Below are 60,948 nucleotides of genomic sequence, written 5' to 3' on the forward strand. Positions count from 1 at the left end.
ATACATTTAAAAAGCTGTTATGGAGGAGATAATAAAAGAGATGGATGTTCTTATGTTTGGTTGTGAACTATTATCAGAAAGGGTCAGATTGTTTCGACAATGTTAATTAGAAATGCCTCCGCATGGGTTATCCTCAATTAAGAGATCCCCACTTTTTCAAGCAGGAGAGGTGTGGTGAGTTCTCCCCGTTCTCTCAACCTTACACCTCTTCAGTTCCCACCTTCGTATGAGGGTGACACACACCTACTTCCCTGATAAGTGAGAAGTAGACACACCTGATAGGTTGATACAGTCTGGAATTCTAATTAGAGGTGAGAGAAGAAAAATATAAAGTTACTTTTAAGTAACTTTACAAGAATTTACAGTAACATACCTTGTTTTACAGTAACTTACAAGCAACTGGCTGTCAGTAAGTTAACGTAAAAACAACATTACTTTTTTTACTGTGTAACTATGTTGTTTTGGCCATGTGGTAGTCTGTAGTAATATTCACCATATTGACTTATTATTGGTCATTTTGCATGCATTTTGCATGCATTTAGCATGCATTTAGCATCCATTTAGCATATGATGTTAATGGTCCATTAATGTATATTTTTTCCATTAGGGCTCCCAAGCATGTCTCTCTGGCAACCTCAACCAGGCCTATTAGCATGTCCTTGTAATGGGTAACAGGTTGGAAACACTAATCATAGGCTATGCCACTCAAAAGCCTCTATTTGTTCACAATAGTCTATTCAAGGCTGAGATCAGTCCAGAATAACTCCCAGCCCTCTGTAAATCCCCTGTAAAGTACTAGTTGCTTTGTGCATCTTTCTGTCCCTGGAGGGGTCTCTAAAATGACAGGGAAAAGGGCTATGCGTTTTCGATCCCATCCCTCTTAACATGTATATTCTGAAATAACAAAGGCTTATAACTAAATGGAAGTCTAGAGTGGACCCTGGGTAAGCAAAGCTGCCCAATCATTTTAATCCTATTGTGTTTTACAAAAGCTTAATCAATATCTAATCAAGGAGAATACAGCGTTGCCGTCTCTTACAGAGCTCTTTGTTGTTAGAGGTGAGGTTTCCATGGTGACTGGCCAGGTGTGGAGAGCTTAGACCTTTGCTGGTGTTGACGGAAATGAAGAAGCATTGATGAGACTTGAGGATGTTGGGATTGAAAGGGGGAGATAATTAAAGAGAAGGATGCAGCAACAGCCAGCGAGGGGCTCGGTATAGATCTAGACGGACAGGGGGACAGGATGGCTTAAACCATTATGTCCACTCTGCTTTTCAACAGGATAGAAATAACAACAGACATGAATATGAAAGTGTAGGTTTTATACAGAGGAGCTGTTTATTTATGTACAGTAATATCAGGACAGGGTCTAGACGATTCTGGCATATTTCAGCATATTTTAAATGGTGAAATTATGGCATGAAGTATTCATTTTATTTCCATTGCAATTTCCTACCATCCACTAGGGGCAACGCTAGCACCAATTACCATCTATTGTGTTTGGGGATGGGTTAAACCACAAGCTACAGCTCTGAGGATTGTGGGTTCTATCCCAGCGTTCAATCCCTCTTGTTTTGTCATTTTAATTTTATGTTTTAACCCTATCCCAAACCTTAACCTTTACCACTCCGAATGTATACCTAAGCTTAACCGTCGAGGTAAGTTTGACTGACACCTTATATTATATGCCATAATTAAAACGGCAACACACTCCATAATCTACAGACGGCACCACAGGAGGCCCCATATGCCATAATTAAAACGGCCAGCCATGCCATATCTCTGTTGCTGCAGTTATGGAGAGGTATGGTGTTTTCTTTGGAGATTGTGTTGCTTAATATGCTTTTTTTGTTGGTCAAATTATGTTCACCAAGCAGTCATCAAGGTGTAAAACAGCTTCTCTCTATCTCCACCTCAATTTGCATTAGAACTCCACCCAATCCTTTTGCGAAGAAGTTTACAGTCTTCTGCAGTGGCAGACCTCATCACCTCATCCAAATGTCACCACTGACGATCAGAGTCACTCTCTGTCAAAACAAATTTATTTTTTGTCTCAGGTAATATAGATGGGGGGGACAAGCATGTATGCATACACACACCCACAGACTCACTATTTCTCTAAGTACCTGTCACTTTCCTTCTCCGTCACTCTCTTTTCATCACTCTTTCTTTCTTTGCAACAGGGCATCGAAAGGAAAACTGTGACTAAATGGGGGTAATACAAATTAGAAATTGATATCCAAGCCAATTTAGTGCTTTCTATCTAGCACTTTTTTCAATAGAAATAATTATACATTAGGGGTAATTTGTCATTCTGGATGAAGAAAATTGTTTGAGCAAATCTGTAAGGTCTGGGGTTTGGATGATCACTAATGACACCATTATTTTTTCACTGCGTTAGCCATACAGCTGAACACATTACGCTTGCTGGTCCATTCCAAATCTTGGTCACTAACTCAGTTTTACACCAGTGGACCTTATTCATAAAATCCCCCCCGTCTCTGTCCCCTAGGTAATATTTTACAAGGTTCCACATTTCTTTAGAATTTATGTGATTTGCAATTGCAGAGTTTCCATAAATACAAAATGAAAGGTGCATACAGAGAGACCATGCACCAACCCCCATTTTTATATCTCAATCTTTCTCTCATTTCAGGGTAACTCACAGGGTGGTAAAAACATAACGATGAAATATAAAACAGCGTGAGTGCAAAAGGTTTGAGCACAACAAACCAGGTACATCTGACTCATTAAACCCCATCCCCTTCCCTGATGACGATGTCACTCTCGTGCACGGTGGCGCTCCAGAGGGATGTGGCCAACGAGAACTTCCATGGTCCACGTGCTTCCTGCTTTTATAGCCCTTGAATCATTCAGCCCAAGTAAGTCCAGTGAACATCGGTGTCACAGCCGTCAAAAGAAGTGGACCAAAGTGCAGCGTGGTGAGCGTACATTTTCCTTTTATTTTCAAATGTTGCCAACAAAACAACAAACAAAGAAACAACCGTGAAGCTTACAGGGCTAAGTGCCACAAACAAAGTTAACTACCCACAACGAAAGGAGAGGAAAAGGGCTATCTAAGTATGGTTCCCAATCAGAGACAACGATAGACAGCTGTCCCTGATTGAGAACCATACCCGGCCAAAACATAGAAACACAAAATCATAGAAAACAAAACATAGAATTCCCACCCCAAATCACATCCTGACCAAACCAAATAGAGACATAAAAAAGGCTCTCTAAGGTCAGGGCGTGACAATCGGTCCTCTACCTCTCTGGCCAATCGTTTCAGCGAGCCCAGCTGGTCCGAGAGAGAACTGTCTGTCAACAACTGATTAACACTTGAGACAATAGGTCATTAAAGTGCTCCTCCAATCAATGAGTCCAATCGGGTAATCAACCTGGAGATTGAATGAACCCAGACTAGCCTGAAGCCCGGTGGGAGAACATGGCCTTTAATCAGTATTGGAGAGGTAAAACTGCTTTTCTTTCTTCTCTAGATGTAAGCAGAATAAACCAAAACCCAACCACCTGGCCTCATTGGTCCTCTGGCTCGTTACGAAGCCAAAACACCCCACTACCCCTCCCTCAGGCCCACCCTGGCCCAGTCCAGTCCCCAACCTCTCACTTGTATTCAGGATAGTCTTTGTTCAAATCTCTCTTGGTATTTGGTGGGTCAGTGTCATTTAACCTGCCACTATTCAGCTGTGACATTGAATCTATTTTCATAAATCACACTGAGGCTTCATTATTCTGTAATTATCCTGCTTTAATCACAAAGTCTGATTTATACACACACACACTCATAACCACTCATACGCTGGGGGAAATTGCAAACACACACACACACAATAGTCCACAGGAGGGACAGGGTGTCTTAGGGACAGGCAGGACATTTCCACGGCAGGCGGTAGAGTTATCTGTCCTCCCGTTGCTGGCTGAGCTGAGAGGACAGAGAGGTACAATGACACAGGACAGAGGGATCAGGCGTTATCATCCAAAACAACCCAAACGCTCCCCCACCGTTGCTTCACAGCTTCCAGCTGCTTGTTTGTTTTTTTCTTTGTTGTGTCAGTATGGATGCCGTTTGTCTTTTCAATCAATGCACGTTTTCCTCTGATAAAAGGCCTCCGCCATTTGAAGGGCAAGGAAATGGGTAGGGAAGGAAAAAGTTGGTGTCAAGTGCGGGGCTGTGTGGTCTTAGTTATAAATGTCTTTTACAGGGATTATTTTGGAAGTAAGTACACAAATCAGATATCTTTATGTGAGTAACCATATCTTTAATATTATCGTCCCAAAAAAATCTAGGTTGGATCATTGACTATTAATATTGTAATTCTAAATTCTGTCTTTCTACTGTGTTACAGTAATTCAAAAGGAATAAAGATATACCAACTACAGTAATACCCCAGTATAGCTCAGACGTGGTCATTTCTCCTTGGATTAGAACTCATGATGCAGCGGTTCACAAAGGTCACAGCACTAGAGGAAGTGTGTCTAATTCTGCTTTCTGAGTGGGTCTCATAAGGAGCTAGGCAGACTATGCCTGCTAATAGACCTGCGAAGAGAATGATGCAACTCCGAGGCAATGCTTTACTTTGCCCTTGTATCCACCGTGTGTATCCAGGAACAGGCTTGACTACAGACTACCAAATCATCTGATTGGCCGGTTTACCTTTGGAAACTATCCTACTGGTCTACTCTAGTGTGAGATGGTTGTTAGCCAAAAAAAGAAGATTATTAAAGTGTGTTTTATATTAATAGATTGTCTATAGACCAATGAGAACTAGGAATAATGCACAACACATTATTAATGATGGTCTTTGTTTAACTATTGTTTATTTTCTTGTTACTGTTACATTTGGTTCAATTCAACCATTTCTTTGTAAATCGGATAGTTCTAATAGAATAGCTCTGCTCTAATGTTTTTATATTTGTTAAATCTTTTTACAGTGTTTAAAGTTCATTCTTCTTCTTATTAGAACATGTTTGCACCTCTGAATGCAATCTGTATCTTAGCAACCTGCACAAAGCAACAGAGGAAGATCAGAGAAGCTACTTATTAACCTGTTGCTATGACTACAGTGGAAGGCAATAACTCACAAGATGCTTTAACCCTTTCTTTCAGGCCTGCCACCCTCTATCATCAGTCCTGACAGATAATGCTCAGAACATTTGGTGAAAGGCAAAATCAAAGCTATCGGAGTCCCTTTCTGCACATATCAGATGTAATTTCTCTCCTTCGATTCTGTGTACAGTATGTGTGTGTGTGTGTGTGTGTGTGTGTGTGTGTGTGTGTGTGTGTGTGTGTGTGTGTGTGTGTGTGTGTGTGTGTGTGTGTGTGTGTGTGTGTGTGTGTGTGTGTATGTGTGTGTGTGTGTGTGAGTGAGTGAGTGAGTGAGTGAGTGAGTGAGTGAGTGAGTGAGTGAGTGAGTGAGTGAGTGAGTGAGTGAGTGAGTGAGTGAGTGAGTGAGTGTGTTCTACATTCATACAAGTGCTTTTGCATTACCTGTAGACTATGTTTGTTCTATATAAAGTACTCATAACTAATGCACCATCATGATAATGAGAAACAAAAACATTTTCTTCCCCCACAATTTCTACTACAAAAGGTCATTTGAATAGATATAGTACATATGATATAAAAGCTCAACAATCAAATCAATCTGATATACCCCCATTGTGAACGGGTGCAAGTGTTTTCATTTGTATTTAGATCAGCCTGCTAGGAATAGGAAACTGAGCGGTGGCAAAAGCTTTCCACAGGTTGAAGCAAGAGCGTGACCTGATTTGAATTGATGTCATTCCAGCAGAAATCAATGCATTTTTTAACAGCCGCAGTAACGCCCCACACGTCAATTCATCAGGAGATTTGCATGAGGTAATTGTGGCAGCACATCTACTGATGCATTTTTATGACATTTCAATTAAGAATTGAAACCAATTAGAGAAGCCATTCCATCCCATCCAACAGGGGATCCAATAGAACAGGGGCATCTTGTTCTCTTGCCCTGCTTTAAAATAATGTTTATATTTGCCCATTGTTGGGTAAATTGTTGGGTAGATTTCCTTCAAGTATAATGTGGCCTGAGTATTCTCTGTACATAATAATTGAATATTTTTACCATGTTTGTTTTTTGGACACAATTGATTGCATGATTCACTAATATATTTTCTATAATTCATCCATCTTACAACTCAACCGACACAAATATTGGTTTGATTATAAATATGTTGTAACAATTTTAACAAGGTGTTTTTTTTCTTCATTTATTCTGAGACATACAATATCTTATTCCATGTTTTAGTTATATAGTGGGTGTTCTCTGTTCAGGTTAGCAAAGAAAAAAATATATTCATTCAGACTAGTCATTGCTTATTTCGTTTTTTGAATTAGTAAAATTATTATACTGTTTACTCAATTTTAGCTCATACAATCTCTCAGGGTTTAGAAAAAGTAATTAATCATCTCAACCAACCAAGACTAACATCACGTTCAGTTTTTACATGAAAACTGTATTAAGACAGAAAAACTGCAAACATAATGAGGTTCCCTTACATCCAGTAAAATAAAGACACAATTTTAAAAAATGTAACCCAAAATGTACACAAATGTTTCATGTTGTCTATGCTTCTGTTTTTAAAGGCCATGTGCAGTCAAAAACTTGATATACATATTTACACACTATGTGGTTGGAGTAATGCTATGACATTTAAAAATTATGCTAAAACCATTTTAGTGCAAGTTTTTGAAAAGACTGCCTGAAATTTCAGCCTGTTTGGTTGGGATGGATTTCTGGCCTGCCTTGTGACATCATCACCATGTGGTCAATTTATTAATAGACCAATAACAAAGAGACAGCCAAACTTCTTTGCCAATAACAGCTAGTTTTCAGTTTCCCTCTCCATTCAGACCACTCCCTGACAGTCCTAGCAAAATTCTTGCTTGATACATTGTTCTTTGCTGAGAAGCTATTTTTGTTTATTTTTGACCATTTTCATTGAAAAACAATCACCGTAAGGTACTTAATTGTCACCCAGGAAGGATCTGATACTGAGATAAAACAGCTGCATTGGACCTTGAAGACATACTTTTTTTGTAAGGAAGTCCCAAGGAGCATTTGAATAGTAGTAGAGTAGAGCTGAAGACTCATTCAGAGAGTGTTACCTTAAGTTGGCTTTTCATCTTGTGCCATCATACTAACATCCTTTAAAATGTCTAAACCATGTCCTAAAGAGAAATAAGGGAGTGTGATGGTTATGCAGCTTGTGTAAGGCTTAGCTTTGTGGCTTTTATCTCAGCAGGAGCAGAGGCTGGGCAGCACTGGTGTAAGTATAGTGCTACTGCCCCCTAGAGGGAAGTTTGGGGAGGGATGGAGCGAAATACTGGAGCTCCGACTGCAACTTTAATATGCCCTATCAGTAGACTCCTGGAGGAATTCCAGGTGTCTTTGTCATGACCGGAGTAACTGGTGCTTCTTCCACAAAGGTAATTCAAGACAAATGAAGACACTCACAGCCTTGCTTGCCCATCCACATCAAATGCACATGCACACTGTTATTTCATGATTGGATAACTGGCTCCACTGTTGCCTCTGTTCCATGTGTATGCAACAAGTATCAGAGATATTACTAATAATACAGAGGGTATATAGTATGCACACGTTTTTTGCATGTTTTCTAAAACTCTCTAATACACTGCCACCAGCCACCTGTGGCACACACACACAAACAGACAGAAATAACAGCGGGATTACTTTCAGTAAATAAAGGTAAGCGTTTTGATGTTTGACTTTGTCCTTTGTTTTTTTCTACCTCACATTATCTGGGTTTTCATACAATTGGCAACAGAAGTTCATGCGAATATTCTAACATCTGCATAAAGAATATATGCGATTTTTCGCAACAGTGGTGTGTTCCACCAAACTGGCCTTTTTGCGGATGAAAGTCAGTGAGTGATGATGTAGTGCACAAAACATGTACTTTTTTTGCTTAAAATCTAAAGTTGAATGTGTTTCCATCGCATTTTCAACTCTACGGATAGTTTAGTCACAAAACCATGCGTTAAATAGCAAATCTGCCTGCTCTGGTCTTGGCATCTGCGCTCGAGCCAACAGCTCATAAAATACAGTGCGGGCAAACTGTGCGGGTAGGCTAGTCTATTCTACATGATGAGATTATTATGGACAAGAGCAAGAATATTTGTATTTGTCAAACGGCAGTCAACCGTTGATCATGTCACCAAAATACGACCCTCGATATTTATTGGAAAGGAGCACCAACATCATTCTGCACTTTCAACACCCTGTGAAGTTCATCATAATTTATTTCCAGCCAGGTCTGACGACGTCGAGAGATAACGTAGAAACCAGTCACTAGGCGCAACAACGTAGGTTTCGGTTTTCCTGGGGCGTTGTGGACAGGGATGGTGAATGGGCGTTAGCATCTGCCTCTGATTCCAAAGGTTGCAGGTTTGAATCCAGCTTAATCTATTTCATATTTTTATTTTAAGTCTGTCCCAAACCCTAACCATTCGGAGTTAATGTCTGAACTTAACCCCCAGCCTTAAACATTTCGGAGTTAATACCTTAACCTCAAACACTTCGAAATTTGGCGTTTGAATAACATGGATGAACGTCGAATTCTGGTGTGAGACTGAGAGCTGGTATCTTATTTCATTTGTAGCCTAATAAACTGCATGGTTTCTCGAGTCATAGTGGGAGGACCACACACCATATCATTTTATGACTCCAGGTTAACTTCAATATGATGGTTATTAGATAAATATTTGCGCTTAAAGGCGTTTCCACCGCAATTTCTCGCATAGTTAATTTTACACACACAAAAAAGATCCTGCCATTTTTGTAATGTATATTTTCACCAGTCCCTGGTCTCCCTGCCATCGTCAAGGACCCTGTGGCCTCCCACGTAGCCGTGATGGTCTGTATCTCGGCAACGCACCTAGCAACCGCCTCTCGTAACTATGGATTATAACCTGTTGCTAAGGGAGACAGAGCGGAGGATTGATTTTCAGGGATGAAATTCCGGAAAAATAACTAAATAGATCAAATATGCTTGGAGACAGGATACACTTTAGTTTATGAATGATATGTTTATTCGTTCATAAATGTTATGCAGCTAAAGTATATTTTTGTTCTCCATTGCCACATCATTGCAATAGCCTACTTCTTCCTTTGTCTGCTTCCATTATATTCACTTAATTTACTTGCGATGTTCTGATATGTATTTTGGCAAGAATGCCATCCTTTCTCAACTCACATTTTTTACTTGACAAGAAAATATGATCATGTAACACAGATACAAAAACACAGATTCACATGGCCAAGCCCTGTACTGAATAAAATGATTAATGTGTTTCTGTGCAGCCTAACAATAAATAATACACCAGACAAATGTCCCTACGATTGGTTTTGTTTATTTGCTATTGGTGAAGATCAACAGGTCATTAAGCAGGTCTAACCTGTTCATTGAATGTAGGAGGAGAATAATAATCAACGTTAATCAAAGAACAAATCATTATCAAATGGTTCTATAATTCAATTACAGGGATCCATGGGCTTTTCATTAATTTTCTTGACATGTATGTAGAGGTAAAAATAGAGTATTTTCTAAATTAGAAACTGTTTGGTGGCACGGTAATTCAAATATAAATTATAACGTAGCAGGAACAGTCTTTGTTTATAATGTTTTATATGGTGTTTTTGCAGTATTACGTGTTCACAGAGGACTTTTTACAATACTCTTTCAAATAAATGTGCATAGGGTGTTTTATACAATATTAAACAGAATTAATATTAAACAAAATAGTATGCTCTTTGTTTCAGTGAGAACAAGGACATACAAAGGCAACATTTTGAAAGCCAAATACATTTGCATGCGAGCACACACACACACACACACACACTGTCTTTTCTCTCTCATCTCCTGTTCCCTCCATCCCCTCGCTCTCTGATGAATGCTTTTACATGGGCACACAAACTAGTCATTATATTACCCCACTATTTTCCATCCTCTGAGCTAAATTACAGCACAAACAGGCTGGCATCCTGTGGACCAGCCCGTGGATATGAAAGCCTACTATTCCCCTGCTGTCACCTCGGCTAGGCTCTCACAAGCACATTAATGATAACCTGCCACTAGAGAGCCAGTGGAATGGGGCTGTAATGTCCTTGGAAAGTGCTGGTTGGTGATCAAACGGCGGTGGAGCACTCTGTTCCATGTCACTTACTCCCCCAGCGCTGCTACCAAACTGGATGTTAGTGGGCTGGGGTCTGGGTATATGGCTGGGATTGGGAATTTTGGTGGATTGGGGAGACAGCTGACAGAACAGAGGCCCTGGACTGGTCATTACCCCAGTACTGTTATCCACATAGAAATGACAACACATGCCCTGGCTGCTGGCTCCTATTGCACTGGCTGGCCAGCAGTGCTGCTGCTACAACAGAATGGATTCACCAACACTGGTGTCATGAGTCTGGAATCTGGACTGTGGTATTAATGATGAGCTCTCCATTTTTTTGGTCAAACAAAGATAGGGATATTGATATTCTTACACCTCTGGCTACTGAGTCAAAGGATGGAGCTGAATTTGAGTTATAAAACACTGATCTGGTCTTCAAACATGAAATCAAGGAAGAACATGTGTTCTCCATAATTAAATACTATAAGGATTGTGCAGACGAAATTGTATCTGCTTTGGAATATTTGCCACACTCCTGAGTAGGCAGTTCTGCTCTGACCTGCATTGACAATGGTTGACATAAACCAAAATAAGTTACAACAAACACAGAAATTAGAGTTCAAGATGACGTATTGTCCACCAGCCGTGTGTCATATACAAGAGCCTAGGGGAGAGCCTGGAAGACTGGCACAAAAGACTGGTACACACAAACAAACCTTGATACAGCAGCACCACCCTGTGGACGTTGAGGGAGCAAAAGTTCAACAGAAAAAAGTATTGTCTCTATAAATCGATTTATCTGATTGTTGATTATGCTAAAACGAGATCCTCTACTCCTTCCAATAATGGTCTGGCTGCGACCTGAGTCCAGGTTTTTCCTGGGTAAAACCAGGGAAAAACCGCCCAGGAAATGACGCTCAGTGGAGAAACGCCCAGGGAAGAACCACCCAGGGAAACCCCGCCCGCTCCTGGCTACTTTCTTGTTCTAGCAGGTTAGGATAATTAACGTGGCTGGTTAGGAGAACTAATGTAGCAAGTTGGGATAATTAACGTGGCAGGTTGGATAATTAATGGGGCAGATTAGGAGAGCTAAGAGAATGAGGTAATGGTTAGGAAAAGGATTAGCAAAGAGCCAATAGAAGAGGGGCGGGGTTCCCCTGGGACGCAGATCGCAGTCAGATTATTCTCAACCCTTCTAAATGCAGGCCTCTACAGAAACTATTTCTGTATCCATCAGTAAGTAGTTCATGATCTAAACTAAAAAAAACAACTAATCTAACAATTAAATTATTGACATTTCAGTATCAAATCTACCCTCCAAATGTTAAAAGGAACCAAGCTGAATTGACAAGAAATTGATTATACACAATGTAAAATAGCTCATTTAGAACTCCTAATTTGATTGTCATATATTTTGTAAACTCTTAAAACTGGTGCCCGATTTCGGATAATCACGGATATTATGTTTACATTACTTATTTTATTCATTCACCGTTTTATAAATCAAAACACAAGAGACTAGACAGACAGTAGCAATTTTCAGTGTCTCTCTCCCCTTGTTGATACACTGTTTAAATGGCAAAAATTACGATTTAGACCTTTAACAAATTTCACAGATTTTGACCATCACACATTTTGGATAAAGTAATAAAGAAGGTGAAATATTTTGGGTAAATGTTCCTAAAACAGATTGTAATGTCATGAATACATGAATTCACTATGATATCATCATATTTGTACAGGGTTTATTATACTTCATTATACCGTAGCCTTCTTGCTGGATGAATACAGCCATAGCAGAACAGTACAAAACGTCTGTCAGCTCATTGGAAATGTCAAGTAATTTGATCCTGTAATTTTATGACTTAAACAGATCTCCATTTTGTATTCAATGCAACATCATATTTTGTTTTTGAAGTATCTCTTGACAGTTTTCCACCAGAGGGCAGTAAAGCCTTCTAAATCATCCCAGGCTGTGTGTGTGTTGAGCTGAGAGCTGTGTACAGCTGAAGCCCTCTCTCTTGGGAACAAAGGTATTAGTTGCTATTCTGTGTATATCAACTAAATCCAAAATGGGAACGGAAGGCCATGTCACTTTGATTCCACACCCTGGTAGCTGGATAGAACACTACAGGTAGTAGGTCAACTGGGTATGCATGACAACCACTAGAACAACATATTAGAAAACGAGTGACCTATTGACACTAAATCAATCAACAGGTAAGTATGTATTATGGAGAAAGATGGATTTGGATATTACACTGAACAAAAATATAAACGCAACGTGAAGTGTTGGTCCCATGTTTCATGAGCTGAAATAAAAGATCCCTGAAATGTTCCAAATACACAAAAAGTTGATTTCTCTCAAGTGTTGTGCACAAATTTGTTTACATCCCTGTTAGTGAGCATTATCTCCTTTGCTAACATAATCCATCCACCTGACAGGTGTGGCATATCAAGAAGTTGATTGTGTGCTGAGGACAATAAAAGGCACCTCTAAAATGTGCAGTTTTGTCACACAATGCCTCAGAGTTTTGAGGACGTTTTGAGGAAGCGTGCAATTGGCATGCTGACTGCAGGAATGTCTACTAGAGCTGTTGCCAGAGATCCGTGCACAATTCCTGGAAGCTGAAAATGTCCCAGTTCTTCCATGGCCTGCATACTCACCAGACATGTCACCCATTGAGCATTTTTGGGATGCTCCGGATTTACATGTACGACAGCGTGTTCCAGTTCTCGCCAATATCCAGCAACTATGCACAGCCATTGAAGAGGAGTGGGACAACATTCCACAGCCCACAACCAACAGCCTAATAAACTCAATGTGAAGGAGATGTGTCATGCTGCATGAGGCAAATGGTGGTCACACCAGATACTGACTGGTTTTCTGATCCACTCCCCTACCTTTTTTTAAGGTATCTGTGACCAGCAGAAGCATCTATATTCCCAATCATGTGGAATCCATAGATTAGATCCTAATGAATTTATTTCAAATGACTGATTTCCTTGTATGAACTGTGACTCAGTAAAATCTTAGAAATTGCAGTCATATTTTTATTCAGTGTCGAAAGTAACAATAGAATTGAACAGTTTATATGCCCAGTTACGACCATGTCTATTGTATTCAACTGAACTCCTATTGAAGAGCAAACATACAGCAGGACCCATAACAACATAGCCACTCGACACATTCCAATTCCAGTCAGGTAGAGCCCATCAGTCAGCTGGGGACAATGAAAGCTATGGCGAGTGAGTTGGTAAATATTTTGAGAGAGGAGACAGAAACACAATTAAAGAGGCTGTATGTAAATGTTGGATAAATGGAACGTGTGGTGAAGAGGGAGTCTCTTCTGAAGCAGCTAATTGATCAATTAGGTAAACAGAAAGTGCAGAGGGAGACTGAGGGGTGGGTGGGGAGATAGATAAGCCTCAGCAGTAATGACTCAGCTGTGGTTATGGAAGGCTGGAGATCTGGAGATCCTAATCGAGGACAATGGCTTTTGGGAACAGGAACACCTTGTGGACAATCTGTGGAGAACTGTGCCAGGATGAGTATGGAGTAGAGTGTATGTGTGTACGTGAGTGTGTGTGTGTAATACACATACGTGTATTTCCCCTGGGTAAAACCAGGGAAAAACCGCCCAGGAAATGACGCTCAGTGGAGAAACGCCCAGGGAAGAACCACCCAGGGAAACCCCGCCCGCTCCTGGCTACTTTCTTGTTCTAGCAGGTTAGGATAATTAACGTGGCTGGTTAGGAGAACTAATGTAGCAAGTTGGGATAATTAACGTGGCAGGTTGGATAATTAATGGGGCAGATTAGGAGAGCTAAGAGAATGAGGTAATGGTTAGGAAAAGGATTAGCAAAGAGCCAATAGAAGAGGGGCGGGGTTCCCCTGGGACGCAGATCGCAGTCAGATTATTCTCAACCCTTCTAAATGCAGGCCTCTACAGAAACTATTTCTGTATCCATCAGTAAGTAGTTCATGATCTAAACTAAAAAAAACAACTAATCTAACAATTAAATTATTGACATTTCAGTATCAAATCTACCCTCCAAATGTTAAAAGGAACCAAGCTGAATTGACAAGAAATTGATTATACACAATGTAAAATAGCTCATTTAGAACTCCTAATTTGATTGTCATATATTTTGTAAACTCTTAAAACTGGTGCCCGATTTCGGATAATCACGGATATTATGTTTACATTACTTATTTTATTCATTCACCGTTTTATAAATCAAAACACAAGAGACTAGACAGACAGTAGCAATTTTCAGTGTCTCTCTCCCCTTGTTGATACACTGTTTAAATGGCAAAAATTACGATTTAGACCTTTAACAAATTTCACAGATTTTGACCATCACACATTTTGGATAAAGTAATAAAGAAGGTGAAATATTTTGGGTAAATGTTCCTAAAACAGATTGTAATGTCATGAATACATGAATTCACTATGATATCATCATATTTGTACAGGGTTTATTATACTTCATTATACCGTAGCCTTCTTGCTGGATGAATACAGCCATAGCAGAACAGTACAAAACGTCTGTCAGCTCATTGGAAATGTCAAGTAATTTGATCCTGTAATTTTATGACTTAAACAGATCTCCATTTTGTATTCAATGCAACATCATATTTTGTTTTTGAAGTATCTCTTGACAGTTTTCCACCAGAGGGCAGTAAAGCCTTCTAAATCATCCCAGGCTGTGTGTGTGTTGAGCTGAGAGCTGTGTACAGCTGAAGCCCTCTCTCTTGGGAACAAAGGTATTAGTTGCTATTCTGTGTATATCAACTAAATCCAAAATGGGAACGGAAGGCCATGTCACTTTGATTCCACACCCTGGTAGCTGGATAGAACACTACAGGTAGTAGGTCAACTGGGTATGCATGACAACCACTAGAACAACATATTAGAAAACGAGTGACCTATTGACACTAAATCAATCAACAGGTAAGTATGTATTATGGAGAAAGATGGATTTGGATATTACACTGAACAAAAATATAAACGCAACGTGAAGTGTTGGTCCCATGTTTCATGAGCTGAAATAAAAGATCCCTGAAATGTTCCAAATACACAAAAAGTTGATTTCTCTCAAGTGTTGTGCACAAATTTGTTTACATCCCTGTTAGTGAGCATTATCTCCTTTGCTAACATAATCCATCCACCTGACAGGTGTGGCATATCAAGAAGTTGATTGTGTGCTGAGGACAATAAAAGGCACCTCTAAAATGTGCAGTTTTGTCACACAATGCCTCAGAGTTTTGAGGACGTTTTGAGGAAGCGTGCAATTGGCATGCTGACTGCAGGAATGTCTACTAGAGCTGTTGCCAGAGATCCGTGCACAATTCCTGGAAGCTGAAAATGTCCCAGTTCTTCCATGGCCTGCATACTCACCAGACATGTCACCCATTGAGCATTTTTGGGATGCTCCGGATTTACATGTACGACAGCGTGTTCCAGTTCTCGCCAATATCCAGCAACTATGCACAGCCATTGAAGAGGAGTGGGACAACATTCCACAGCCCACAACCAACAGCCTAATAAACTCAATGTGAAGGAGATGTGTCATGCTGCATGAGGCAAATGGTGGTCACACCAGATACTGACTGGTTTTCTGATCCACTCCCCTACCTTTTTTTAAGGTATCTGTGACCAGCAGAAGCATCTATATTCCCAATCATGTGGAATCCATAGATTAGATCCTAATGAATTTATTTCAAATGACTGATTTCCTTGTATGAACTGTGACTCAGTAAAATCTTAGAAATTGCAGTCATATTTTTATTCAGTGTCGAAAGTAACAATAGAATTGAACAGTTTATATGCCCAGTTACGACCATGTCTATTGTATTCAACTGAACTCCTATTGAAGAGCAAACATACAGCAGGACCCATAACAACATAGCCACTCGACACATTCCAATTCCAGTCAGGTAGAGCCCATCAGTCAGCTGGGGACAATGAAAGCTATGGCGAGTGAGTTGGTAAATATTTTGAGAGAGGAGACAGAAACACAATTAAAGAGGCTGTATGTAAATGTTGGATAAATGGAACGTGTGGTGAAGAGGGAGTCTCTTCTGAAGCAGCTAATTGATCAATTAGGTAAACAGAAAGTGCAGAGGGAGACTGAGGGGTGGGTGGGGAGATAGATAAGCCTCAGCAGTAATGACTCAGCTGTGGTTATGGAAGGCTGGAGATCTGGAGATCCTAATCGAGGACAATGGCTTTTGGGAACAGGAACACCTTGTGGACAATCTGTGGAGTACTGTGCCAGGATGAGTATGGAGTAGAGTGTATGTGTGTACGTGAGTGTGTGTGTGTAATACACATACGTGTATTTCCCTATGCTCCTGTGTGTGTGTGTGTGTGTGTGTGTGTGTGTGTGTGTGTGTGTGTGTGTTTGCAATTTCCCCCAGCGCAGTGTGGAGTGGAGAGCCGTGGGCCATGGGGCTGAACGAGACGGGGCGCAGTGCTGACAGCCCGGCGGACAGGTCTCCACCCTCATTCTCGCCGTCTTTCATTTGAATAATTCATGCTAATTACCTACTTACCGTGAGCAGAACTGTCAGCCCGCGGGTCCCAGCAGACAACGTCAAAACACACACCTCCCAGATCAGTACACTCCCAATGGAAAGTTCAGAGCTGCTGTTGTCAAACTAAAGGGAATTTCTTTAACAAAAGCTAGCTGTCAGGTAACAGTGTAAATTAATGATGGAGTAGACCCCTGCTCCACTAGAATAGCTGAGGATGGTACTTCTATTCTAGACTGCACTGAACTGCAGTGTTTAGTGACATGAAGTGACAGCAAGGACACTTGGGACAGAATTCAATCATAAAACATTGCATAACACAGAACAGAAATGATCCAGGGTCATGATAAGAAGCAGTTGGAGGTAATGCAGTTGACACCCCCAATACTGCATAATCAACCTGTGAGAAATTACATTGCAGAAAAATTCACAACAATTGAATTTTGGCATGGATATCCTATAACGAGTGTGCTATGTACACACTCTCTCTCTCTCTCGTACACACAATATTTTTTTCCAGCTGCCTAATAAAGCACTGCAATGAGCACCTTTTCAGACCTCCCCCCACAGACACACTGGCTTTCTGCCACTCTGTTTACGGGAGCTCAGAAGTTTTCATCCTGTTCATTTAAGGGTTCGTTACACAAAGAAATCTTCACTTGGCCAAACCTGCAATTCCACTGATGAGCTTCCTGGCTGGGTACCCAGCTACCCACTAGCTGCTACCCAGGTGATTCTGGACAGCCTTGAGTGTGTGGCATCCAGTCATCCAATCAGTGAGCAGAGCTGCCCGCCATGCACGATCCTCCAGCTCTAATACCCACAACAAAACCGCTGCAATTTGGGGCTCATTCTGCCCCGCTTGTCTCATTCTCTCTACGAAAGCTCCCATTGGTATGCATGGGACTGCTTCCTACTAACAATAATGTGAGACTAAAATCAATGACTTGCCAGTTGAACAGCCCCTGGGTGGAAACAGGGTTCACCAAATGAGGCAGAGCATTATTGCCAGACAGACAGGACTGCACTTTGGCAAGTACCCTGCACTAAAAACACACACGTGCGCATACACCAACACACACACCAGTTTGACAGATCCTCAGCAGCTGTGGCGGAGGATGGCCATGTGTGTGGGGATGAGGTTGTTGACAGGGATGTCCATTAGCCGCTGGATGACTCATGGACAGCCATAATGGCAACAGTCTGTCCCTCCAGTCATCACCACTATAGAGGGTTGCTTCACTTCGCCCTGCTAATGTGTTCTATTCTTTTTGACTGATTCCGCATGATCACTTCTCAGTTGAATCCTCATTAAGATGTCAAATCAGTGGTTAATGTATTTTAGCGTTTCCCTCGTCCCCTAAACTGTTATTTATGACACTTATTAGACAGTGTAACCCAGCCATCAATTAATGTCCTACAGGCATTGCAGGCAATTGGGGTATAGTGATGTTGAATCAAATGTACTGGAACGTCCATTAATACCGCAATTCCCATACAAGTGCTCAGACAGAAATTAACACACGTACATGGTGAACACTGTGTGTGTGTGTGTGTGTGTGTGTGTGTGTGTGTGTGTGTGTGTGTGTGTGTGTGTGTGTGTCTGTGTGTGTGTGTATCTATCGCACGCAAACACACACTGCATGCAGTGAATGCACAGTGGATGCTATTAAGACAAAGTATATTTTTTCAGGCATAAAGCAAAAAAAAGTAATAAGAGTAGGACTAGCCATATCTCATTTTGTGTCGACCATTATTCATTTACTGTGTGCTGCTGTCATTTGAAAATGTCTACTGTCAGTGTAGCTGAGAAGATGAAGGAGTGGGTATACACCCAGTGGTGTGTGTTAGGCAAAACGCTGTCTCGGGGTTGTGTGTGTCTGTACGCACACATACAGTATATGTGTGTGTGTGCATGTGTGTGTTCACGTACTGTATGTGTGTGCGTGTGTGTGTGTTTGGGCCCATGGCCTTTAGGGCAGGGGCTTCTGTCAGGCCCATGAGTGAGTGATGAATGTGTGCAGGATGGGGAACCGGGTGACCACTGCATTAACACTGCTCCGCGGTAGAATGTGTGTGTGTGTATGTGTGTGTGTGTGTGTGCCTGAAAGCACAAGGAGATAATGCTCCTCTCTTTCTCATCTCCCTCATCCTCGCTCATCCTGACACCACCCATGCCCTCTTCGTCACACTCCTGCCTCTCATCACAAACCTAATCGTCTCGCCCCCTCGGCAAGTACGTGCTGCGCAAATTAAAGTGCCTCTTCCCCTTTTCTTTATTCATCTTTGTCCTCGTCCTCCTCCTCTTCTTCTTAGTTTTTTTTATTTTTACATGTGCAACTCTCAACAGACAGCAAGTGGCCATGACTGTCTCCATAATGTGTCTACTTGTCAACATTTAGCTGTTGAACTGACATTTTCAATTTATGTTTACAAATTGAAGATATTACTATGTAGATGTGAGGGTGTGTATTCATTGAAATGGACCATAAAATACTGTAGACGGAATGACAATGGCCCACCCTGCCACAGCCATGCATTGTGCTGATCATTACAGAAAACACTGAGCATGCATATAGGATACAGAAAGGCTTATAGACCTGCTTTTACATTAGCAGTCTTTGGTAATAAAAAAAACAGAGTCTAACCTAGTATTTGCATTTTCCCAAATGTTCACATTTAGAATAGTTTCCATTCTTTATAGACAAATTAGTTTTTCGGTTTGCTGATGCTATTTCATGTTACAGACACACAATGCCATTTTATGAGAATACGATATGAAAGAGTGTGTCATAAATTTGCCACAAGCTAATAACTAGCAGTCCTCTCATAAGGCTTTTCAATCAGCCAGAAGCCCTTGTTCTATTTCCATTTTCAACAGCACTGGAACCACAATTACTGTGAGTGAGGGATTGATTTAACGGTCATCAAAGAGCGAGAACAGACATATATATTCAGAACTTGAAAGAGAAACCTACCAGCTGGTAGGCTGTAATAGCGTGAAGAGAGATCCAGCCTGCCTTTGGACTAGAGGGAGAGAGAGAGAGGGAGAAAAAGTGTTATAATCTATAACTGTAAGGTTGGTAATGAGAAAGGTGGGGGTGCAGCAGTCTGTTCACTGTGATAAGCTGGGGAACTTCCCTCAGGACTTAAACATCTCTGACCCAACAACAACAACAAAGGCAACAAATAGCTTTTTACCCCATCCATCTTTCCTCTCTCTCTCTCTCTCTCTCTCTCTCTCTCTCTCTCTCTCTCTCTCTCATATTCAGGTCCACACACAGCACCGCTGCCATGTAATCGGTTTCATCAGTGAATCTATTAGCCAAAGAAGAATACATGGTAATTAAAAAGAGAGCGGCCAAGCGTAGCAGAGAGAGGTTTTACGGAGGCGCTCGTGTGGAAAAAGATAGAGAATGAGAGAGAAAGGGGGAAGTGGGGAGAGAGTGAGCGAGCGCAAGAGAGAGAGAGTGAAAGGGGGTCTTGAATGAAGTCAGGAAATAAAAAGGCAGAGTGTGAGGGTCACAGTGGTTTGGTCCTGCTCTCCAGTGTTCCGAGACAGAGCGCTCTGTGAATAGAAATGAGACTAAACGCCATGTTAATGTGGCCAGTCACACAGCGCCACAATAAGGCCACATTTCAGCATGACCAGTCACCAGTGACCACTCCATAAACATTTTTTTTTTAACCAAATGTAATTTATTAACTAGGCAAGTCAGTTAAGAACAAATTCTTATTTACAATGACGGCCTATCCCGGCCACACCCAGACTTCTCTGGGCCAATTGTGCACTGCTCTATGGGACTCCCAATCACAGCCGGATGTGATAGAGCCCGGAATTGAACCAGGGACTGTAGTGACACCTCTTGCTCTGAGATGCAGTGCCTTAGACCGCTGCGCCACTCGGGAGCCCATGAACCTACAGAATGGTTTCCTCAACACTGTTGGACCACAGATATTGTTTCACTGGATATGTCATGTGTTATAGAATCAGGATGAAGACATCACAGATGTGGAACTCTTGAATAATGCTCCCCCACCACCCCATTCCCAGCACCTTGGGACTGATTTGCATGATAGTTCCCATTCAATCACATTATAAATCCTTTCAATGTACAAGCAGGGTTCACATTTCAGTGATGGTGTGATCCCCTATAATATGACTGGGCACTACTAACGACGTTACCATGTGCATCCTCATAAGTTGGTCCAGTCCATCATTTTTATGACATACTCAGAAATCTATATTTATTTCAAACACTTTCACAAGTGGCACCACCATAACACATTGGTGCTGATGTTTAAATCTGAGGGCAGCTCCATGAATCATCTATTTTCTGTTTATCTCCTCTATATACAATGTTCATTTCATTCAGCTGTAGATGCAGTAGTCAGTGGACCAGAGACTGAACTCCAATATATTTCCCGAAACACTCTGGCTGTACGTTCCGCTGCCAAGCTGTGCTAACATTCATTTTCTGCTGAAACAGCCACTGGCCTACGAGAGCAAGTTTGCCCTGAGCCGAAATATCAATTATACTGTTCTCTCCCTAGCGGACAGAGTGTCTTTAATCTTCACACAACCAATCAAAATGTCTTATGACTGGGTGGGAGAAATGTGGGGCTGAAGTAACGGGAAGGGAAGGAGAGTTTCAGCCACACAGTTAATATTTACAGGGGGTTTGTGGATGGGTCTCCTACTGCTGGAATGAATAAATATATATACTGTCTGTCTGTCTGTCTGTCTGTCTGTCTGTCTGTCTGTCTGTCTGTCTGTCTGTCTGTCGCTGGTTGGCATGTGAAGATGCTATAATTTTCCGCCACAGTTCCCCTGCTGTTTGATGGCTTTTCCTTGGCCGGGCGCAGCGACAGAGATAGCGTTGAACAAGGCAAAGGCCCCGCCAGCACTCCTGCCTTCCCGCGATTATTAATGCAGCAGCAGCCACCGTGGCCGCCAGGTTAAACCAGCAATCAGCACTCTCTAAATAACATCATTCACAGCCTCTTTAAAAGGGAGGCACTCAAACAGACACAGTCCCAGAGCTCCACACACAGTATATGTACCAGGAATGGAGGTACAGGGAGCAGTGCACATCAGAGACCTGTTTTAACCACTGACCCTGCTCAATCTGCATCTCACCACCTCAAGACACCTCAATATGGACCTTTCAACCACTAGATCAGAGTCCCGGTCTTCTCACTGACCTGTTGAGACGTTATTAAGAGAGGCCCCTCAATTCTCCCCCTCATTCACACTACCTATCATCACAGCAGGACTCCTCTCACAGCCTTTCTCATCCAGATATTGATCTTAGGATAGCTCCATTTCATTATTGACTCCAATACTATTATAATAACCCCTCCACATACTGTACATAAGGACTATTCAATGCTGGTCTGACCAATCGGAATCCACGATTCAAGATTGTTTTGATCAAGCGGACTGGGACATGTTTCAGGTAGCCTCAGAGAATAACATCAATTTATACGCTGATTCAGTAAGTGAGTTTTTAAGGAAGCGCATAGGAGATGTATCCACTGTGACTATGAAAACCTACCCTAACCAGAAACAGTGGATAGATGGCGGCATTCGCGCAAAACTGAAAGCGCGAACCACCACATTTAACCATGGGAAGGTGACTGGGAATATGGCCGAATACAAACAGTGTAGTTATTCCCTCTGCAAGGCAATCAAGCAAGCAACATTTTAGTATAGAAACAAAGTGGAGTCGCAATTCAACAGCTCATACACGAGACGTACAGTGCCTTGCGAAAGTATTCGGCCCCCTTGAACTTTGCGACCTTTTGCCACATTTCAGGCTTCAAACATAAAGATATAAAACTGTATTTTTTTGTGAAGAATCAACAACAAGTGGGACACAATCATGAAGTGGAACAACATTTATTGGATATTTCAAACTTTTTTAACAAATCAAAAACTGAAAAATTGGGCGTGCAAAATTATTCAGCCCCTTTACTTTCAGTGCAGCAAACTCTCTCCAGAAGTTCAGTGAGGATCTCTGAATGATCCAATGTTGACCTAAATGACTAATGAGGATAAATACAATCCACCTGTGTGTAATCAAGTCTCCGTATAAATGCACCTGCACTGTGATAGTCTCAGAGGTCCGTTAAAAGCGCAGAGAGCATCATGAAGAACAAGGAACACACCAGGCAGGTCCGAGATACTGTTGTGAAGAAGTTTAATGCCGGATTTGGATACAAAAAGATTTCCCAAGCTTTAAACATCCCAAGGAGCACTGTGCAAGCGATAATATTGAAATGGAAGGAGTATCAGACCACTGCAAATCTACCAAGACCTGGCTGTCCCTCTAAACTTTCAGCTCATACAAGGAGAAGACTGATCAGAGATGCAGCCAAGAGGCCCATGATCACTCTGGATGAACTGCAGAGATCTACAGCTGAGGTGGGAGACTCTGTCCATAGGACAACAATCAGTCGTATATTGCACAAATCTGGCCTTTATGGAAGAGTGGCAAGAAGAAAGCCATTTCGTAAAGATATCCATAAAAAGTGTTGTTTAAAGTTTGCCACAAGCCACCTGGGAGACACACCAAACATGTGGAAGAAGGTGCTCTGGTCAGATGAAACCAAAATTGAACTTTTTGGCAACAATGCAAAACGTTATGTTTGGCGTAAAAGCAACACAGCTGAACACAACATCCCCACTGTCAAACATGGTGGTGGCAGCATCATGGTTTGGGCCTGCTTTTATTCAGCAGGGACAGGGAAGATGGTTAAAATTGATGGGAAGATGGATGGAGCCAAATACAGGACCATTCTGGAAGAAAAGCTGATGGAGTCTGCAAAAGACCTGAGACTGGGACGGAGATTTGTCTTCCAACAAGACAATGATCCAAAACATAAAGCAAAATCTACAATGGAATGGTTCAAAAATAAACATATCCAGGTGTTAGAATGGCCAAGTCAAAGTCCAGACCTGAATCCAATCGAGAATCTGTGGAAAGAACTGAAAACTGCTGTTCACAAATGCTCTCCATCCAACCTCACTGAGCTCGAGCTGTTTTGCAAGGAGGAATGGGAAAAAAATTCAGTCTCTCGATGTGCAAAACTGATAGAGACATACGCCAAGCGACTTACAGCTGTAATCGCAGCAAAAGGTGGCGCTACAAAGTATTAACTTAAGGGGGCTGAATAATTTTGCACGCCCAATTTTTCAGTTTTTGATTTGTTAAAAAAGTTTGAAATAGCCAATAAATGTCGTTCCACTTCATGATTGTGTCCCACTTGTTGTTGATTCTTCACAAAAAATACAGTTTTATATCTTTATGTTTGAAGCCTGAAATGTGGCAAAAGGTCGCAAAGTTCAAGGGGGCCGAATACTTTCGCAAGGCACTGTATATGTACATATTCTTATTCCATTCCTTTTCTTAGATTTGTGTGTATTAGGTAGTTGTTGTGGAATTGTTAGATTACTTGTTAGATATTGCTGCACTGTCGGAACTAGAAGCACAAGCATTTCGCTACACTCGCAATAACATCTGCTAACCATGTGTATGTGACCAATAAAATTTGATTTGGACTCATACACACACACCTTATTTGTTTCATTATCAAATGTTGGTTGCCCACTCTCTAAAACCAACTGAAACCTATTGGGAATGTGTATTTCAGTGGTAAGATTGAAAATCAATGAAAAGGGGATTGGAGTGTAAACAGATTATTAACTCTGTGTATTGGGGCAAGATCACTGCATTACATACCTCTGTGATTCCCAATAGATGACCTGGAGCACAATAGATTTTCATGCACTTGCTTCACAGAAATCCAATCGTAATTTCAACCTGATCAATGATTTGCTCAAGCTGATCATGCTCTCAACCGACAGACATTGAGTTTGATGTGCTGTTCACAATAAACAAAGAGGGACAGAGATGGAGAGAGAAAAAGAGAAATTGAGAGAAGAGGTAGTGGTAGAGAGAGGGGAGAAGAGATAAAAGAAGGGTGATTGCTTTCAGGGTGAGAGAAAGTGTGTTTTCCTGGTTGGAGGGGGAGAGAAGAATAGTCTCTCTAGATGGGAGGAAGAGGCCCTGCTCTGGCACTGATAAAGTGACTGAAGCCCACTACTGCCATAGTTTGACAATTCCAGCTGCAATCTTCTACTCTCATTTCTTCTGTCCTCTCTGCCAGACCCTGCTCTTTGCAGGCATAATAATGGCTGTCTCAGCACCCTGTCGGCCTGCTCCACACACTCTCCTGTAGTGCCAGGGTTCCACAATAGAAGTACATTTGAGGGGTACTTTTGTTGTGGTGTAGCCCTGACAGCCTCTCATTAGACCAGGATAGAATTAAAAGGGCTCCTCATTCTTCTTCATCTTCCTCCTCCCCCTCATTCTAATTTCCTCCACCTTCTCCTCCTCCCTCCGCTCAGGTCTGACACATGGAGGTGTCTCTGGAGCATGTTTATTTTATTTTTTATTTTACCTTTATTTAACCAGGCAAGTCAGTTAAGAACAAATTCTTATTTTCAATGACGGCCTGGGAACAGTGGGTTAACTGCCTGTTCAGGGGCAGAACGACAGATTTGTACCTTGTCAGCTCGGGGGTTTGAACTCGCAACCTTCCGGTTACTAGTCCAACACTCTAACCACTAGGCATAACCACATAACCATAACCATAACCATGTATGGCAGAACCATTCTCAGATCTGCACCAGTCCATTATCACGGAGATGGGAAAATGCCTTCAAAATGTATGTAGACCAGAAGCTCAGCAGGGAAGAAAAAAACCCCAGCATGTGCCGAGTTTCACGTTTGACCGTGTCAGTATGTTCTGATGGTTGTAAGAAAGCGGGCCAGGGCATAGTTGATATTGAATAGGCATGTTATGCATGATGTGGGTCTCTGACTACTGCTCCCTATCAAGGCTTTGACAGATTAGAAAGTGTGTGTATATGGATTCAAGGCAAATAAGGAGAGATGACTTTTAAAATTGTAGCTGAGCTCATTGACAAAAAAAGGCCCTGTCAATAAAGCGAGGGATTCAGGGATGACTTTGTTTTGGTTTATTGCTTATTACCATCATAATCATCTGTCCTCTTCCACTCTGCAGTCTGGGCACACCTCTCTGCCTGCCTCGTCTCTGTGTTAGACGGTGATTGCCTTGTATTCAAAGATGCTTCTGTGAGGCTCTGTTCCGACAAATGCTTTTCCAATACCACTCACAGCAGAGCACACCTCATTTAAATCTGTGAAAGGGATTTTGATTCCATCAGCAGAATTCTTTGAGGCGAGAGAAGGTGCAGGCCATTCAATAATGCGTCAGGGATGAGAAAAAGCACAAGAATATTCTCTCACCTACCATATACATACAGTATGCTGAAAGGGCTGCCTCTCTCCTCAGACAGTGTTGCTCATTTAATCCTTCTTTTATTCTTAACACAGACCCTCATTTAGCTTTACGGCTTCACGGCAGCATGAGGAAGTGTAAGCCATGTGCCGAGCAGCTTTCAAACACACTGTGAAACAAAAACATTGGACTGATCATAAGCTTTGATCTAAGAGTTATAGCAGAGACTCACTGTAGGATCTGTGTGGAGATTATCATGTAACGTATGAAGAGTGAGGTTTATATTTTGTGGCTGTGTGTGTGTGTGTGTGTGTGTGTAGCTACGTGTTTCTGTTGTGGACCAACTGCTGATATCTTCACTGTTGCAGCTTGTTGACCTTCAACACTTATCAATGCATATCTTTTGTCTAAGCAATTGCCAGTTTTTCAGTCCGAGAGGGATTGGATAATGCATCCAAATTAAAATCTTGTGTAAATCCCCACGCTTGATTGCTTGAGAGCCGCTGAGAGTTGTTCCAACCTTAATGCTGAAGGACTTCCTGTATCCCAAAGTCATTTTCTTTTTCATTCATTTATGAACACTTCTTGTTTTCTGCCCAGGGACTTTTCCCTGGTACAGCTGCATACAAATACATCTAGCTTAACAATGAAACAAATTCCCCATCCTCTCAGTTGTGCTGCTATTTATAATAGTAATATAATGTTGTCTGTATATACACGGAGTGTACAAAACATTAAGAACGCCTGCTCTTTCCATGACATACAGTAGACTGACCAGGTGAATCCAGGTGAAAGCTAAGATCCCTTATTGATGTCACTTGTTAAATCCATTTCAATCAGTGTAGATGAATTGGAGGAGACAGGTTAGAGAAGGATTTTTCAGCCTTGAGACAATTGAGACATGGATTGTGTATGTGTGCCATTCAGGGGGTGAATGGGCATGACAGAATATTTAAGTGCCTTTTAACGCGGTATGGTAGTAGGTACCAGATGCAATGCTGCTGGGTTTGTCACGCTCAACAGTTTCCAATGTGTATCAAGAATAATCAACATGTACCCTGTGGAACGCTTTTGACACCTTGTATTGTCCATGCCCCGATGAATTGAGGCGGTTCTGAGGGCAAAAAGGTGGGTCCAACTCAATATTAGGAAGGTGTTCTTGTTGTTTTGTACAATCAGTGTCTGTAAAACTCATACATTTGGTTAAACTCAAATTGGTGAACACTTAATTGTTTACCTATATGGAAACAAGGGTCTAATGCTGTAATCATCCACATAGTACTTCAGGCTAGTGATGTTTTTAGTTGAGGCAGTTTGCTATTCTCCACCCAATGAGCTGCCTCCTCTGAGAGCCCAAACACCAAATCAGTGATGGCAGGGGTGCAAAGGCTACAGGGAAATCAACTCTTAAATCCAACAGCTGAGAGGGGTACAGGACAAGTGTCACAGGACACCATACCGCAGGGCTAACAATACTAATGGCACTTATTTTACATTATGATAATTGCCAACACAAAATTGGCACCTAATTTTTCCCTGTTTCTAATTATTGAGCTCTCCAATGCTAGCAGGCACTGAGAGCAGCAGAACATTGGCAGGCAATTAAACTCCTGCAATTATGGTTCCATTGTAACGTGCTGCGGCTTTACAGAGGATTTGTGGGGCAGAGAATGATTGCTCTCCGATGCAATTAAAAACGGGACAAATCTGGTCTGGACCTGTAAACGTGTCTGCACACGATGGGTCTTTTGAAGCTTACAGCAGTTACACTCTGTAGTCTTTCTAGGGGTTGTGAAACATGTCCCAGAATATTTGGAAGAGGTCACACGGACATACTCACCAAAGAACCTACTGAGGCAAATCGATTTTAGGATACACACTTGGAACACAGTCCACACGCACACACACACACACCCACACACAGTGTTTCATCCATAGACACACATTTGCATTTCGTTTCCAGAGTGTGGCATGCTGGGTAGGATTAGCCAACCTCCTTTCCTCTGCAGTGTGTAGCGTGTCGGAGGAAGCAGTGACCAGGTGCGAATGTGCTCGGTAGGAAGTGGCAAAGCACCGGACTCGGGCACTATCGGGCCGTGGCCATCTGGAAACAGTGGCAGGAGAGTGTTTATGACTGAGGCAACCCTCTGGGGAGACTAACGACACCCACAACCTGGGCCACTACCTTGTCCTCTGCTGCTGCTGTAGACCAGCCATCAAAGGATAACAACTAACAAGTCATTTTAATGGGAGATTATCTGTAGGGCTCTAATCAGCATCTCTGATGGTGCTTAGTGTTCAGTGTTATTAAGACCTGCTGTTCTCCATGACACTACTGCTCTTCATCTGTTTTTTTTTAGTTGCGTTGTTTGTTTTTTTTGGAACACCGGTACGTCTCTAAATGGAACTCCTGGTATTAACTCGTAGTCGCTAGGAGCCATTATTAGCTATTAGCATTTGTTTCACATGGCATGTTAATTTCCCTTAATTTAATTGATCAAAAAACATTTCCAATAAAATCCATTAATTGTAGCCTGGGGCTGGAGAGAACAGCATGTGTTTGTGCCTGTTTGCCATTAACAGGTAGACTCTGCCAATTACAGTTAGAGTCCGTGGAGTTAATCAAACACAGTGCACAAATATACCTCAGAGCAGAGAAAAACAGCTCTCAACTCTTCACTCATCTCTTTAAAATGTCACATTCAAAGTGTCATGGATTAGAAAATGTTTTCTGGGATGGCATGCTTGTTAGGGAGTAGCCGACAATGGCTTCAGAGAATGCATTTGTGGAAAAAAAAGAAGGTTTCCTCATAGTTCCACAGAGATGGTACACTACATGGCCAAAAGTATGTGGACACCTGCTCATCAAACATCTCATTCCAAAATCATGGACATTAATATTGAGTTGGTCTCCCCTTCGCTGCTATAACAGCCTCCACTCTTCTGGGAAGGCTTTCCACTGGATGTTGGAACATTGTTGCGTGGACTTGCTTCCATTCAACCAAAAGAGCATTAGTGAGGTCGGTCACAGATGTTGGAGCGATTAGACCTAGTTTGCAGTCGGTGTTCCAATTCATCCCAAAGGTGTTTGAGCAGGCCAGTCAAGTTCTTCCACACTAGTCTCGACAAACCATTTCATTATGGACCTTGCTTTGTGCACGGGGGAGGGTTGTCATGCTGAAACAGGAAAGGACCTTCCCCAAACTGTTGCCACAGAGTTGGAAGCACAGAATCTTCTAGGATGTCATTGTATGCTGTAGTGCTAGGATTTCCTTTCAACGGAACTAAGGGGCCTAGCCCAAACCATGAAAAGCAGCCCCAGACCATTATTCATCCTCCACCAAACTTTACAGTGAGCACTAATATATATCTCATTTATATATTTCTTGGGGGGGGGGGGGGGGGGGGGGGGGGTTATTCTGGCAGCCGCCAAACCCAGATTCGCTAGATGGCGAAGTGTGATTCATCACTCCAGAGAAAACGTTTCCACCACTCCTGGGACAATTGGCAGCAAGCTTTACCACACTCGGGCGGCAGGGAAGCCTAGTGGTTAGAGTGTTGGGCTAGTAACCGAAAGGTTGCAAGTTCGAATCCCCGAGCTGACGAGGTACAAATCTGTCGTTCTGCCCCTGAACAAGGCAGTTAACCCACTGTTCCTAGGCCGTCATTGAAAATAAGAATTTGTTCTTAACTGACTTGCCTAGTTAAATAAAGGTAAAATAAAAAAATAAAAAATAAACTCCAGCTGACTCTTGGCATTGCACATGCTGATCTTAGGCTTGTGTGCGGATGCTCAGCCATGGAAACCCATTTATTGAACAGTTGCTGTGTTGACGTTGCTCCAGGAGGCAGTTTGGAACTCGGTAGTGAGTGTTGCAACCTAGGACAGATGATTTTTACCCACTTTAGCACTTATGTGGACTACCACTTTGCGACTGAGCCGTTGTTGCTCCTATACCTTTTCACTTCACAATAACAGCACTTACAGTTGACCGGGACAGCTCTGGAAGGGCAGAAATTTGACGAACTGACTTGTTGGAAAGGTGGCATCCTATGACAGTGCCACGTTGAAAGTCACTGAGCTCTTCAGTAAGGCCATTCTACTGCCAATGTTTGTCTATGGAGATTGCATGGTTGTGTGCTCGATTTTATACACCTGTCAGCAATAGGTGTGGCTGAAATTGCCAAATAGACTTATTTGAAGGGGTGTCCACATACTTTTGGCTATGTAGTGCATAACAGAGGACTTTCGAAGTCCATTCTCATAAATCAAGAGTTTCCCCATCTGTTTTTCTGTGCTATGGTGTTTGTTCACTTTCTCTCCTTCCTTTGTTCTATGACCTGAAACTTTCTTAATCCTTGCCTACACCCTCTTGGTGGCACTAGATCACCTTCCCTCTGTCAATTACCTCTCTCTCTCTCTCTCTCTCTCTCTCTCTCTCGATGAAAGTTTCCTGCCATTATGTGAGGCTCACATCTGCATTGCAGTGCCGAGGAGAAAGCAATGGCTGGAAGAGAGGAGTCATTGTGCATGTAGAGGGAGAGAGGAAGAGGAGAGATGGCGCGGAAGTGGGAGAAAGAGGGAGATTAAATATGCAATTTAGCCACATCATGGAGTCATGAGTGACACCTTGGTATTATTGCCTTTTGACACACACTAACACATAGACCAATCAATCTCATCCAGAAGTGATGACAATACTGAGAGGGTCATGTACCCCTCCACCCCCATATAGACTCTCTCATTAATGGCATCAGCATTTTTCCTGGTCTCTCTCCATTTCCCTCCTGATGGCGAGACCCTGCTTCATTGTGTTCTGCCATGTTCCTGTAATTGCTGAAACGACCTGCCTTATGCTGAGCATGCATGCACGTGTGTGTGTGTGTGTGTGTGTGTGTGTGTGTGTGTGTGTGTGTGTGTGTGTGTGTGTGTGTGTGTGTGTGTGTGTGTGTGTGTGTGTGTGTGTGTGTGTGTGTGTGGAGAGCAACTCTGTACCCCACCGAGGCCGGCTGGGAGTTTGTGGGGCTGAACGGCAGCAGAGCCGCGGGCGAGCTCCACACTGAGGGAAATGACAGGCTCCAGGCCAGCATTGGTTGATGACCGTGAAACTCGGTTAACGTAAAGCAAGCGGGAGGCTGGCACAGCGAGGACTGTGAGGCTGTGTGCAATTCTGCCAGCAACACAAGCCCCTCTCCGACTACTCTGCAGTACAGAAACAAAACAACAGTCCGTGTTACAATTCATAACACCAGCAGCAATGCCATCCAAGGTAAGCAGAGAGGAGCTAGACAGAACAACTGCTATTTGTCACAGTCTTTAAGAATAAATTGTTTTTGTGCGTGAATAAATGCTGGTATACACGCAGCAGAGAAGGCTGAGAGAACCTGTAGGTAGAGTAAACTACATGGTCAGAGAACAGTATTTGGGAGAGATAGAGTGCCTGCCTGCCTGCAGTCAGAGCAGAGGTGTCAGGAGAACAGATAAAATGTAGGAGTAAGTGTTTGGAGAGGTGTGGGAGCAGAGGGCAGCCGTGGAGGAGGTGTGAGAGGGTGAGTGACCAAGCGTGAGCTGCTACTGCTCTCTCTGTCATTAAACACCACCACCATTTTAAAAAGCTTCTCTCTCTCGAAAAAGGTACAAATACAGTCTGATGGAAATGTGCAATGTTTTCATGTAGTGATTTCGAAAATAGAGAATAGATCATCATTTTTCAAACGCACAATCAAATGAAATGGCTTTTTCAGAGAAACTCTGTTGAAGACATTGAGTTCTTAAAAACACCGGATTCGTAAATCTATATTTTCCCCCTAAAGCAGAGAGCTTTTTCAGGTTAAATTGAGGTTCAAATGTGGTGCTAAAAACAGGTTGTGAAGTGGGAGTGATTACTGGCAGCTTTTTATCATGTAGTTTAACCTCTGGGCACTTAAATCAGCCCTCTTCTCTCTCTCTCTCTCTCTCTCAGTTTATTATGCAGTAACATCACCAGATCTCCTTAGGCAGCTGTGCATCTCCTTATGACTGATGAGGGTAATTTCTCCCAAACAGCAGAATGATCACTTTGGTTTGGTCCCCCAACTCCCTCCTCCTTCTCTATATCCGAGTAGAAAGAAAACAGAGACGTTTGCTGCTATGTCTCCAGCAGTGGGTAGAATGGGTTCACATGATGAATAGCTCTCCAGTCCCATGCATTTGAGCTACGCACACATTGGCTATAATAAAGTGTTTGGTGAGAAAAGAAACAAAATTGTGCACAAACAAAAGAAATTGGCAAATGTGTTCAGTTGGTGATCTGGATTTTTCATTGGTGAAGAAATGGAGCTTCTCAATCCTAGAAACTTGGACTAGAACACAACATTTAATACTGATTTAAATAATACCATCATGTGTGAAAACAACAAACCTCCTTATTTTCTTTGATTTTCCTTTGGGGATCCAAAATAATACCCACGCCAATGCTAATTACCTTCATGGACTAGTCCCAGATATAGCGTGGTTCTTATTCCCGGTGTGTGCCCTCAGAGGAGTGATTGGAGAACAGTTAGGAGTTCTGTGCCTCTCTCCTAGCCTCATAGGTTCAGCCTCAGTGGGCTGTCTTTACCAATTTTCCCATCTGTCAGTCACAGGCCAAAACAAATCCACCTGTCTTCCAGGAGGCTGGGCTCAGAGACGCTGCAGCTGTCTGGGCCGGGACAGGAGAGTGTGAGCGCCCTCCTCTGGTGATGGAGGGTCCATTAGTCTGCTTATTAGCCCACCTGTCACCACTACGACACCATCTCACCTGGAGGTGCCTCCAGCACACTAATGTGCAGACCTATCCATGCCCCATCACAACAATACTTTGGTGATAGAAGTAATGGCTCTATGCTTCTGTGATCCACACGTCCTTGATCATCATGAGGTTGTTTCCAACCTGGTAACAACATAACAACTCATCCATGAGAGACATGCACCTCAGTGGACTCATGATTGCTTGAACAATGAAGCCATTAACACCACATTATGTAAATGGTAATGGACAAAAACATCTAATAGGATAAAGGCTAAGTACAGTGCAATATAATGCCGCTGACTTTAACTGGCTCTTTGAATTATGTTTTCAATTATAACCTTGCTAATGTAATTCATTGTTTCACAGCCAAAAATGCATTTTTAAAGCTTCACTGAGTCATGTACATTGAACACATGCACTGAAACGTCCTCTAAAGAGATGACAAAGTTGCCCGGGATCTGCGCTCGCTCCGGCTCTTAAAAGGGAGCCCCCCCCCCCGCCATGGCAGGTTTCCATTGTGGAGGGAAAGTGTTCATCTGAGATATGAAATGCCTGTGCCTTTAAGAGGGCTGTCCCCCCTTTTCCTCATGCTCCCCCTCAACCACACAGAGTAGACACTCCTCCTGTGAGCATTTGTGAAGCAGCTCCTGTCCCTTACGTCTCTTTGTGGGGAAACAGAGGGCACACTTCCTAGAGCATAACTGGAGACAGAGACACAGAGTTCCAGGCAGGACGCCCAGGGTTCCAGCCTACAGCCACTCCTGGCACAGCCCTGAGGGGGACAGCTCCCACAGAGCACCTTGGCCAAGAGGTCCACGAAAGGAGAAGAGACGCTAATCAACTGGACCGTCCCAGAAAGTGAGATGAGAGTTGATGATATGAATGATGTGAATCCAACTGATCAATGTGGGATCTGAACCCTAAGTGAGAGGTGTATTGAGTGTGTTGTATAAAGTAGCAGTTCTCTTGAAAAGTTAGACTGAAGCATCGAAGTATCCAGGTTACAAGGATAAAAGCTCATCGAGAGAAAACAAGAGAAAGGACACTTCAGCTGAGAATGTATGCATTTTCAAGGTTCTTTTTTACGTCTTGAATTGTCCCATTTGTATTCTTAATTCACCACCCAGCGTTTATCTTATTTTTGCAGCTGTCTGTAAAGCAGCATGAAAAGACTCCATTGAAAGCACTTTCTGCAAGCCGGATAATATTCCTTTCTAAAGCCTTGAAACTTTCGCAGACGTCTACAGAAAAAAGAAACCTATAACGAGAATAAGAAAACAATGCTGTGCTGGATCCCATATGAGTACGAGTCGCTGACTGGACTTTTATGATTGGAGAAGATCCAGGAGTGAAGAGATGTATTCCGACTGTGGAGTTGGAGTGGCCAGCATTCAAAGACAGTATCAGGTCAGGGACTCTGTCAGACCATACACCGGACCTGGAGGGAATACACAGGTCCCAATGGAAACCGGTGTGACCCCAGCTAGGTGCCCAATATATCAGGTTCAGCCTTACAGTGGGCAGCCCTCCTGCACTGTCAACAGTGTTTCCAACACACAGCACACTCCGGTGCCTACACATCTAACTCCACCTCCCGCCGCACTTAAACCGGGCCAGGATGGGTTCAAGAAGGTGTGTCGCACAGAGGAGGCCAGCCCGTGCCCCTTCCCAGGATTGGCCTCAGGAGTGCTGGAGATGCGTGTCAAGGAGGGCAGTAAGATCCGTAACCTCATGGGTTTTGCCATGGCTCGCATGCAGGGGGATGTCAGTGGTGTTGGGGTTAGTGGAGGCGGTGGCCTGAGGCAGGTTGTTTTCTCTGGGTCAGGTCGTGCCGTCACCAAGACCATCACATGCGCTGAGATCATGAAGAGAAAAGTGGGGTCTCTGCACCAGCTGACCAAGCTGCGCTACAAGGGTGTGAGGGAGGTGTGGGAGAGCAAAGAAGGGGGGGCATCGGAGATGACTGTTCACAGGACCGTCCCCTCCATCAGCATCCTTTTGTCCAAAGACCCCCTGGACCCGCAGGAGCCCGGCTACCAGCCCCCTGAGACCCTCAGTGCTCTCTGGGAGGACAGAGACGGTGTGGATGCCCTACAGACAGCCAGCAAGAGACCTCTTGGTCTGTCCCCATACAGTAGTTTCCCTGACTCTAAGAGAGTGTGTCTGAGTCTGGACGAGGGGACTCTGGCTCTGTCCACCCCCCTGGCTAACTGACTGACTGAACTGGTATCAAACAGTCGAGTGGGAAGGATCAGAGGAGTTCATTCTGCACTGCCCTCCACTCAAGCACAGTGCTGAAACAATCAGAACATTCACTCAGACAGAACCGTGCTTTCTGAGGAGAACTGAGCACCATGCCCACCCCATCCTCCAGAGGTCAGTCAAAATAGGACCTGAAAGCTTGTCTTTGTAGATAAAACATTTATTGAACCCATTTCTCAGCACAATCAATCATTCGCCTTTGTGCCCAGAAATACTTAATGTCATCATACTATATGTCACACTGTAAAAGCTTAGACATGACAGCACACTAATCACATTTTAAATCATCAACACAACAAAACACAGAGCGACCAATCACCCAAGATCCCAGATTTCTGCTTTCAGTAGACTGACAATACGTTTTGAACATTGTCGTTCTGTTTTCCTAATTATATCCTACAACTGCAAATCTGTTCAAATGCACAAGGTAGGTCCACAATATTGTAATGAATACACAGAATATCTACACTCCCCTACGTATATATTTGGACAGGGAAGCTAGCATGTTTCATTTGGCTCTACACGCCAGCATTTTGGATTTGAGATCAAATGTTTCATATGATGCAACAATAGAGTATGTCACCTTTTAATTTGAGGGTATTTTCATACATATCCGTTCTACCATTTAGAAATGAATGCACTTTATGCATCTAGTCCCCCCATTTGAAGGTGTCATAAGTGTTTTAACAAAGGCACTTACAATAGTCTACATTTTATACACTATAACACAATAAGTGAATTTGTCCAAATACTTATGGCACCTTCAAATGGGGGGACAATATACATAAAACGCATTCATTTCTAAACTATCCATAATATGACAAATGTATCATGTTTTCAAATATCCAAACATTCAAATAAACTATATGCAGGAAAAGCCTTTTTTTGTGTATTTCTATCCCTCAGACTTGCCTATAGTACTGTACAAAGTCCAGATTGAAAAGGAAATCACAGCATGCTGATGTGTTGATAAGAGTAACGGGAGTGAAATTTGTCTAAGAGACAGCTGATTTAATGACATGGCCCCCGATAAGACGCAGCTCCAGAACCAAGCAGCCTGACAGATGCTGGGGGCTGAAATACAGGGACAGATTATCATTAAGATTACAACACTACATTGCGGCACACTAGAGAAAAGGATCAAAACTAGGCTTGATATAACTAAACACAGTCAGTGTCCCACCAGAACATGAAACCATAGCAGCAGACTCAACTCCATACCATTACTACAGTGCTAGGGTTCACGTAGAGGATATTGTATGCAGTGTTTGGGAGTAGTGAACTACATGTAATTCAACAAGTAATTTCATTACATTTGTTAGTGGAACTCAATTCAAATCTTGGTAGTGTTTTCAGTAGTTAATTACCTTTTAGAGGTGTAGCTAACGAACTACACACAAAGAAAATATTGGTGAAGTAGGCAAGAATTTCCTCTCTTTTACGGCATCAGACCTGCCTAATTCTCACTTGTAACAGTTTTTGTGTTGAATAGGCTAAATTACACATGATGTTAAATACGATCTTTGGGTATTTGCAAAACATTTTGGAACCGTATCAACAGTGGGCTAATGAAACAAATACCAAAATATCATTTTTGAGAGGTATTTTTCTTTAACATCGGACTCCAGAGTGATATGTTATTGCAATTTGTAGTATGACATTTCAGATATGATCATTTAGTTTGGATGTTTTAAAAAAGATAACTTTAGATTCATTCCACCTTAAAAAAGCATAAGAAACACGATTGATCATTTATTTTCATCATGAGCAAAAGCTATTGGTTTTCTACCCAAAGTTGCAAAGAAAATGTTTATTTAAACAAGCAAAATGGATAAAAGGGTGTGGCGGCAGTAGCAGGAACAGTGGCATCTAGTGGGCAAAACGTGGTATTTTCACACTAGCTTATAGTAAATAACGCAAGCGACTTCAATGGCTAATTACGTAGCTCATTCACAGCCATATAAGGAGTCATTGGCATGAGGCGGTTTTAAAAAATGCGGCACTTCCTGATTGGATTTTTATCTGGGTTTCGCCTGTAACATCAGTTCTGTTGCACTCACAGACTATATCTTTGCAGTTTTGGAAATGTCAGAGTGTTTTCTATCCAAAGCTGTCAATTATATGCATAGTCGAGCATCTTTTCTTGACAAAATATCTTGTTTAAAACGGGAACGTTTTTCATCCAAAAATTTAAATATCGCCCCCTAGTCGCAAGAAGTTATAGTAAATAACGCAAGCGACTTCAATGGCTAATTTCTCTGAACAGGAGGAAAAGACCATCACCAGATTCACATGGAATACATTACAAAGGATGAAGAAGCAATACTCCAAGCAGCAGCTCCAAACTACCTGTCAGACAGAGAACTGATATTGTATACTGGTTGTTGAGTTGGGGTGTGTGGGTCCGTAGGTGGCTTTTGATCGTTTTATGGGATTCCTCATGCCTAATCATTGTTAGGTTGCATTATGGACCAAATCGAATGTTAGGTACTATATTTATTGAAGAATATATACATCCTATAAATTAAAATGGCCAATATGGGTGCAATCAATTATCAATGTTTCAGGAATGCTAATCGTATCTGTTTCAATCTACATAAATGATTTCAGAACAATCTGAGATGGTGGGTGTCACGGCTTGCTGAAATTACCCTTCAGTTAGGTAAACAATATGTTTCTTAAGGGTAGCTTTAGTGTAGCTCAACTTCTTCCAGTGTGAAGTAATTGGTAGCTTGGTAAACTATATTTTCAGAGTAACCTCCCCTTCCCTATATCTTATGGGATACTGTACATCTGACCCAAAAAGGAGTCAAGTAGTCCTAGCTCCATCTGTTAAGGACGACTCATTCAAATACAGATAAGTGTAAGAAGGTTATCCTTTATCAAAAATGATTAGATACTGTCCCAAACCGAGATTACACTTCCCAAGAGGTATTAGTTCTATATCAGCCATGCCTGCTGAGTATGATAACCTTTTACAAATGGAATGAAGTGTCCTTTCTCTTCATCATAATGAAAATCTGCAAGGACATCACAACACAAGCCTTATACAATCCATTTATCAAACTGCCTTTAGAGCTCTGGAAATAGTTTTGAACAATTACAAGTGTGAGCCCATGCACTCCTAATATTTTGGCTGAGATGACATCTTTCAAAATAATTTACAAAAAATAATGAAATACCAAACAGTGCTTTTGTAGCAAAGGTCTGCCTGCATTTCACTGTCTAGAGCGGACACAGCCATTAACCTCCTTCTCAAACCCATTCAATTCATCTGAGCAAAGCAGAGAACCCAAGGTTGAATAAAGAAATGCTGTGACTGCAATAAAGCCCATATGGAACAAACTGTGTGTCCTCAAGACTGGAGAAGGTTATCACTTCAGGTCGCTGTTATCATACAGTTAACAGCTTCCAGTGAGAAGCCTGAAGGACGGCCAGTCAGTGATGCAGGTCACATAGATAGAGGCTCTATAAGTAAATCTCCGATCGACCTGCTCAATCCGTTATCAGGCATGACGAATTCTGGGCCAAGTGTAAAATGCAGAGAGGGTAATTAGGGAGAACTGGATAGTGTATGCCTGAGTGAGAGGACAGATAAAACACTGTGACAAAAGCATTACCCTACAGCCAAATCACATGTGGCTGGTGAGAAATAGCATATCAGACAAGACAACAAGGCACCATATGAGCCTGTGGCGTACGAGGCTACACAAGCTGGAAGTCTATTTCCCCAATGACATTGGTTTTCTATGAAGTACCACAGCTTTTTGTATGGAACACGTCAAGTGGTATCCTCCTAAAACATATAGCCCTACAACTACACTAAACCAAAATATAAACGCAACATGTAAAGTGTCCCATGTTTCATGAGCTGAAATAAAAGATCCCAGAAATGTTCCATAAGCACAAAAAGCTTATTTCTCTCAAACTTTGTTCACAAAATGTGTTTACATCCCTGTTAGTGAGCATTTATCCTTTGTCAAGATAATCAATCCACCTGACAGGTGTGGCATATCAAGAAGCTGATTAAACAGCATGATCATTACACAAGTATACCTTGTGCTGGGGGACAATAAAATACCACTTTAAAATGTGCAGTTTTGTCACACAACACAATGCCACAGATGTCTCAAGTTGAGTGAGTGTGCAATTGGAATGCTGACTGTTTCAGCATGATAATGCACAGCCCCATGACGCAAGGATCTGTACACAATTCCTGAAAGCTGAAAATGTCCCAGTTCTTCCATGGTCTGCATACTCACCAGACATGTCACCCGTTGAGCTCGTTTGGGATTCTCTGGATCGACAGCGTCATCCAGTTCCCGCCTATATGCAGCAACTTCGCACAGCCATTGAAGAGGAGTGGGACAACATTCCACAGGACACAATCAACAGCCCAATCAACTCTATGTGAAGGAGATGTGTCGCACTACATGAGGGAAATGGTGGTCACACCAGATACTGACTGGTTTTCTGATCCAAGCTCCAACCTTTTTTTTTTTAATGGTATCTGTGACCAGCAGATCTCATGTGAAATCCATAGATTAGGGCCTAATTGATTTATTTAAATTGACTGATATCCTTATATGAACTGTAACTCAGTAAAATCTTTGAAATTGTTGCATGTTGTGTTAATATTTTTGTCCAGTGTACTACAACTACTACTAATAATAATAAATATTTTTTAATATTGATGAATCATAATCCTTTTTTGTTTGCCAAAACCTTCCAATGACATGGATGTGGATTGAGGCAGCCCCCCGCATCGCTCTGATTCAGAGCAGTTGAGTTTAATGCGGAAGACACATTTCAGTTGAACTGACCAGGTATCCCCCTTTCCTCTTCCACTGCATAGAGAATGAGAATAAATTCATTTTGAACTTGTAATAAAAGTGTGCACTCCGTTTCTTCCCTTCTCCCCCCCCCCCCCCGCTGCAGCAGATGAGAGCGAGGTCTCTCGGATGGCGTGGGAGTTTGCTATCTCCCTGCCTCCAGATGGTTCCATCTTTTCTTATCTAGAAGAATGGGTGCTGCCTCCATTCCCTTATCTGGGAATCCTTTCAATTGAATATTTACGGGGCCTATGTTGCTTTCTGCCTGTGTTAGCCCCACTGAACACACTATTCCTCTTGCTTGGGAAGACAGGCCAAAGGGTTTTTCTCTTCCCCCCCCCCCCCCTTCACTCTCCATCTCCCTAGTCAGGGAATGGGACAGTGATTGATTATGTGATTATGCCAGAAAAGAACGTAAGGTTTAGCTGGGCGCAGCACGGAGGTTTTAATGAATGACCATACAGGGAACATGTTCATCAATAGAGAAAAGTATGGATTATGACAGGGGGGAATACCTCCTCCATCTTGTGTCAAGAATAGAATAGATGGAGTTAATCACTTTTTCCCCCACACTCTTATTTCCTTCTTCACTTTGTACACCACAGATTAAGAGGCACACTCAAACAGTCATTGAAAACGTCTTATTGCAATATAACTGGCAGGCTGGGGTCTATCAGCATGAACAAACCAGGTCACAGCTCCTCCCTGGTAAGTGTCTCAAAATGTATTTTCAAAAAACAAATTCCTCCATGTTGGATTCATCAGTGCAGCTGAGGATGTAATTGCAGTGCTGAAGTCAAAGCTGTAAGTGCAGATAATGAATACTGAATAAAGGGCTGCCAGAATTCAAAGTACATTTTTTTTGAGAATAGCAGAGACCATTGTGCCCCTGATTTATATGCTCTAAAATTGTAGCGGGCCAGTATGCAAAATGATGGGACTTTAGTTGGTTTGACATTTTATATAGAACAAATTGATCTATACCCCCAAATTCCATTTCTGATGTGCAAGCTGATGATTGAATGAGAAAAGTGGGTTAAATTTGACAATTAAGATTTTTTTGTTTATTGCCTAAATGGTGGTTTTAATAATTTTTTAAAGAAGTATGGTCATCTTCTGATGCTCTCTCAAAACTCTCAGATAATCTCCATTGAAATAGCTTTTTAGTCCAGGACTAAATTAGTCTTGTGTCCAGGAAACCGTCCCTCATTGTGTTACATTGGTTAAGGTAAAATTGTGAAAGCTGTCAATTTGGTGACTTGAACTGACTGTTGCTGCCCTCTGGTGGAGGTGAAATATTATAGACGCCTACATTTGGAGAGGACATCAGTAAATAACAGTATAGCTCTATATGCTTCATTTTCAGGCCGTTTAAGGGACTAGATGATGGAAAACTTTTGTTTTGGCACAAAAATTTGTAAAATTGTTCAGTACATTGATTGATTGATGATCCTCAAGTTATCGCACTTCGTCTAATGTATAGGGCCCTAGCCCAATATTGGACTTTAACGTTTCTCCTTACACCATACCGGGCACTCGCGTGCGTCCGCAAACTGATTGTGTCCCCCCACACCAAACACAATCACGACACGCAGCTTGAAAAATAAAAACTCTAAACCAATTATATTAATATGTGGACAGGTCGAAAAGCATTAAACATTTATGGCAATTTAGCTAGCTAGCTTGCAGTTGCTAGCTAATTTGTCCTATTTAGCTAGCTTGCTGTTGCTAGCTAATTTGTCCTGGGATATAAATGTTGAGTTGTTATTTTACCTGAAATGCACAAGGTCCTCTACTCCGACAATCAATCCACACATAAAACGGTCAACCGAATAATTTCTAGTCATCTCTCCTTCTTCCAAGCTTTTTCTTCTTTGGACTTTATATGGCTATTGGCAACTAACTTTCATAAGGTGTTCCACCAACGACCTCCGTTCATCTTTCAGGCACCCACGTGGGTATAACCAATGAGGAGATGGAACTTGGGAAAATTATTCTAAAAGCCAATGAGGAGATGAGAGAGGCAGGACTTGCAGTGTGTTCTGCGCCACAAATAGAAGTTGCTTCTATGTTAGTGCCTGGCAACGCAGACGTTTGTTGGCGCGCGTGAGCAGTGTGGTGCAATGATTGAATAATATGTATGTGTAGATTTATTTTGCAAAGCTCACGCATGGGACGTGAGCAGTGTGGTCAGCATGTTAGTCCAATGACCTTACGAAATGTAAAATTGCAATTCGTACAATATGTTACGATTTTGCAGTGCGTATGATATGTTACGAATTTCAATTTGTTGTGGCTAATGTTAGCTAGGCTAGGAGTTAGGGTTAGAGTTAAGGTTAGCTAACATATTAAGTAGATGCAAAGTAAACTCGGCAAAAAAAGAAACGTCCTCTCACTGTCAACTGCGTTTATTTTCAACATGTGTAAATATTTGTATGAACATAACAAGATTCAACAACTGAGACATAAACTGAACAAGTTCCACAGACATATGACTAACAGAAATTGAATAATGTGTCCCTGAACAAAAATCCTAAGTAACAGTCAGTATCTGGTGTGGCCACCAGCTGCATTAAGTACTGCAGTGCATCTCCTCCTCAAGGACTGCACCAGATTTGCCAGTTCTTGCTGTGAGAACTGTTCCACTCTTCCACCAAGGCACCTGCAAGTGGGGGAAATGGCCCTAGCCCTCACCCTCCAATCCAACAGGTCCCAGACGTGCTCAATGGGATTGAGATCCGGGCTTGTCACTGGCCATGGCAGAACGCTGACATCCCTGTCTTGCAGGAAATCACGCACAGAACGAGCAGTATGGCTGGTGGCATTGTCATGCTGGAGGGTCATGTCAGGATGAGCCTGCAGGAAGGGTACCACATGAGGGAGGAGGATGTCTTCTCTGTAACGCACAGCATTGAGATTGCCTGCAATGACAACAAGCTCAGTCCGATGATGCTGTGACACACCGCCCCAGACCATGACGGACCCTCCAAAACGATCCCGTTCCAGAGTACAGGCCTTTGTGTAACGTTCATTCCTTTGACGATAAACGCGAATCCGACCATCACCCCCGGTGAGACAAAACTGTGACTAGTCAGTGAAGAGCACTTTTTGCCAGTCCTGTCTGGTACAGCGATGGTGGGTTTGTGCCCATAGGCGACATTGTTGCTGATGATGTCTGGTGATGACCTGCCTTACAACAGGCCTACAAGTCCTCAGTCCAGCCTCTCTCAGCCTATTGCAGACAGTCTTTGCATCTTTCTTTTGGGTTTTTTCAGAGTCAGTAGAAAGGCCTCTTTAGTGTCCTAAGTTTTCATAACTGTGACCTTAATTGCCTACTGTCTGTAAGCTGTTAGTGTCTTAACAACCTTTCGACAGGTACATGTACATTAATTGTTTATGGTTCATTGAACAAGCATGGGAAACAGTGTTGAACCCCTTTACAATGAAGATCTGTGAAGTTATTTGGATTTTTACGAATTATCTTTGAAAGACAAGGTCCTGAAAAAGGGATGTTTCTTTTTTTTGCTGAGTTTAGCTAAAAGGTAGTAAGCAGCTGCAAAGTTGCTAATTAGTTCAAACGCTAAAATTGTCGATGATGAGATTAACACACAACCCTTAGGTTCCTAGATGTTCATGTTATACACCCACCCTCCATTCGTTTTTGGCCTAAGTAACCTTCTGTCTCATGTAAACATACCAGACATAACATTTACTTATTTGAGTGTTCCGGATTGGCGTTTAATATTTTACGTCAATGTGACCAGGCTGTCCGTTTACACACAGGTGTTCAGAGAGGGATAGCTAATTAGCACAGGTCATCCAATCTCTCTTCCCTCTGTACACAAGCGCTGTAACATGGACATATGGCCGTCTGGGAACCCTGACCCTATAAAAAGGTGTGTATCAATTGTAGCTTTGTTTTTCTAAAATTATTTCTCACTGATAGGAAAGATCGTTTATATGCTTCCAAAACCATACTGCAAGCAATGCCCTGTTTTAGTTGTTTTATTTAATTAGGCAAGCCAGTTAAGAACAAATTCTTATTTACAAAATGACAGCCTACCCTAGGGTTTGCCAAACCCTAAGGACGCTGGGCCAATTGTGCGCCGCCATATGGGACTCCCAATCACGGCCGATTGTGATACAGCCTCGAATCGAACCAGGGTCTGTAGTGACACCTAACACTGAGATGCAGTGCAGTGCAGTGCCTTAGACATTCGAAAGCCCCAGTTATCAGTGGGTAATGTAGCCTCGCAGTTTATTTACTGCGTTAGGCAGGTTAACACTGCTATGGGAGTGTGTATTTACAGCAATTATGTTGTAACGACCCTGGGTTGAATGTATTACCTGAAGGTGTATGTTCATTGTATGCATTTATTTCCAAATGGCAGTTGTTGATAAGACCACCAAAGGTGAGGCTAACAGCCTACCTCGCGCGGTTGTCTCCTAGCACGTAGGCCCTGCGGTTTTGCGCAGACGCAATTGCTTCCCTTTTCGATGTCCCTCTGACTCGGTTCCTTAGCATACGACACCGTTAGCCACTAATTCTCACCGGTCGGCAAGATGTTCAGACCTGTTGTTCGACTTTCAACCTCTGGGGTACGGAGTTTAACGCGGACACGACCATGCTACTCGGGTAGGATTGACTGCAAAGCCTATTGTCTATTTATTCATAAAACGGTTTGCCTTTCGTGTTAGCTTGCTTGCCAGTTGTCCATAGCAAGTAGCCATCAAGCTAGCTAGCTAACGTTAGTGGTATGTGGTATGTAACGTTACGGTAGTCTAAACAAAACTCGACATATATCTCATTAGGCAAATTCGAAGCATTGCGTTAAGTATGAAGTCACATGTATTCTGATCATACACCGCTGATTAGACTAGATGGCATTAGCTATATAGCTAGCTAGCTAAAGCTAAGTCAATGGGACTAACGTTTGCGTCAGGGTGACATTGATTTTCATTTGATCCAAAGTAACATTTCTTGGTGCCCATAAAGTGTAGAGTTTTCACGTTCTTAAATTGATGCCATATCCAGTGTGAATGTATAGAACCATCAGACAGCTAGTTAACTTTAGCATGTGTCCTTCTGATGACCCATGATTCGTTTTTTTGAGGGAGTCACAGCAGTGTTGCCAACTCCTCAGTAAGGAAAGTAGCTATTGGCTGTCCTAAAAGTCGCTAAATTACATCATCACCTAATTTGCATAATTGGCCATGTGCAAGTAATTGTGATGGACGCTGTAGGAGAGAGGAATAACGTCGTGGGAGAGACAATAAAGTGAGTAAAAAACACCCAAATAACGGGTTAGAGCTACAAATTAACTTTCATCTGTCCATCTTTAAAAAAAATGTTATGTCACAATTCCAACCCTCCTCCTATATCCGGGCATGGGACTGGCAAAAGTGACCCAAAAGAGTTACTTAGTTTTTTATTATTTTTATTTATTTGGTTTGGGTTTTAACCTTATGGTCCACTACAAGTCACAGTAAAACATGAACATTTTTAACCATAACATGTTTTACATTTTTATACAATCTAAATGGACCAAAAAGAGGCATTAGAAAAAACTGTCAATGGCAATGTGAGAATTATGTTAATGAATCTGGCCCTAATTCAGGTGAATAAAAAAAATTCAGACCCCCCTCACTCACACAGGCTGTGCTGGCTCACAGAAAGAGTGGGTCATCGTCATTTTTGTCAAGGCTCTCTATGGCAGGTTCAGCAACTGAGGGAGCTGACTTAAATGAGTAAGCAGCTGATATGCCAAAAAGCTGCAAAACATTATCAGGCAGCTGGTGCTCATAGCAAGCCTCACCAGACAGCTTCAGTCCATATCGAATGTACAGGATGGAGTTAAGGGTCTGCAAGGACATCAGATTTCTAAGTTCTAAGTGCTTTTTACCACTCATCTGGCTGAATACACTCTCGACTTCAGCATTCGAGTGGGGCAAGGACAACACAGACACAGCAGCCATGGAAAGTTCTTGAAACGGGTTGATATCAGCAGCATCCCTGAACTTCCAAAACTCACTCCAGAAGCCCAGTGTGTTTTTTTTGTCTCGTTCCATTTACTAAGATGGCTGGCACGCCATTGCTGGACAATCTTGTCTATCCCGGCAGGGGAGTAGCCAAGGAGCTTAGCTATTTTTTTCTATTTCTCCAGGGCTCTTATTGTACTTTAGCGTTTCCTCCACATTGAAATCTGACATGTACTGCAATGCTTCGATGTTGTCCGGCAATCTCACCCTCAACTCATTAGTGAGGGAAATGGTGAAGGCTACACACCGCTTTCGGACATTGTTTTCATCCTCAGGCGCAAGGTGGAGCTCAGCTGCCTTTGACTTAAAAAGGTAACCAAGGTACGGTTTGGGACTGATGTATCCATCTATTGGCCCTTTGCTTACATCAACATTTGCCAGTGGATTCAGCACCCCGCTGCTCACAGACTTGATCAGGCTAACCAAGCTTAAGAGGAGCTACTGGCTCTCCCTCAAAAGCCTTGATGGCCAACTGTACCTCACCCAGCACTGACTTCAAAAAAGTCAGATACAATATGTTTTGAGGATCACTGTACATGGAGTATAAAACCTCAGCCATGTAGCAGTGTTCACTGGACTAAGCTCCTCCCACTGGTCCAAAATGTGTGAAACTGCAGATTCAATGGAGAGCTAACGTGTGGCACACACCTTGGTTATCTGTAAAGGTTTCTCCCCACTTGTTGGTCTCATATATGGCCTTGTAGGCCTCCCTGCGCTTTGGAGACACTAAAAACCAGTTGTTATAAGTCACTCGTACCAAGTACTCCACACTACGGGAGATGGTGTCATTGGAAGCATGACTTACAGCAAGCTGCAGAATGGCGCACACACAACGAATAAGAACCGGATATGAGGCTATACTCCTCCTTCAGCACTTTATGGACCCCATTGTTAATCCCCGTCATAAGAGGCATTCAGTCCCTATCCCCAGGAGTTTCTCTTTCTTAAGACACCACTTCTCGAGGAAAGCCACAATAGCACGGGCTATAGATTTGGCATCTCCAACTCAACAAGCCCCAGAAATGTTGATGCAATTGTCTGCTTGGTCTCACTAAAGTACCTTATCACAACTCCTAGAAACACTTACATCCATGGACTCATCGAGGAGGCTGAAACGCTGGTCACCCACATCTGCGACCAACTTTTTCAGAAAGTATGGTGCTAGAACACCATTAATAGTTTCTGTGCACTTTGTCCTGTGCATTTTGAAGTGGGTAGCAGCAGTGGAGTCTGAGAAAGCAGCTCTACATGCTTCTCCAATGTGATCACATGCCAGCATGGTACAGTGTTCAGCGATAGCTAATGCCATTGTGGCCTCAGCATTTTTTGCAGATAAGTTTTTTTTTTTTTTAAACCATAAATGGCAGCTTGTTTTGGGTGGAACTGTTATAAGGCTCTGCCTTTTGAGTATGTTTTTGAGTTGTGTTTTTTTTGTGTTTTTTAAAAATGTTTTACATCGCTACGTTTAGTGTAGAAATCAGCCTTAAAATACAGGCAGTATGCCCGTGTATCATCTCCAATAAATGGCTTCAACCAGCCTCTGAATTCAAGGTTTGATTTCCACTCCTTTCTGTATTTTTGAGTGTACAGTTTAGACTGAGACATGAGCTAGCCAGCTAGATGTTTAGCTTATGTCAGTCACAGAGGCACACACACACAGTGGACAAGGTGAGTAAGTGACTGAGGCTGTGTGAGTCAAATGCAGTGATTTATTTTTGTGCAGTGATTTTATTTTAGACAAAGAACATTTTACATTTACATCCCGCCCTGAATGTAAGCCAGGGTGTGATCAGCCAGCGGCGGCTTCCCGCATGCGTGATTCATTTGCAGTCTGGACGCGGAGGGGTCAACATCTCCTGCTCTGACTGCAGCTGGGAGGGACTGCTGCGTGAGGACTAGGCCGTCTGAGTGCTTTGGGACGGGGGTGGGGCCCACGGCAGCACCCGCTGCTCGTTGAGAAGAGTAAGAACAATATGTGCTTTCACGTCGGTCTCCAATAACACCAGGAAAAAGTTGTTAAATTTGTCTCTAGTCAAAAAAATTGTTTTTAAATGTGTGGCTAGAGTGGTCTGAATACTCGCTAAATATAGCGACAAAGTCGTTAAGTTGGCAACAATGGTACACAACAATGCGCAGAAACTCTAGACCTTGCGGTCAAACCAGTGTATGGTCATGTCCTACACCATCTACTGCTCTTGATCTGGGATAGTGCAGAGAGCTGCCCGGTGACATGAGCCTACCAGATGAGCTAAATTACTTCTATGCTCGCTTCGAGGCAATAACACTGAAACATGTATGAGAGCATCAGCTGTTCCGGATGACTGTGATCATGCTCCTTTATTTAAATTTAGGCAAGTTAGTCAAGAACAAATTCTTATTTTCAATGGTGGCCTAGGAACAGTGTTAACTGCCTTGTTCAGGGCAGATTTTCAGTACAGATTTTATTTTATTTTTTTTTACTTTGTCAGCTCGGGGATTCGATCATGCAACCTTTTGGTTACTATTCCAACGCTCTAATCACTAGGCTACCTGCCATTCTCCGCAGCTGATGTAAGACCTTTCAACAGGTAAACATTCACAAGGCCGCAGGGCCAGACTGATAACCAGGACGTGAATTCTGAGCATGCGCTGACCAACTGGCAAGTGACTTCACTAACATTTTCAACTTCTCCCTGTCCCAGTCTGTAATGCCAACATGTTTCAAGCAGACCACCATAGTCCTTGTGCCCAAGAACACAAAGGTAACCTGCCTAAATGACTACCGACCCGTAGCACTCACGTCTGTAGCCGTGAAGTGCTTTGAAAGGCTGGTCATGGCTCACATCACCATTATCCCAGAAACCCTAGACCCACTCCAATTTGCATACTGCCCTAACAGATCCACAGATGATGCAATCTCTATTGCACTCCACACTACCCTTTCCCACCTGGACAAAAGGAACACCTATGTGATAATTCTATTCATTGACTACAGCTCAGCGTTCAACACCATAGTGCCCTCAAAGCTCATCAATAAGGTAAGGACCCTGGGACTAAACACCTTCTGAAACTGGATCCTGGACTTCCTGACGGGCCACACCCAGGTGGTAAGGTTAGGTAACAGCACATCCGCCATGCTGATCCTCAACACGGAGGCCCCTCAGGGGTGCGTGCTCAATCCCCTCCTGTACTCCCTGTTCACTCATGACTTCACGGCCAGGCACGACTCCAACACCAAGTTTGCAGATGACACAACAGTGACAACGATGAGACAGCCTGTTGGGAGGAGGTCAGAAACGTGGCCGTGTGGTGCCAGGACAACAACCTCCCCCTCAATGTGATCAAGACAAAGGAGATGATTGTGGACTACAGGAAAAAGAGTACCGAGCGCGCCCCCATTCTCATCGACAGGGCTGTAGTGGAGCAGGTTGAGAGCTTCAAGTTCCTTGGTATCCACATCACCAACAAACTAACATGTTCCAAGCACACCAAGACCGTCATGAAGAGGGCACGACAAAACCTATTCCCCCTCGGGAGACTGAAAAGATTTGGCATGGGTCCTCAGATCCTCAATGTTCTACAGCTACACCATCGAGAGCATCGTGGCTGGTTGCATCACTGTCTGGTATGGCAACTGCTCGGCCTCCGACTGCAAGGCACTACAGAGGCTAGTGCGTACGGCCCAGTACATCACTGGGGCCAAGCTTCCTGCCATCCAGGACCTCTATCCCAGGCGGTGTCAGAGGATGGCCCTAAAAACGGTCAGACTCCAGCCACCCTAGTCATAGACTGTTCTCTGCTATCGCATGGCAAGCGGTACCACCGGAGCACCAAGTCTAGGTCCAAGAGGCTTCTAAACAGCTTCTACCCCCAAGCCATAAGCCTCCTGAACATTTAATCAAATGGCTACCCTGATTACTTGTATCCCGCTGCCTTTTATACTGCTACTCTCATCTATGCATAGTCACTTTAATAACTCTACATGTACATATTACCTCGACTAACATTGACTCTGTACTGGTACCCCCTGAATATAGCCTCACTATTCTTATTTTACTGTTACTCTTTTCATTGTTCATTTTAAAGTTAATTCATTTAAAAAAACTGCATTGTTGGTTAGGGCTTGTAAGTAAGCATTTCACTATAAGGTGAACGAACACCTGTGTTCTGCGCATGTGACATACAATTTCATTTGATATTGCAATTATGCATGTGATGTTTACAGGTCAGTTTCCCTTGAATAGATCTTAGTGGAGCACACAGGCAAAGTCCTCAAAACAACACCCTGGGCTGCAAAAATTGCATTTGAAATCAGCTGGTAGTGAGATGACATGTCTGACAGCAGGCTCACCTGCTTTTTCATGAGAATTGAAGTGTGTATGTATGCATATTTTTTTTCTTCAGTCAAGCATCTACAAATAGGCCTCGACCTCTATGCTCTAATGTTTGTTTTCTTTGTTGCAGCTCCTTTGGCCTCCCGATGCTACTCCCATGCCAAGGTGGAGACAGATGAGGAGTTTGATGCCCGTTGGGTCACTTATTTCAGCAAGCCAGACATTGATGCCTGGGAGCTGAAGAAAGGTGATCTTCTAAAGAATATTGAAAATACGTCTGCACTTTTGCCGAAGGTCTACAATAATCTTTCTTTCAATTTGAGTTGGAGACTAATGGATAGACAGATTTTCTAAAAATAAAATTTAAACTATCAAATTTGAGAATGTATAATGGTGTATGCTTGAATCCCATTCCACATCCCATAGGCATGAACACACTAATTGGCTATGACCTGGTACCTGAACCCAAAATCCTCGACTCAGCTCTTCGTGCTTGCCGAAGGTTGAATGACTTGGCCAGTGCTATCCGCATCCTCGAGGCAGTCAAGGTGAGCTGCACAGCTTCCCCTACCAACTCCTAGTGAAGTCATCTCAATAAAATAAACGTGTATATATTCTGGAATTGTATAAGTGCAGTCAGTGTTCAGACCCCTTGACATTTTCCACATTGTTACGATAATTTAATCCATTTTAGATTAAGGCTATTCCCCTCCCCCCCTCAATCTACACACAATATTGAAAGCTAAAACGGGTATTAAAAATAAACATACCTTATTTACATAATTATTCAGACCCTTTGCTATGAGACTTACACACACCGGTGTGTATATATAAGGTCCTAGCCATGAGGTCGAATGAATTGTCCGTAGAGCTCCGGGACAGGATTGTTTTGAGGCACAGATCTGGGGAAGGGTACCAAAAAATGTCTGCAGCATTGAAGGTCCCCAAGAACGGTGGCTTCAATCAATATTAAATAGAAGTTTGGAACCACCAAGACTCTTCCTAGAGCTGGCCGCCCGGCCAAACAATAATCGTGGGAGAAGGGCCTTGGTCAGGGAGGTGTTCAAGAACCCGATGGTCATTGACAGCGCTCCAGAGTTCCTCTGTGGAGATGGGAAAAACCTTCCAGAAGGACAACCATCTCTGCAGCACTCCACCAATCAGGCCTTTATGGTAGAGTGGCCAGACGGAAACCACCACTCAGTACCACTCAACCACCACTCAGTAAAAAGGCATATGACAGCCCGCTATGAGTTTGCCAAAAGGCACCTAAAAGTACTCTCATACAATGAGAAACAAGGTTTTCTGGTCTGATGAAACCAAGATTGAACTCTTTTGCCTGAATGCCAAGCGTCACGTCTGGAGGAAACCTGGCACCATCACTACAGTGACGCATGGTGGTGGCAGCACCATGCTGTGGGGATGTTTTTCAGTGGTCGGGATTGGGAGACTTGTCAGGATCAAGGGAAAGATGAACGGAGCAAAGTACAAAACCTTGAACTCCAGAGCACTCAGGACCGTAAGCACACAGCCAAGAGAATGCAGGGGTGGCTTCGGGACAAGTCTCTGAATCTCCTTTTGTGGCCCAGCCAGAGCCCGAACTTGAACCCGATCGAACATCTTTGGAGAGACCTGAAAATGGCTGTGCAGCAATGCTCCCCATCCATCCTGACATGGCATGAGAGGATCTGCAGAGAAGAATGCGAGAAACTCCCCAAATACAGGTGTGCCAAGCTTGTCGCCTCATACCCAAGAAGACTCGGCTGTAATCGCTGCCAAAGGTGCTCAAAAAATTAAAGGGTCTGAATACATATATGTTAATTATTTTTATATTGAGAGCTAAATAAAATAAAGTGTAAACCTGTTTTTGCTTTGTCATTATGGGGTATTGTGTGTAGATTGAGGGTGAGGAAACAATTTACATTACAGCCTTTTTCTAAAATGGATGAAACTGGAAAAGTCAAGGGGTCTGAATACTTTCTGACTGCACTGTATTAGGATCTACATTAGCTGTCGTGAAAGCAGTAGCTACACTTCATGGGGTCCACACATTAAACATAACATAATACAGAGCATTATTAGACAAGAACAGCTCAAGGACAGAACTACATAAGTGTGGATATACTCACTGCTTTTATCATATGTCTACATGGAAAATAACTTCCATTTTTGCGTTGTAATTTCAGAAAATGTCCATAATATACTGAACAAAAATATAAATGCAACATGTAAAGCGTTGGACCCATGTTTCATGAGCTGAAATAAAATCCCAGAAATGTAGTTTCTGTCTGTAATAAATCTCTTGTGGGGGGAAAATGCGTTCTGATTGGGTGGGCCTGGCTCCCAAGTGGGTGGGCCTATTGCAATTCACCTAGCTTCCACATGGGTGAGACATTCTACATGTTTATCATATTCGGGTGTTTTTGTTCCAGATGGTTAAATTTGAAAATTGTACAGATTACTGAGCTTAAATGACTTCCATTCACAGACAAATTCACTAATAAAGTACGTTTAACATTCCAGTAGCTTTGTAAAACACTGCTTATTTCAGGGGAACTGTACTATTGACTTAAGGGGTTTTGGCTATTTCTTATATTTGGTGGAAGCAGACTTTAATCCTCACATGAACCACCTAGCTGTACAAAAAGAACAGTCAAACTCCTTAATTAGTAGGTGTACTAATTAGAGGTCGACCGATTTTATGATTTTTCAACGCCGATACCGATTTTATTGGAGGACCAAAAAAAGCCAATGCCGATTTTAATTTATTTGTAATAATGACAATTACAACAATACTGAATGAACACTTATTTTAACTTAATATAATACATCAATAGAAATCAATTTAGCCTCAAATAAATAATGAAACATGTTCAATTTGGTTTAAATAATGCAAAAACAAAGTGTTGAAAGTAATATGTGCCAATATGCAATATGTGCCATGTAAAAAAGCTAACGTTTCAGTTCCTTGCTCAGAACATGAGAACATATGAAAGTTGGTGGTTCCTTTTAACATGAGACTTCAATATTCCAAGGTAAGAGGTTGTAGGTAATATAGTATTTATAGGACTATTTCTCTCTCTATACCATTTCAATTTCATATACCTATGACTATTGGATGTTCTTATAGGCACTATAGTATTGCCAGTGTAACAGTATAGCTTCCGTCCCTCTCCTCGCTCCTCCCTGGGCTCGAACCAGGAACACATCGACAACAGCCACACTCGACACAGCGTTACCCATCGCTCCACAAAAGCCGCAGCCCTTGCAGAGCAAGGAGATTAACTACTCCAAGTCTCAGAGCGAGTGACGTTTTGAAACGCTATTAGCGCACTCCCAGCTAACTAGCTAGCCATTTCACATCGGTTACACCAACCATTAGTCTTATAGGCTTGAAGTCATAAACAGCGCTGTGCTTGCGAAGAGCTGCTGGCAAAATGCACGAAAGTGCTGTTTGAATTAATGCTTACGAGCCTGCTGCTGCTCAGTCAGACTGCTCTATCAAATCATAGACTTAATTATAACATAACACACATACGAGCCTTAAGTCATTAATATGGCCGAATCCGGAAACTAGCATCTCAAACACAACGTTTATTCTTTCAGTGAAATACGGAACCGTTCCGTATTTCATCTAACGGGTGCCATCCCTAAGTCTAAATATTCTTGTTACATTGCACAACCTTCAATGTTATGTCATAATTATGTATCAATGTTATGTCATAATTATGTAAAATTCTGGCAAATTAGTTCGCAATGAGCCAAGGCAGCCCAAACTGTTGTATATACCCTGACTCTGCGTGCAATGAACACAAGAGAAATTACACAATTTCACCTGGTTAATATTGCCTGCTAACATGGATTTCTGTTAGCTAAATATGCAGGTTTAAAAATATATACTTCTGTGTATTGATTTTAAGAAAGGCATTGGTGTTTATGGTTAGGTACAGGCGTCCAACGATTGCTTTTTTCGCAAATGCGCTTTTGTTAAATCGATTATATGCAACGCAGGACACGCTAGATAAACAAGTAATATCATCAACCATGTGTAGTTACAACTAGTGATTTTTTTTTATTTTTATAAGAAGTGTAATGCTAGCTAGCAACTTACCTTGGCTTCTACTGCATTCGTGTAACAGGCAGGCTCCTCGTGGAGTGCAATGTCTTTTACCCTTATTGGAATGTATAGGCCACCTTCCACCAAGTGTTTTTTGATCAGTTTAATAACATGCTTAGGGAATGTGATTTTGGGAAAGAGGTCATCTTAATGGGAGATTTTAACATTAATTATGAAGACAAGTCTTGTAGGAAACCCTCAAACGGACCACTAATACCTTTGACCTTACACAGCTAGTTAAAGGGCCAACCAGGGTGACCTGTTGGGCTAAAACACAAATTGATTTGGTGTTCAGTATTAAACCATTAAATATGGTTATTCGGCTATCTGAACATAATCTGACAATTATAGCCAGAAAGCTGTCTAAGAGCAGGTTTAACCTCTACTGTTAGAAAGCCGGCTAAACTGAGAATACCTAAGAGTGAATTACACTATTTTGAAAATGCAATTTAAGGGAATTTCACTGGAATGATCTCTTGTCCTATACAGACGTGGAAGCTGATAGTCAGGTTTTTCTATCCACAATCCAGACAACATTAAATAGTTTCCTAAAGAAAATCAAATCCAAACCTGGCCAAAAGAGCCCTCTTCCTTGGCTAAATGGAGAAATCTGGAAATTGATGAAAGAACGAGATTATGCTCTAAAAATAGCACTAAGATCCAAATTGGAGCATGACAGGCGTAGGTTTACCATGTTGAGAAATAAGGTGAAAGAATTAAGACAGGCCAAGGCAAACTTTTTTATTAACATAATTGGTGAAGCAAAGTGAAATTCTAAATTGATTTGGGAGAATCTAAAAAAGTTAACAGGGAAAGACCATAGTAACACTGCAAAAGACTAGAAATCATGGCGAATAACAATGTAACACAGGATGCAATCGAAATAGCAATAGCCTTCAATTCCTACTTTTGACTCTGTCAGGGTACTGACACAGAACCCCTCCACTGGTTTCTTGGGCTCGGTGCTAGTGAATGACGCTCAACCTAAGGAAGGTTTCTGAGTCAAAGGTGAACAAGGTGATTAGCTCACTAAAGAACTCTAAAGCCAAAGATGTGTTTGGACTGGACTCTACCTTTCTTAAACTACAAAGAGTCACTCATTGGCCCCATTACTAAGGTCACCAACACATCTATTGGTCTCGGGGTGTTTCCAAGGGTATGGAAGTCGGCCATAATAACGGCCATCTTTAAATCGGGCGACCCTGCTGACGTGAGTAACTACAGGCCCATTAGTATACTACATGTGGTGTCAAAGGTTGTTAAAGTGTAGCAGAACAACTGATTACCCACCTCAACAAAAGCCCCTTCACATTACACTTCATGCAGTTTGGCTTCAGAGCGAAACACTCCACAGAAATGACCAACTGCTTTCTTCTGGAAAATGTGAAGTTCAAGATGGACAAAGGGGGCGTTGTTGGGGCTGTGTTTCTGGACCTAAAGGAAGGCTTTTGATACTGTTAACCATGAGTCTCATCACAAAATTGTCCAAGTTCAACTTTTGCCTTGATGGATGGAATCATACCTTAAAGGCAGAACTTCGAGTGAGCAATGAGCTGTCGCCCACTCGTAGCTATAATGTGAGCGTGCCCCAAAGGTCAATACTGGGGCCCCTCCTGTTCAGCTTGTACATTAATGATCTGCCTTCTGTCTGTACTTGGTCTGAAAATCAAATGTATGCAGATGATAGTGATGTTTGCTCTTTGCATGCATATAACAAGCTGCACAAGAACTCACTACTGTAATGGTCCAGGTTACAAAGTGGCTCAGTGACTCGTGTTTGCATCTCAATGTGAAAAACTTTTGTATGTTCTTCACAGAGGGCAACAGATGCTACTGAGCCAGATGTGTGTCAGGGGAGAAGCTCCAGGGGGTATCTGATTTTAAGTACCTTGGCATCATACTTGATTCCAATCTCTTAAAAAGCATGTGGGGGGAGAAAACAATTCAACCTAGCTAATTTCCGTTTAATACGAAATTGTTTGACTACAGAGGTAGCAAAACTGTACTTCAAATCTATGATACTCCCCCACTTAACATACTGCTTGACTAGTTGGGCCCAAGCTTGCTGTACAACATTAAAACATATTCAGTCTGTCTACAAACAGGCTCTCAAAGTACTTGCTAGGAAGCCCAATAGCCATCATCACTGTTACATCCTCAGAAAACATGAGCTCCCGAGTTGGGAGAATCTTGTGCAATACACCGCATGTCTTGTATTCAAGATCCTAAATGGCCTGGCTCCCCCTCCACTCATTATTTTTGTTAAACAGAAAACCCAAACATATGGCAGCAGATCCACAAGGTCTGCCATGAGAGGTGACTGTATAGTTCCCTTAAGGATAAGCACCTTTAGTAAATCTGCTTCCTCTGTGCGAGCTTCCCATGTCTGGAATACACTGCCATCAGACACACAACTGCACCACCTATCACACTTTCACAAAATGTATGAATACATGGCTAAAGGTCAATCAGATTTGTGATCATAATCCCTAGCTGTGTATTGCCGCTTTCCATGTTGTCTGTTGTCTGTAGCTTGTGAGGTGTGGAAACACTTTGTTGCTTTTATGAATTTTGTCTTGCTGCTTTTTGTTCTATGTTGCTCTGTCTGTATGCTACGTCTTGCTTGTCCTATGTTGCTCTGCGTGTGCTACCTTCTCAATGATTGTCTATATTGTAATTGTTTTTAATAAGCTACCCAGGGACTGCGGTTGAAAATTAGCCGGCTGGCTAAAACCGGCACTTTTACTGAAACGTTGATTAATGTGCACTGTCCCTGTAAAAATAAACTCAATCAAATGTATTTATATAGCCCTTCTTACATCAGCTGACATCTCAAAGTGCTGTACAGAAACCCAGCCTAAAACCCCAAAAAGCAAGCAATGCAGGTGTTGAAGCACATTGGCTAGGAAAAACTCCCTAGAAAGGCCAAAACCTAGGAAGAAACCTAGAGAGGAACCAGACTGAGGGGTGGCCAGTCCTCTTCTGGCTGTGCCGGGTGGAGATTATAACAGAACATGGCCAAGATGTTCAAATGTTCATAAATGACCAGCATGGTCAAATAATAGGTCTGGGACAGGTAGCACGTCTGGTGAACAGGTCAGGATTCCATAGCCGCAGTGGGAGGCAGGTGGTTTGAGCGTTGGACTAGTTAACTGTAAGGTTGCAAGATTGGATCCCCCAAGCTGAGAAGGTGAAAATCTGTCGTTCTGCCTCTGAACAAGGCAGTTAACCCACTGTTCCTAGGCTGTCATTGAAAATAAGAATGTGTTCTTAACTGACTTGCCTAGTTAAATAAATGTATTTTTAAAAATAAATTTAAACGGCAAAATCAGCGCCCAAAAATACAGATTTCCGATTGTTGTGAAAACTTAATCTGGCATTCCGATTAATCGGTCGACCTTTAGTATTAATTCCTCACTTTCAATGTAGCGGACTTTTTAATTTTATTTGACTAGCCGGAAGGTTCACAGCATAATCTATTTTTATGCTATACTGAATTAAAAAAAATGCAACAATTTCAATGAGTTACAGTTCATATAAGGAAATCTGTCAATTAAAATTAATGGCATGGGTGGGCCTGGGAGGGCATAAGCCCAGCTAATCAGACAGTTTTTTTTGTTTTTTGTTTTTTTTTTCCCACAAAGGGGCTTTATTACAGACAGAAATACTCCTGTTTCATCAGCAGATCGGGTGGCTGGTCTCAGACAATCCCGTAGGTGAAGAAGCCGGATGTGGAGGTCCTGGGCTAGTGCGGTTACACGTGGTTGTGAGACCGGTTGGGCGTACTGCTAAATTCTCTAAAATGTTGTTGGAGGCAGCTTATGGTAGAGAAACTAACATTAAATTATCTGGCAACAACTCTGGTTGACATTCCTGTTTTCAGTATGCCAATTGCACGCTCCCTCAACTTGAGACATCTGTGGCATTGTGTTGTGACAAAACTGCACATTTGAGTGGCCTTTTGTCCCCAGCACAAGGTGCACCTGTATAATTATCATGCTGTTTAATCAGCTTCTTTGTATGCCACACCTGTCAGGTGGATGGATTATCTTGGCAAAGCAGCAATGCTGGGGCGGCAGGTAGTCTACTGGTTAGAGTGTTGGACTAGTAACGGAAAGGTTGCAAGAGTGAATCACCGAGCTGACAAGTTAAAAATCTGTCGTTCTGCCCCTGAACAAGGCAGTTAACCCACTGTTCCTAGGCTGTCATTGAAAATAAGAATTTGTTCTTAACTGACTTGCCTAGTTAAATAAAGGTAAAATAAAAAATATGCTCACTAACAGGGATGTAAACATTTGAGAAAAATGCACTGTGCATATGGAACATTTCTGGGATCTTATTTCAGCTCATGGGACCAACACTTTACATGTTGCGTTTATATTTTTGTTCTGTATGTCACTTTCTTGTGAAAAGGTGTTTAACATGTAAAATAAGTTGGATTTCATTCTGAATTTATTCACATAATATACAAGTAATTTAGGAAACTTCTGGAGTCTTCAACCTGTATGCCTTTTGTAATATTCCCTATGGTGAACTTGATCATCCTCTCTTTGTAACAGGACAAATCTGGTCCCCACAAAGATATCTACCCATACCTGATTCAAGAACTGCAGCCCACTCTGATTGAGCTGGGTATCTCCACACCTGAGGATCTGGGCATGGACATATTATAGACATCCTCTGGGTAAGTACTTACACATTGAAAAACAAATGCTCTGGGCCCTCAAAAGCATCTTAAGGCTAAGTTCATCGTTACAACCTTTGTAGGGGCATCATTAAATCTCCAAGTTGTGTCCCAACATTTTTATTGAAGTTGCACTTAAACATTTTATTTACCAACTGCCTCAGACCACTTGTAAAACAGCGACGTGCACCATTAAATGTGTTTTCCCCCTACCGTGTGACGTTATACAGATCTCCGCGAAACAGAATCAAAATGTTTATCAGTCTTTGTGACCTCAGATAGCGTAACAAAGTTGAATGCAAATACAAAGTTTCCAATGTCTCTAAATGTTAAACAAGCGAAGGATCAAGATATTCACATGAAACCCGAGATGACTGCATCAAAAGACAAATAGCCTACCTACAGTATAGGCTACATTCGCCTATATTGAAATCATGTTCATTCAAGTTTTAATTAGTGCATTAGAATAAGCTGCTTCAATATTAGCAGCTGTAGGTGATATCTCTAGGAGCTGATACAGCGTCAGTATTGTGGAATAATTCTGTTAAGGTGCAATGTGCAGAAAATCGCTCCGCCATTTCCTGGTTGCTAAAATTCAAATAGTTATGTTTAGAGAATCATTGTACTGCTCTGAAATAACTTTTCCATAACCAAAAATAGTCCATCAATTTGAAGCTGGTGTACAAAACCAAAAGATGCTAAAGCTAAACTTAAGACCTGAAAGCATAGATATAGCGCGCATAACAGATCTACCGCTTCTTAGACTTGCTTTCAATGAGTGACAGATCTATAACCCATTTCTATGTGAACTCGGTTGGGTTGCCCAGAAAGTTACATACTGCAGCTTTAAGGTAAGATTTCAATGGAGAAAGCTGGCCCGAGAGCAGTGCTGCCTTGCTTTCGATCCTATCAGTATGTACACATGCCTCAACGACACACTTAAGAGAACGTTCTCTCTGCATGCTGTTTTGGGAAACGCATGTTACATCTTCGGCACTTTACAGTTCTTAATTTAAAATAATTAAACGTTTCCTTTTCATTTCCCCTCAGGTCATCTGGTGTCCAACAAGATGAACCACTTCTCTTCAAGTCTCTGCCTTGTCCTGGTGTCTGTTGATTTAATCCACACTCTCCTGTTGTGAATAAAATTATGAATTTAATAAAGAAATATCTATTGATTCTGCTGTCTCAATGGTAAGGTTGATTTACTGGCATGTAACCCATTCATTCAAAGGTCTTAATGTTCAATTTCCAAACAAACTTTTGTTCAATTAAATCCATTATAGGCTTTTTTCAGACCACTGACATACACAACACACTGATAACCTTATGTTTACATGAACATATGGCAGACCCAAACATTAAACTTATCTAGTAGTATGTACTTTGATGCACCTCAGAACACTGCTGGGTTGAAACTGATAAGATAGTACAAGAAAGTTGAGGACAAAGGGATCAATTCCAACAATGGGTTTGGTCAGTGTTCACTTTGATTCAATGCAGAGGGGTCCTGTTATTCTGTCAGGTTTTGCCTTAGCTCTCAAACCCTTCTCTCGATAGGGTGTTAAGCGGGTAGCTTCGCCCACGGCTGTCTGTTACACGTCAGTCATTGCTTATGGACCAGTTTTCGAAAGATATGGCCCTTACCACATTTTAGCAAACTAATCTTCCAAATAAAACACTACTTACTAAAACATTAGCTAGCAGACTTGCACAGATCCATATGCTGTGTGCTTCCTCCCAGTTAACGTTACACATGCTAGATTGCTAAATAGCAATTGCTAAATATGGCTGTGTGGAAACACTAACCCTAAAGGTGTTTCTTTAACCATTTTGTTTTTTCAAAATGATTTCATGCT

At 42.2% G+C, this 60,948-nt stretch overlaps 2 protein-coding genes across 2 annotated transcripts; both read left to right on the top strand.

Annotated features, from left to right (window-relative positions):
* The first annotated feature begins 33,475 nt into the window (after window positions 1–33,475).
* Window positions 33,476–37,143, top strand: LOC110526358. The gene has a single exon (XM_036980718.1). The coding sequence runs from the start codon at window positions 34,199–34,201 to the stop codon at window positions 35,054–35,056; it is 858 nt and encodes a 285-aa protein (XP_036836613.1). The 5' UTR covers window positions 33,476–34,198; the 3' UTR covers window positions 35,057–37,143.
* Window positions 37,144–44,156: 7,013 nt separating this feature from the next.
* LOC110526359 (cytochrome c oxidase subunit 5A, mitochondrial) lies at window positions 44,157–60,268 on the top strand. Its single transcript, XM_021607264.2, has 5 exons — window positions 44,157–44,572; window positions 50,419–50,535; window positions 50,715–50,836; window positions 58,965–59,089; window positions 60,140–60,268. The coding sequence occupies exons 1-4, from the start codon at window positions 44,500–44,502 to the stop codon at window positions 59,076–59,078; spliced, it is 426 nt and encodes a 141-aa protein (XP_021462939.1). The 5' UTR covers window positions 44,157–44,499; the 3' UTR covers window positions 59,079–59,089; window positions 60,140–60,268.
* Window positions 60,269–60,948: the final 680 nt, after the last annotated feature.

This window comes from Oncorhynchus mykiss, chromosome 6 (genome assembly GCF_013265735.2).
Source record: "Oncorhynchus mykiss isolate Arlee chromosome 6, USDA_OmykA_1.1, whole genome shotgun sequence".
Lineage (NCBI taxonomy): Eukaryota > Metazoa > Chordata > Actinopteri > Salmoniformes > Salmonidae > Oncorhynchus > Oncorhynchus mykiss.

What these genes read in the sequence shown, in the direction of transcription:
- LOC110526358 (XM_036980718.1), top strand. Translation starts at nt 34,199, where the DNA reads ATGTATTCCGACTGTGGAGTTGGAGTGGCCAGCATTCAAAGACAGTAT.
- LOC110526359 (XM_021607264.2), top strand. Translation starts at nt 44,500, where the DNA reads ATGTTCAGACCTGTTGTTCGACTTTCAACCTCTGGGGTACGGAGTTTA. An exon ending in GACACGACCATGCTACTCGG is followed by an intron (nt 44,573 to 50,418) that starts GTAGGATTGACT and finishes TCTTTGTTGCAG; the next exon opens with CTCCTTTGGCCTCCCGATGC. An exon ending in TGCCTGGGAGCTGAAGAAAG is followed by an intron (nt 50,536 to 50,714) that starts GTGATCTTCTAA and finishes CACATCCCATAG; the next exon opens with GCATGAACACACTAATTGGC.